This window comes from Budorcas taxicolor, chromosome Y (assembly GCF_023091745.1).
Source record: "Budorcas taxicolor isolate Tak-1 chromosome Y, Takin1.1, whole genome shotgun sequence".
NCBI lineage: Eukaryota > Metazoa > Chordata > Mammalia > Artiodactyla > Bovidae > Budorcas > Budorcas taxicolor.
The window spans coordinates 11,181,965-11,254,053 of record NC_068936.1 but is presented as its reverse complement, the minus strand read 5'-3'; the positions used below and the strand labels follow the sequence as shown (position 1 = coordinate 11,254,053).

Below are 72,089 nucleotides of genomic sequence, written 5' to 3'. Positions count from 1 at the left end.
GCGGGCGGGTCATGGTGGAGAGGTCGGACAGAATGTGGTCCACTGGAGAAGGGAATGGCAAACCACTTCAGTATTCTTGCCTTGAGAACCCCATGAACAGTATGAAAAGGCAAATGGTAGGATACTGAAAGAGGTACTCCCCAGGCCAGTAGGTGCCCAATATGCTACTGGAGGTCAGTGGAGAAATAACTCTAGCAAGAATGAAGGGACGGAGCCAAAGCGAAAACAATACCCAGCAAAAGGAAAAAAAGGAGAATTACACACCAGAACATTCGGCACACCTAAACCACACAACTAACAGCCAAAAGCCAACAGAAAACAACCAAATTACACGCCAGAGCAGCATTCTGCATGACTCAGCCCCGCCAACTAGCAGCCCCAAGAAAAGGGAGAAAAGCCGCTTGACATACCAAAGCAATATAATAGCACACAAGCAGCCCCAATGCAACGGGAAAAAAAAAATGCTGAATTAAACATCAAAACAACATTCAACCCTACTAATAGCTTCAAATGGAGGGAAAAAAGCCACTTTATACACAAAAGCATCATTCCGCACAACCAGCAGCCCAAAAGACGAATTACACACCAGAACAACATTCTTCATGATTAAGCCACCCCAAATAGCAGCCCCAAGCCCATGGAGAAAACCAGAGGTACACACCAGACCAACATTCTACGCGACTCAGCCCCCGCAACTAGCAGCCGCAAACAAAGGGATAAAAGCCGCTTTACACACCAAAGCAATAGAACGGAGCACAAGCAGCCCAAAGGCAACAGGGAAAAATAATTTAAAAAGCCGAATTATACACCAAAGCAACATTCAGCCCGACTAGCAACCCCAAGTGGAGGGAGAAAAGCCGCGTTACCCAGCAAAGGAACACTCCGCACAACTAGCAGCCCCAAGCCCACAGAGAAAAGCCGAATTACTCATCAGAGCAACATTCTGCACTATTAAGCCCTCGCAACCTGCAGTCCCAAGCAAAGAGAGAACAGCCTTACACACCAAAGCAATAGTACAACGCACTAGCAGCCCCAAAGCAACGGAAAAGAAATAAAACTGAATTAAACACCAAAACAAAATTCAGCCGGACTAGAACACGCAAGTGGAGGGAGAAAACCCGTGTTACCCATCAAACCAGCATCCCACACAACTGGCAGCCCCAAGCCAATGGAAAAAAGCCGAATTACGCACCAGAGCTACATATTTCACGTCTAAGCCCCCGCAACTATCAGCCACAAGCCAACAAATTACACACCAGAGCAACATTCTCCCTGACTCAGCCCCGCAACTAGCCGCCCCAAGCCAACGGAAAAAAAAAAACAAAACAAACACCCGAATTACAAACTAGAGCAACATTCTGGACCACTCAGCCCCAAGCCAAAGGAGAAAAGCCCCTTTACACACAAAAGGAATAGCACGGCGCACAAGCAGCCCCAATGGATCGGGAAAAAATGTAAAAAGCGGAATTACACAGCAAAGCAACATTCAGCCCGACTAGCAACCCCAACTGGAGGGCGTAAAGACGTGTTACCCCCCAAAGCAGCATTCCACACAACTAGCAGCCCCAAGCCAATTGGAAAAGGCGAATTACACACCACAGGAATATCCTGCGCGATTAAGCCCCCGCCACCTGCAGCCCCAAGCCAAAGGAGAAAAGCCTGTTTACACACCAAAGCAACTGTCCAGAGCACTAGCAGCCCCAAGGCAACAGGACAAAAAAAAAAAAAAAAGAAGAAGAAGAAAGAATTAAACACCACAACAACATTCAGCCAGACTAGAACATCCAAGTGGAGGGAGATAGGCCTTGTTACCCACCAAACCAGCATCCCACACCACTACCAGCCCCAAGCCAAGGAACAAAAGCCGGTTTACACACCAAAACAATACTCCGGTGCACTAGCAGCCCCAAGCCAATGGAAATAAAGCCAAATTACACACCACAGCAACATTCTGCACAACTAAGGCCCCACAACTAGCAGCCCCAAGCCAACGGATAAAAGCTGAATTACACACCACAACAACATTCTGCAGGACCAAGCCCCCACAACTAGCAGCCCCAAGACAAAGAAAAAAACCCAAATTACACACCAGAGCAACATTCTGGATGACTAAAGCCCCCGCAACTAGCAGCCTCAAGACAAGGGAGAAAAGCCGGTTTACACACCAAAGCAATAGTACGCGCACTAGCAGCCCCAAGCAAATGGGAAAAAAAGCCAAGTTACACACCACAGCAACATTCTGCACAACTAAGCCCCAGCAACTAGCAGCCCCAAGTGGAGGGAGAAAAGCTGGTTTACACACCAAAGCTATTGTCTGGCGCTCCAGCAGCCCAAGTCATCGGAAACAAACAAACAAACAAAAAGCCTATTTACCCACCAGACCAACATTCAGCCCCACTAGCACCCACAAATGGAGGAAGAAAAGCCACGTTACCCACCAAAGCAGCACTCAGCACAAATAGCAGCCCCAAGCCAATGGAAAAAAGCCAAATTACACACCAGAGCAACATTCTGCACGACTAAGCCCCACAACTAGCAGCCCCAAGTCATAGGAGAAAAACCGTTTTACACACAAAAGCAATAATATGCCCCACTAGCGACTCCAATGCCAAAGGTTAAAAAAAAAAAAATACGAATTACACACCAGAGCAACATTCAGCCTGACTTAGCAGCTCCTTGAGGAGAGAGAAAAGCCGCGATACCCACCAGAGCATCATTCCGCACAACTAGAAGCCCCAAACCAACGGAAAAAGCCAACTTACACACCAGAGCAACATTCTCCATGACCAAGCCCCCACAACTAGCAGCCCCAAGCCAACGGAAAAAAAAATGAATTACACACCAGAGGAATATTCTGCACAACTAAGCCCCGCAAGTAGCAACCCCAAGTCAAGGGAGAAATGCCCGTCTACATGCCAGAACAATAGTTCTGCACACTAGCAGCCCCAAAGCAAGCGAAAGAGAAAAACAACTGAATTACACACCAGAGCAACATTCAGCCTGACTAGCAGCTTCTTGTGGAGGGAGACAAGACGTGATACCCACCAGAGCATCATTCCACACAACTAGAAGCCCAAAACCAACGGAAAAAAGCCAAATTACACACCAGAGCATCATTTTGCACATCTAAGCCCCCACAACGAGCAGCTCCAAGCCAACGGAAAAAAACCTGAATTACACACCAGAGCAACATTCTGCAGGACTAAACCCCCCTAACTGGCAACCCCAGGTCAAGGGAGAAAAGCCGAATTACACACCAGAGCAACATTATGCACGACTAAGCCACCGCAACTAGCAACCCCAAGTCAAGGGAGAAAAGCCAGTTTACATGCCGAGACAACTGTTCTGCACAGTAGCAGCCCCAAGGCAACGGGGGGAAAAAAAAAAGCCAAATTACTCACCAGAGCAACCTTCAGCCCTTCTAGCAGCTCCTTGTGGGAGGAAGAAAAAAAGTGATACCCACCAGAGCATCATTCCGCACAACTAGCAGCCCCAAACCAACAGAAAAAAGCCATATTACACACCAGAGCAACATTCTGCACGACTAAGCCCCTGCAAATAGCAGCCCCAAGCCAACGGAAAGAAACCCGAATTACACACCAGAGCAACATTCTGACGACTAAGCCCCCCCAACTGGCAGCCCCAAGCCAATGGAAAACAGCCGAATTTCATACCAGAGCAACATTCTGTACGACTAAGCCCCCGCAACAAGCAGCCCCAAGCCAACGGAAAAAAGAAGCCGGTTTACATGCCATAGCAGTAGTAAAGCGCACCAGCAGCCCCAAGGAAACGGGGGTGGGAGAGTCGAAATAAACAGCAAAACAACCTTCAGCCCTACTAGCAGCCCCAAGCGGAGGGAGAAAAGCCGCGTTACACAACAAAGCAGCATTCCACACAACTAGCAGCCCCAAACCTACGGAAACAATCCAAATTACACACCACAGCAACATTCTACGTGACTAAGGCCCCGCAACTAGCAGCCCCAAGCCAACGGAACAAAGCCGAATTACACACTAGAGCAACATTCTACACGACCAAGCCCTTGCAACAAGCAGCCCCAAGCCAACAGAGAAAAGCTGACTTTCACACCAGAGCAACATGCTGCATGACTAAGCCCTCACAACTAGCAACTGTAAGCCAACGGAAAAAAGCCGAATTTCACACCAGAGTAACATTCTGCATGACTAAACCCCGCAACAAGCCGCCCCAAGCCAATGGAAAAAAAAAAAAAAAAAGCCAGTTTACATGCCACAGCAGTAGTAAGGCGCACTAGCAGCCCCAAGGAAACGGAGTCGGTGGGCGGGGGGGAGGCGTTGGCGGAAAAGTCGAAATAGCAAAACAACCTTCAGCCCGACTAGCAGCCCCAAACCTACGGAAAAAATCCAAATTACACACCACAGCAACATTCTGCATGACTAAGGCCCTGCAACTAACAGCCCCAAGCCAATGGAAAAGAAGCCGAATTACACACCAGAGCAAAACAACATTCGGCCGGACTAGCAACCCCAAGTGGAGGAGGAAAAGACGTCTTACCCACCAAAGTAGCATTCCGCACAACTAGCAGCCCCAAGCCAAGGGAGAAAAGCCAGTTTACACAGCAAAGAAATAGTCTGGCGCACTAGCAGCCCCAAGGCAACGGAAAGAAAAAAAAAAAATTCGAATTACACACCAAAACAACATTCAGCCCAACTAGCACCCCCAAGTGGAGGAAGAAAAGTCGCGTTACCCGCCAAAACAGCATTCCACACAACTAGCAGCCCCAAGCCAACGGAAAAAAACCCGAATTACACATCAGAGCAACATTCTGCATGACTAAGCCTCCGCAACTAGCAGCCCCAAGCCAAAGGAGAAACACAAGTTTACACACCAAAGTAATAGCCCAGCGCACTAGCAGCCCCAAGGCAACGGGAAGAAAAAAACAAAAAGTCTAGTTACACACCTAAGCAACATTCAGCCAACTAGCAGCCCCACTCCAGTACTCTTGCCTGGAAAATCCCATGGACAGAGGAGTCTGGTAGGCTGTGGTCCATGGGGTCGGGAAGAGTCGGACACGACTGAGTGACTTCCCTTTCACTTTTCACTTTCATGCTTTGGAGAAAGAAATGGCAACCCACTCCAGTGTTCTTACCTGGAGAATCCCAGGGACAGGGGAGCCTGGTGGGCTGCCCCAAACCAATGGGAAAAAAGAAAGAAAAAAAAACGAATTACACACCGAATGCAACCAACATTCCGCCCTAGTAGCCATAAGCCTGTGGAGAAAAGTCCAGCCTTATATACCAAAGAAAAGTTACAATGGAAAAACAGCTTTCTCAGTCCCAGGGTAGGAGTATATGTCCAGTATATCCTCCCACAGCCAACATCCAGACATTTCAAACCCCCTTCTTTGCCCCACCCCCACTCCCACCCTCCCTCCTGTCCCCCAGCCCTCCATTCAGACAAAAGAACCCTCGAACTTCACCGGCTTTCCATTGCTACTTCAGGCACTGATTCTCCAAGGAATAAAAATTAAAGATACTTTTCAAGAAATAAACTAATAAGACTTTTAAGGGTAATGTACACACACACACGTATATACATACACTCAGCTACTAGCTCTTATGGGGAAAAGCCTGACAGGAAAATTCAGTCTGAGTTACCATTTTTCTCCAGTAAAATACTGATGCTATACCTATAAACATGTTCTTGTAAGGTGTAAATCCGGTTTTCCATCTTAAAATGCCTTTCTTTTGTTACCTTTCTTTTGTCTCGTTCTTCCGAACACGCAACACCAAACCTCCTCAGTCGACCACTAGCTAAACTAATGTTAAACGCAGCCCTGCCTCTTCCATCAAGAGCATAAGGAACCGGATGTATGGCGTGAGGAGACAAGCGTAAGGGACCTTTATGTATCGCGAGATGAACCGCAGAGACAGTACGGCGGGAAGAAAATACAGAGGCAGAGGAGGGGTAAATGGAGACCTTTGAGGGACAGTCTAAAAAAAATAAAAATAAAAAGAGCCAAATATTCTACTAGATTTACCAATCGCGTTAACTTAATCACTATAAAATACAGAAGAGAACTTTTACCATTACCTGTTTTTCATAATTTATTGCCGTCTCAAACGTCACCAATATCATCACTCTTGCATGGCATATTGTTTAATTGTGTGTGATTTTCCTTTTCCGTAATACAAAAGAAAAGTAAAAATAAGAAAAAATAATGAAAATATTTAAAATATTTAGGAGTTGAAAGCCTTAGTGTCTTTGCAGTAAACATATTTGGAACTTTGTCATTAAGCAAATACAGGTAATGTTTTACACTAAAAATCCCAAAAGTAACAAAATGAGGAGATCCACTACGGACAATTTCTGCAATTTCTGTCACCTCAGTTTCTGTATAATAAACACAATTTTCAGCTAATACATGTCTATACCTGAAAAAACTCTGCTGACAGACTATTTTTCCCTAATATAAAATTCTTCCTTCTAGGAGTTAACATGAAAAATCATATCTAACAGAAGAAAATGGACTTAATGAAGGACAGGACTAACACTTATTTTCCAAGGGTTTCTCTAGAATTTATCTATGTAGTTTATATAGCCATTTAATATATATACATAAATATTTATACATGTATATATATATTTATGCTTATGTAAGATTTCATATATACATATATATGTAAGTATATTAAATTTTACTATTCTTAAAAAGCAATACTATAGCTCCTTTTTCAGCGCTTATGTCTTATTTTAATACTGATGTCTACTAATCTTTATATTTCCCCAATCACAGAAATACTTAGAATTTCTTAGTAAGCTGTTATAAATAAGTAATACAGTGTGACTGGTTCTTCTAAAGTAGTGATTGATCTTTTTAATAATCTTCTTTAGTTGAATCCCTGGAGAAGGAAATGACAACCCATTTTGGTATTCTTGCCTGGAGAAGCCCATGGATAGAAGAGCACTGGGGCACTGGCAAGCTCCAATCCATGCAGTCTCAAAGAATGGGACAGAACTGAGCAAACATACTGTAGGTAAATGGGGCTTCTTTGATGACTCAGTGGAAAAGAATCTTCCTCCAGTACAGAAGACCTGAGTTTGATCCCTGGCTCAGAACAATCCCCTGGAGAAGGAAATGGCAACCCTCTCCAGTATTTTTGCCCAGAGAGTTTCACGGACAAGGAGCCTGGCAGGTTATAGGCCATGGAGTCGCAAAGAGCCAGAGACAACTAAGCAGTCAAGAACACGTAGGTAACAACTCAGTAGTGAAATCAGGCACCAAGGGTAAACACACCTTAATATATTTATATAAGATATAGTTTAGAAAATAATTTTTAGAGTAATGCTTACCAGTCTATTAGTATTAATGTCTTACTACAGAACCATTCTAATAGTATATGTCTATATTACTACATTCTTACTTGAAAGTTTTCCTATGGCTCTATTAGTATTAGTGATTACCTTTTTTCATTTCAACAGGTAAAATGGGCCCTTTGTTTTAATTTAATATCTCTTTTGGAAAGTAAATGTCATTGCTTAATTTTACTGATATTGCAGTAACTAATGTCACAAAACTTAAAACATGTAAGCAATTACAGTCAACTAATAATCAGATGATAATTAGTTCAAATAAAGAATTATGACATTAACCAATGAGAGTACACATTGGAAAAGCATTCCTGGAAATAAAGCATTATGATAGCTGCCATAAAAGGCATAAGAACATGCTCCAATGATTTAAAAAATGATTAATACACATGATTGTTATTTGTCACTTTCTGTATACTTATCAGAATAAATCAGCCATTTATTGTGATACAAAGATGTACACTGCAGTGCAGACACAGTGTCCCCTGCCCTGGGAATGCCTGGGTAGGAACTGGCGGCCAGGAGTGGAGCAGCTCAAAGGGGCCGGAGGCCAGTGGTGGGTAAGGGTTGCAGCTGGAGCCAGAGCCAAGATAGAGAAGCTACTGAGTCCTTCATGATGAAATATTGGGAAACGCCTCTTTCTCTGCTTTGTGTAGTTGATAGTTTGGATAGTGAAGCGATGGCTGAATGTCAAAACCTTTCGGCAGGACCTTGCAAGGGGAATCAGACTCTGTCTGGGGAATTTGTACTGTCTCAAAGTTGGATGCTTGAATTCAACAAAAGAGGGAGGAGCAGCATCAAAAAGGGGCAGGCAGTAACCTGGCTCAGAGAGAAGACCAGAGCACAGAGAGGAAGCAGGAAAGTGAGCCACATGTTGTTGGGAGAACTTTTCACTGCTGCACTTGTGATGATGGAGTTTTCTGATTCAGTCTCCTCTTGTTTTATGAACTTTTTAATCCTGTGTTTCAGTCAGTAGTGGCCCATATTATTGGTAATCCATCTCTACATGGAGATTTTTGGTCATGGCTGAAGTTCTTCTTCAGGGCAATTATCTGATCGCTCTCTGTGCTCCCCCTCTTCATTCTTAGCAATCTTGTCAACATAATTTGGTTCCAGGATTTAGCTGACCTGGCATTTGAGGTGTCAAGGAGGGAACCTCACCCATTCTCTAACAGCAGAATTACTGCTGATGTGCTCTTTAGCCTTTCACTGTAATCGCTCTTCCTCCTCCAGGATATGTTTGTCAGCCTTTTTACCCTTCATTTTGGCCAGTTGCTTAGTCTCCTGCATACATCTCTTCTCTGTTCACTTCTGTACCCATTATATTGCTTTGAAAATTGTTGGTTCAGTAAAGGAATTGGAATGCACCAGCGATATCAGCATAGAAAGAAACTGGCCTTACTACTTTGGATTTGGTTTACCCCTGGGTTTCCAATGTAAGATGGCAATGCGCTCTCCTGCATTGTGGCTGCCTCTTCTCTATCCTTTTTCCTTTATTCATTATCAGTGCCAGTAAAACAAAGACACCTGGCAAAGCACATCTTTTCAATTGAATGTCTTCTTCTTGGTGGTTTTCTTAAACAGCAGAGTTTTCCATTAGATGCTCTACCTGTGGGCTCTCCTGAGTAGCTTTATTTCTGCAAAGAAGTTCCCTCACCACACCCATCTAACGCCAGACTGAAACTGCTGCCAGCCACTAAGTTATCTGCCATCTGGAGGGGGTGGATGGGAACAGAAAGACTTCATGGGAACTCTTTTCCTCGTTCACCACTTACCCCTCGACCCGCTGCCCCCAAAGAAAGTGGAGCATACCCTTTGAGGGCTCTGCCCATGTTTCCCTTATCTCTGAAGAATCTGAGGAATCCAGATTTTTATGTTAGGTGCATGTAAGGCAGAATCTTCCTGACACCACCATGGACTTTAAACACTTGAGAGTCTGAAAGGACCACTGATTTTTCTCAACCCTTTTCTAGTATTTGCCAGCCCCAGACCAGCACTGATCTGAATCCTCTTTCTCCCTGTGTCATTCCCCACTCCCACTTCCCCTTCCTCTTCCTACATTTCACCACTCTTGGATGAATAGATATTTGTGATGCTAGCTGTTTTATTTTGTTATTGCTGTTTTCCTGTGAATCACATACATAAGCATACATATTGCCAACAAATTTTGAAAACTCAGCATTGGCCACAGGATTGAAAAAGGTCAGTTTTCATTCCAATCCAAAGAAAGGCCCACTAGTAAAGTAATGCTCAAAATTCTCCAAGCCAGGCTTCAATAGTACATGAACCATGAATTTACAGATGTTCAAGCTGGATTTAGAAAAGGCAGTAGAACCAACCACAGGTCTAATTGCCAAAATCTGTTGGATCATAGAAAAAGCAAGCGAGTTCCAGAAAAACACCTATTTTTGCTTTATTGACTATGCCAAAGCCTTGAACAGTGTGGATGACAACAAACTCTGGAAAATTCTAAAAGAGATGGGAATGCCAGACCACCGGACCTGCCTCTGGAGAAATCTGTATGCAGGTCAGGAAGCAGCACTTAGAACTGGACATGGGACAACAGACTGGTTCCAAACAGAGAAAGGAGCACATCAAGGCTGTATATTGTCCCCATGCTTATTTAAATTATATGCAGAATACATCATGAGAAACTCTGGACTGGATGAAGCACAAGCTGGAATCAAGGAGATTAGCAGGGAGAAATACCAACCACCACAGGTAAAGAGATGACACCATCCTTATGGAAGAAAGTGAAAATGAACTAAAGAGCTTCTTGATGAAAGTGAAAGAGGAGAGTGAAAAAGTTGGCTTAAAACTCAATAATTAGAAAACTAAGATCATGGCATCTGGTCCCATCATTTCATGGCAAATAGATGAGGAAACAGTGGAAACAGCAACAGACTTTATTTTGGGGAGCTCCAAAACAAATGCAGATGGTGACTGCAACCATGAAGTTAAAAGGCACTTGCATCTTGGAAGAAAAGTTATGGCCAACCTAGACAGAATATTAAAAACCAGAGACATTAAAGGTCTGTCTAGTCAAGTTATGTTTTTGTTTTTGTTTTTTCAGTGCTCATGTATGGATGTGAGGCTTGAACTACAAAGAAAGCTGAGCCCTGAAGATTTTGATGCTTTTGAACTGTGGTGTTGGAGAATACTCTTGAGAGTCCCTTGGACTGCAAGGAGATCCAACCAGTCCATCCTGAAGGAAGTCAGTCCTGAATATTCATTGGAAGGACTGATGTTGAAGCTGAAACTCCAATACTTTGGCCACCTGATGCGAGGAGCTGACTCACTGAAAAAGACCCTAATGCTGGGAATGATTGAAGGCAGGAGAAGAAGGGGATGACAGAGAATGAGATGGTTGGATGGTATCACCGTTTCAGTGGACATGAGACTAAGTAAACTCCAGGAGTTGGTGATGGACAGAAAAGCCTGGCGTGCTGGAGACCATGGGGTCGCAGACTCAGACATGACTGAGCAACTAAACAGCAAAAAATCTGGGATCAGACCCAGGTCTCCCACATTGCAGGCAGATTCATTACAAGCTGAGCCACAAGCAAAGCCCAAGAATACTGGAGTGGGTAGCATATCCCTTCTGCAGTGGATCTTTCCCACCCAGGAATCGAACTGGAGTGTCCTGTATTGCAGGCTGATTCTTACCAACTGAGCTGTGAGGGAAGCACCCCCCCCCCTTTTTTAAATAAGTCAAAAGCATGAAACTTTTTCCAAAATTATATTTTTTGGATATTTTGCATAAAGTAAATCACCATCGTATATTCATTAACAATATGCATAAAAAGGAATTGGGAACACATGATAAAGCACAAACAATTATACTGTACATTAATAATAGAAATAAATGAAAAAAATAATTGTAAGAAATCTTTAGTACACTATTATAATAGTAATTTGGAAAATGAAATGGCAAGTCATTTAAAAGAAGGTGCTTACCAATAATTATTCAAGATGAAGTAGAAACTACAAACATACTTGATAATGAATTCTAGGGATTGTCTGAAAATTTTGCTGCAAAGCCGCTATCTCGATGGTAAATCTAAATATATAAATAAATGCTATTTTCATATTATTGATGCTTTCATAAAACTCAGATAACGAAAGTTGTCTGACAATGCTGTTTACAGATATAGCCTTTGATGAATGCTAATGAATTAGAAACAGGCAATAATCCCTAAAAGTAATAAACGCTACACACCAACCAGCCAAAAAAAAAAAAAAAAAAGAAGATACTAATAAATACTTATGTTTCACTAGCAACTTTATCGAGAAGGCAATGGCATCCCACTCCAGTACTCTTGCCTGGAAACTCCCATGGACGGAGAAGCCTGGTGGGCTGCAGTCCATGGGGTCGCTGGGAGTCCGACACGACTGAGCGACTTCCCTTTCACTTTTCACTTTCATGCATTGGAGAAGGAAATGGCAACCCACTCCAATGTTCTTGCCTGGAGAATCCCAGCGATGGCAGAGCCCAATGGGCTGCCATCTATGGGGTCGCACAGAGTCGGACACGACTGAAGCGACTTAGCAGCAGCAACAGCAGCAGCAACTTTATGTAGTGTTTCATCTACTTATGAATTTAATTGTTTCATTTCATTATTGCCACAATTTCACAGTTACATTAAGTGACTTATTCTCATCCTTATTATAAAGAATAAAAATAGTTTTTCTTGTCCATTACTTAACTACTGACTTTGACCAGACTTTAGTCAAGTTTTTCTCCTCACAGTGCCCTAAATTTTGACCTGTGCTCAACTTTTGGCAAGCAATTCCATACTAAGGTCAGAACATCCTCCCTAGCAGCTTATACTGAGAATAAGCTGGCAGAAAGAGATATTTCCTATTAGAAAGACCATATTTTACTCCCTGCTCACCCATTTGCTTGTGCCCTTCTAAGCTTCTTACTAGTTTCTCCTATTGCTCATTCCATATCTTTAAAAAAAACTTACTTTAAGAGTTCCTTTTGATTTTAAAATATTTGCAGATTCTGAGATGGAAATGTTCTTCTATTGAATTCTTTTTTTCCCCCACAATTACCTATGTTTAAATTTTAGTACTATTTTTCATCATGTGATATTTTTGTACCAATTTTGATATCTGTTAAATACTGCATTTAAGAAGTTTTGTGTTGATTACTGATTTTTTTTTTTTTGATCCAACAATAACATTTTGCACAGGAGGGAATACCACCCCCTAAAGCAAGCCTGCTGTTGCCGCTGCTAAGTCACTTCAGTCGTGTCTGACTCTGTGCAACATCATAGACAGCAGCCTACCAGGCTCCTCCGTCCCTGGGATTCTGCAGGCAAGAACACTAGAATGGGCTGCCATTTCCTTCTCCTCAATTCTCTTTTTAAATAAACTCCTTACTGATGTCTGTTTGTTTTCCAGTTTTCAAGTGCTATGACACAAATGAGTTTTGACATCCTTTATCCTCCTAATAATAGTGAGAAAAAATAGGGGTTCTAACCCAGGATACCTATCTCTCAATTCAAAGGATATAAACATTATTCTTGAGTACAACTACTTCACCCTATTTGGGCAGACAGGACTATGAGATAGATAGTTCTTTATAGGTTGTTCCTGTTTCCTGGAACTTGGGCCTGAGCAGATGACATCAGGAGAGATGGTCAGCTTCTACCCAAGATATCAGAACAAGACCCTCAATCTGAGAAATTCCCTGTCTTTTTATCCTTGCCATTTTAATTGTCTTTCTTTGCTGATTTTTCATCTCTATCCACTCCACCACCACTTTTGCTGTTCTTAAAACTTTTCCCATTACAACAGTAGCTGTCAATTGCAAGCTTTACGTTATATTAGCTGTTTTAAAAGTAATTTTTATCAAAGTATATTTGATAACAATGTTATGTTAACTTCAGGTGTACAGCAATATGAATCATTTACACATATACATCTATCTGCTCTTCTTCAGATCATTTTCCCATAGCCATGACAGGATATTGAACAGAGCTCCTTGTGATATACACTAGTAAGTCATTATGAGTTATATACATATAGTAGTGTTTATATGTCAGCCCAGTCTCTTAATTTATCCCTTTTCCTTTCTTTCCCTCTTGATATGTTACCTCTTTATCTACCTCTGCACATGAACCATTTCTTCTGTAAGAATTCCTCTGTCCCTCCAATGTACTTGACTCCTTCATTTGATTTTTCTATCCACTTTCCTTCGGAAAACCACAGTTTCTCGAAATTCCTATGCTGAATAAAGGGCATCATTTGTCTTGAAAGTTAGTATGGTGTAGATTTAGATTTCCTCTGTGGATTTCAAAAGGAACGTGTATGAACCTCAATAATTTTTAGAATGAGTAATGTATACTTCCACTGTAACATAATCAAAAGGTGTTTCAGGGATCTTGCTGTTTTTGATTATACTACTTTGCCACAAAGCACATGTTCCTTGTCTTGTGTGAATATAGTATACTGAGATGGTCCTAAATATTTATTGTAAACTTTACTTGGAACTTTTTATTGTCTTGCAATTAAAAACCTGGGAACTTTCATCCTCCAAAATGGATAGCATACTACTTCCATCAAAACAGGTCATATGAACTCTAAAATATGAATCCTTTGGAGAACCATTTTAATGAACCCTAGGTAACTCCTAATGAGAAATATTTATGACAACCATGTGTACGTTTCACTTTAAGCTCACTTGTTGGTTTTATATTACTTTTTGACCTTAAGTAATTGTCCTTTTAATTACATTCCTAAGAAGACTTTTCATCAACAATTATTAGTCCAGAATATGCTCTACTGATGATACACCTAATATTTTGAGGATGACAGTATGAAGATAATTCACATTTTCCTAAAGTGAGTCTGGGAATCTCAGGTTAAATCTGGGTTAGCTGAAGTGGGCTAATGACTTCTTAATTAGGGCTTTCCTAATAGCTCAGCTAGTAAAGAATACACTTGCAATTCAGGAAACCCTGGCTCAATTCCTGGGTTGGCAAGATCCCTTGGAGAAGGGATAGAATGGCTTCCCTTGTAGCACATATTGTAAAGAATCCACATGCAATGTGGGAGACCTGGGTTTGATTCCTGTGTTGGGAAGATCTCCTGGAAGAGAGCATGGCAACACACTCCAGTATTGCTGCCTGGAAAATCTCCATGGACAGGGGAGTCTGGTGGGCTACAGTCCATAGGGTTGTGAAGAGTCAAACACAACTGAGCAACTAAGCACATAGGGCTGAATTGAAGTGAGTTTCAACTAAAGTCAGTTCAGAGTTAAAGGGCTCCACCCACGGCTTCGCAGGTAAAGACTTTGCTTAAAATAAAGGATACATGGGGTACAGGTTTGATCCTTGGGCTGGGAAGATCCCCTTGGGGCAGGAAGTGGAAACCCACCCCTGTATTCTTTCCTGGGAAATTCCAAGGACAGAGAAACCTGATGGGCTACTGTTCATGGTGTCACAAAGAGTCGAACATATCTGAGAAACTAAGCACAAAGCACAGGGTTCCTAAATTGGGATGATATCTTCGGAAGTTAAATAGGATTCTAGAGCCAGTAGAGTGTCTAGTGTACCATGAGTTAAGTTTGAGGTTACTAGAACAGTGTTTGATTCCCCTGAAGTGGATTTATGCTCCTCTGAAGTGGTTCTGGAAAATTGTAAATTGCTTCTGGAATCTTCTCACCTGAGTCTGGCCCACTGAGGATCTGAGATCCCTGATGTGTGACTCAATATGTCTGGAAATAAGCTGGTTCCCTAACACAACTTTCTTGTGCTTAACAGTAGCCCTGTGGATCCTGGGTGTGGGCCTAGAATCCCCTGAAGCAGAACTTGGGTCTCCTATGAGGCTCGGTCTTCTAAGTTTGGTCACAGATCTTCTGAGCTGAGTCTGGATACCATAATGTTTTGGAGTTTAAGGAGGTGGTCTTGAATGCTATGAGGTGAACAGAGATTCCTAGGTGTGATTTGAGGCACCATGGAAAGGAATAGGCCTCCAATTGTCTGGTCTTATGATGTTTGATTGTGTCTGAATACCCATACATGGATCTTGCATTTGGAAACTTAGTCTTGCTGATATACGAGTTCCTGAGTTAGACGGAAATGTCTGGAGATCTAGGTCTCCTGATAGGTATGACCTAATGAAATAGGCCTGAGTCCCTATGTCCTGAATTTTAGTCCACTGTATTGGGTTTGAGGCCTCCTGGTGTATTGTGTAGTGGGCTTGAGCTTTATTTTCATCTCTTGATTAGATATGTCATCCCTAGAGTGTTGTCAGGAAGTGCTGAATCTGTGTGCCCTGACATTGGTTTGGGAACTTAATCAGGGTGCTTTGAATTTTGTACTGGGCCTCCCTGGGTATCGTTTGTGGATACCTGCAGTGTTAGAAACCTAAGATGGGCCTGATGTTTCTCTTCTGATCAGAGTCTGGGTGTGCTGCAGTCTTTTAAGATGGTCTGGGATACCATGAAATGAATCCCGTTATCTTGAGTTGAGAGCTGGTCTGCTGAGATGGCTTGGTAGCTTTGGAGTTCTGGATGTGGAACTGAGCATCCTGAGGTGGATATCTCATTTTTAGCCTTTGATCTTGGACTCTGGGCCCTAAAGTATGTCCAAGAACCTCTGAATATAGTATGTGTCTTCTGCTGTGGTTCTGGGATTCAGTGAGTTAGTTAAGAAATCCCTTTAAAATATTCCAGGGTTCCCTATCCTTAGTCATTGTTTAATATATGTCTCTTGACCCAGTTTGAAGCTACATCCTCTAGTATGAACGAGTGGTCCACCAGTGTGCATTTGAGGCACTCTGAGGTGGGTCTGGTACCTCTTGATGTGCCTTATTGTCTTCAGTAATGCTGGTGCTCCTCTTAGAAGGCTCTAATATCTTTTGAGGTGGGCCTCTCATCTTCTAATTACACCAAACTGGAACTCAGGTCCAGAATGTCACATTCATAAACCTAATGGGGAGCTAGGATTCCATGGAGTATTGTCTGGGGAGTCCTGGATTCATGTTAGACTCTTTATGAGGCCTTTTAGCACTAGATTTGGCTATGGTATAAACTTGAGAGATAGGTCTGTGGCTTCCTAAATTGAATCTGGGTTTTCCTGAGCTGAGCCGATTTTCCGTAGGTAAGTTACCGCTTTTCCAAAATGGCTCTGACATCTCTTAAAGTGATTTTATGATCTCCAGAGCTTAGTAGTCCCCAAGATGGCAGCCTAGGGTCCTAGTATACTTGTAGGGCATTGAGGGTGCCTGGTACTCATAGAAATTGAGGCTTTCTGGACTGGGGCTAGATACCATGGTATAATTTTGGGGTTCCATGATTTGAGACTGGGGCTCCCAAATTGTTCCTTGGGCCCACTGTTACATTATTAAAGATATCCGAGCTGAAATCTGGTTCCCAAGGTGACTCTGGGGTCCACAGAGATAATTCTGTGGTCTGAGATGACCCTGGATTTCCTTGGAAAGTCTGGGGTCTCTTGAGCTGAATGTGTATCATGGATCTTCTTCTTCCTGTTTAGTCACTACGCTGGCTCTGACTACTCTTCGTGAGCCCGTGGACTGTAGCCTGCCATGCTCCTCTGTCCATGGGATTTCCTAGGCAAGAATAGTGGGGAGGGTTGTCATTTCCTCTTCCAGGGGATCACTCTAACTCACGGTTCAAACCCCTATCTCCCGTGTCTTCTTCATTGGCAGGTGGATTCTTCCCCTACCAAGTAAAGAATCCAAGGTGAATATTAGATCTTCACAAATTTTACATGCTTATTTCAGAGAAGATTATGGGTACCCTGAACTAAGTTAGACATCTTTTGAGATTGGATGTGATCCAGGCGGCCTGGATATCTCAAACAGAATTGGGGTTCCTAGGTGGCTTTGGATTGCCAGATTTTAAGTCACCCTAATATGAATGTAGGAGCCCTTGAAATTAATCAAAACTCCTTTAGGTGTGTCTAGGATTCCTCAGGCTTAGGTGGGCTTAGGGTTTCCACAGAAAGGAGGTAGATTCAGTTGAATCTTAGTCCCATAAAGTTGACTAATTTTCCCAGAAGAGTGTATGGACTCCTTAGGACAATGTGACATTCCCTAAGATGTGTTTTGGATAGATCTGGGATTTTTAAACTGAATATTGTTTTCCACAGCTGAATATCAATTCTCTTGTGGTTCGTTAGAGTCACCTATGCAGGCTGTTGATCATCAGAGGTGTTTATGGAAGTTCTGAGCATGTTGTATGTGCTCCTTGAGCTAGATGTGAATCCTGAAAAGTTTGTCATTGGGTTAGTAGGTAGATCTGATGTCTTCTGAGCAAGTTCACTTAAGTTGTGAGAGACTGACTTATCTTTTGGACTAGGGGATCATTAGGTATTGTATGTGAATCTGGGGTATTGTCTAGGAATGCCTAAGTGTAGCTCTCTTTAGTAAGTTTTAAACATTCTGAGAGCTCAGCAACCAAGGATAGGTATCGGTCCATTGTCTTGGATCTGGAACTCTTAAGTTTGAGATGTTATCTTGGGGATGCCTGATCTGTGTCTCTCCCTGAGATGACTGTCAGTCTCCTGAACTCAGTCTCTGTATCACAAGATGGATATGGGGTTCCTAGACTTGGATATAGTGGCCTGAATTTTGGTCTGAATCGCACTGGGTTGTTGTATTAAAAAGTCCTGAGTTGTATACCTGAGAAAATCTTAGGTCTCTTGAGATGAGTGTATTTGCTTCAAGGTCAGTCTAAGGTCTCTGGATGTGACTAGATCTTATGTTAATAGTATTGCATGAGTTCTTCTGAACTCAGTTTGTCTCACTTGAATTGGACTTGGGTCTACTAAGTGGGACTAGAATACCCTTGGATGTGTCTGGGGTTTCATAATATATAATTTTTATTTTATGGTGAGCTTGTCGCAAGTAAGATTAGTGTGAACCAGAACCCTTCAAAATGGATCTGGGGCACGGAGGTGAATTCGGGGTACAGTGAAATAGATTATCTGTAAATGTCTAAGCCTACTTGGGACTACGTACGGTAGGTCAACGGTGGTAAAACTGGGTTCTTCAGAGTATGGGTCCTTGTGGAGGAACTCGTATTTTCTCCACCAGGAATGTTTGGAGTGTTTTCAGGGTATTTCTAAGCAGCATCTGATACTAGGAGTTCAGTTTGAAGTCTGCTAAACTGAGCCAGATTACTTGGCAAGGTCTAATTTGTGCCTGGGAATGTTTGATCCCTGCTGAAAATATTGGTTTATGAAGTGGCTTATCAGAATCCTTTGATTGTTTCTAGAATTGAGTGAATTTGGTCTAATTCCTATGTTGTCAATCTGGGGTTTACTGGGAATGATTAAGTCACTGAGGAAGGTCTAGTCTCTTTGAGTTGAATTTGATTCCTTGAACTGAGTGTGGATATTTTGCCTTAGTATTAGGAGCCCAAAGAGTGTTTAGGGGTCAACCTAGATATTTTCTGGGGATTCCTAAGCATTTCTGTGATTCATATGAGTAAAGAATCTCCAGAAGTTTGTCTGATTTCTGTAGGAAAAGACTCAGTCTTTTATCTAGAAGTTGACTAAAAGTCAACAGAAGTTGACTGTGCTGTATGCTTAGTTGCTCAGCTGTGTCCAACTCTTTGCAATCCCAAGGACTGTAGCCTGCAAGGCTCCTCTGTTCGTGGGATTCTCCAGGCAAGAATACGGGAGTGAGCTGGCAAGAATACTCACTGATGCTGACTACATATTCCAAAATATAAGGAGCTCTTTGCTCCTGGGATAATAAGAGATCTCATACATTGTTTTCTTGGGATGAATGTGTTAAATCTTAGTCCGCTACTGTGAGTCTTGATTTTTAATGGAGGATTTGTCTTCCTTTGATGAGTCTGGTTTCCCTGACCAATCTCTGTTCATGCATTGACTCTCTGTTCTTGTACTGAATCTGATACCCTGAGAGGGATATGGGTCCCTGAGTGATATTTTGCATTCAAAATATGTTATCTGGTAATAATGGAGTAATCTGAGTCAACATTTCTGAATTACCTGATGTTGGCCAGTAGCCCTCTCAAGTGTTTTATCAGAGACCTGAGCTGACTGTTTAAGTCCTGATCAGGTCTAGAGTCCCTGAATGTTACTAGATCCTTTGACATATGTGTGGAGGTCATTAAGACACCTTTGCAGTCCTTTGAAGTAGATTTCTACTCTTGAATTACTATGTGAACATGATTTATGTTAGTATTTAAACCCCAAATTGTGCTTTTTTCTGTGTGTTTTTATTTAGGTATGTCTGAAAGTAAAATGAAAGTGTGAGTTGTTCAGTGATGTCTGACTCTTTTTGACCCCGTGTTCTGGGGCCTACCAGGCTCCCCTGCCCATGGGATTTTCCAAGCAATAAATCTTCTGTATAACAGGATTTCCCACTGGAGTGGGTTGCCATTTCCTCCTCCAGGGAATCTTGCCAACTTAGGGACTGAACCTTCAGGTCTCCTGCATTACAGTTGGATTCTTGACCATCTGCTACCAGGGATCAGAGTTCGGTGGGTGTTCAGTTCACTTCAGTCGCTCAGTCATGTCCGACTCTTTGCGACCCCATGAGTCGCAGCACACCAGACCTCCCTGTCCATCACCAACTCCCGGATTTCACTCAGGCTCACGTCCGTTGAGTCAGTGATGCCATCCAGCCATCTCATCCTCTGTCGTCCCCTTCTCCTCCTGCCCCCAATACCTCCTAGCACCACAGTCTTTTCCAATGAGTCAACACTTCGCATGAGGCGGCCAAAGTACTAGAGTTTCAGCTTTAGCATCACTCCTTCCAAAGAAATGCCAGGGCTGACCTTCTTCAGAATGGACTGGTTGGATCTCCCTGCAGTCCAAGGGACACTCTCAAGAGTTTTCTCCGACACCACAGTTCAAAAGCTCAGTTCTTTGGCACTCAGATTTCTTCACAGTCCAATGCTCACATCCATACATGACCACTGGAAAAACCAGAGCCTTGACTAGATGGACCTTTGTTGGCAAAGTAATGTCTCTGCTTTTCAATATGCTATCTATGTTGGCCATAACTTTTCTTCCAAGGAGTAAGCATCTTTTAATTTCACGGCTGCAGTCACCATCTGCAGTGATTTTGGAGCCCCCCAAAATAAAATCTGACGCTGTTTCCACTGTTTCTCCATCTACAGGTGGGTGTATATCTGTAGAATTAAGTCTAGTTTTCTTATATAGATCTCTGTTCCTTTGATTACTTCAAATTTGTCTTTCTTATATCTTTCTATCACATGGCTCTGGAATGAGAATTCTTGATCCCTTCTAAGGAAGGGCTCATGCTAAAGCTGAAACTCCAATACTTGGACCACCTGATGCAAAGAACTGACTCACTGGAAAAGACCCTGATGCTGAGAAAGATTGAAGGCAGGAGGAGAAGGGGATGACAGGAGATGAGTTGGTTGGATGGCATCACTGACTCAATGGAGATGAGCTTGGGTAAACTCCAGGAGTTGGTGATGGACAGGGAGGCCTGGCACACTGCAGTCCATGCAGTCACAAAGAGTCAGACACGACTGAGTGACTTGAATTGAACTGAACTATGCATAAATGTTTATAATGGCTATATAATCTGTTAAACTTCTCCCTTGATCATTATGTAGTGTCCTTCCATTTCTCTTTTAATGGTTTATATTTTCAACTCTATTTTGTTTAATGTGAGCATTTCTACTCCTGCTTTCTTTGGATTTCCATTTTCATGGAATAACTTTTTCATATGGAAAAGCCCCTCACTTTCAGACTGAATGTATCCCTTTGTCTGAGGTGGCTTTATTGGAGAGTATGTATGTTCGTTTGTTTGTTTGTATGTTGTTGTTTTTAATCCATTCAGCCAGTCATGTCTTTTGGTAGGAGCATTTAATCCATTTACATTTAATGTAATTATAGGCATATGTGAACCTATTGCCATTTTCTTTATAGTTGTGGGTTTATTTTTTGTAAATCTTTTATTTACCTTGTGTTTCCTGATAGAGAAGATCCTTTAGCATTGTTGAAGTGCTTGTTTGCTGGTAGTGAATTCATTCAGCTCTTGCTTGTCTGAGAAGCTTTTGATTTCTCCTTCTAATCTGAATGAAATCTTTGTTGGGTAGGGTAACCTTGGTAATAGGTTTTTCCTTTTCATCATTTTAAGTATGTCCTGTCATTCCCTTCTTGCCTGCAGAGTTTATGTTGAAAGATCAGCTGATATCCTTATGGGGATCCACTTCTTTGTTATTTGTAACTTTTCTCTTGCTGATTTTAATATTTGCTTTTTTGTGTTTAAGTTTTGCTAGCTTGATTAATACATATCTTAGAATGTTTCTCCTTTGGTTTATCCTGCATGGGACTCTCTGGGCTTCCTGGACTTGGATGACTATTTCCTTTCCCAAGTTAGGGAAGTTTTTGACTATAGTAGCTGTCTCAACTATTGTCTTATAGATTTTCTTTTTCTCATCTTCTTCTGGTACCCCTACAATTTGGATGTTGGTGTGCTTAATATTGTCCCAGGTTTGAGATTTTCCTCATTAGTTTTTATTCATTTTTAAAAAAGAGAGATAAGGTTTATTCAGGGAAGAAACACACTCCTTAGACAGAGTATGAGAGATCTCAAAAGGCAAGAGAGGCACCAGGATTTGGGGTTGTAAGTTTTTATAGGGGTGGGAAATTTATTCTGCTTTGCTTTGGTTATTTCCATCACACTATTCCAACTTATTTATCCATCCTTGTACCTCAGTTATTCTGCTATTGATTCCTTCCAAAGTATTTTTAATTTTACTTTTTATGACTATTATATCTGGTTAATTTTAATTCTGCTAGATGACCTACACCTATGTATGGAAATAGCAAAAACAGTGCTAAGAGGGAAGTTTACAGCAATTCAACCTTACTACAAGAAACAAGTGAAATATCAAATGAACAATCCAAACTACACCTGAAGCAACTACAGCAAGAACAAGAAAACTCAAAGTCAGTAGAAGAAAAGGAATCATAGAAGAGAGAGCAGAGGTAAATGAGCAAGAAATGAAGAATGTGGTAGAAAACATCAGTAAAAGTAACAGTTGGTTCTTTGAGGAGATGAACAAAATTGATAATCACTTAGCCAAACTTCGCAAGATAAAGGGGCAGAGATTTCAGACTAATAAAATTCAAATTGGAAAAGTAGAAATCACAACAGTGTATAAATACAGATAATCATAAAAAGCTATTACAAGTAATCATATAATGATACAATAGACAACAAAGAAGAAATAGACAGATTCAAAGAAAAGTACGTGACTGAAGAAACATTTTAGAAAGGGAAAAGAGATTCATGACAAGTGATGATTTCAGCTGTAAGTAAAAATCTCCCAAAGCACAAAAGCTCAGGTTGCGAGAGCTTCATTAGCAAATTCTATCAAATTTTCAGAGAAAAACTAACACCTATTTTTCTAAGACTTTTCCAGTCATGGAGGGAAGAGCATTTTCATATCTATTCTACAAGGCCACCATCACCCTGATAGCAAAACCAGACAAAGATCACAAAATAGGAAATTATATCAATACAATTCATAAATATAGATGTAAAAATTCTCAACAATTCTAGCAAACAAACTCCTACAACACATTAAAAGGGTCATACGCAGTATGATACTGGCACAAAGACAGAAATATAGATGAATGGAACACAATGGCAAGTCCAGAGATAAATCCACGCACCCATGGACACCTTATTTTTGACAAAGAAGGCAAGAATATATAATGGAGAAAAGACAGTCTCTTTAACAAGTGGTGCTGGGAAAACTGGTCAACCACTTGTAAAAGAATGAAACTAGAACACTATAAGACCAGAAACTATACAACTCCTAAGGAGAACATAGTCAAAACACTCTCCAACATAAATTACAGCAGAATCCTCTATGACCCACCTCCCAGAATATTGTAAATAAAAACAAAAATAAACAAATAGGGCCTAATTAAAATGAAAAGTTTCTGCACAACAAAGGAAACTATAAGCAAGGTAAAGACAGCCTTCAGAATGGGAGAAAATAATAGCAAATGAAGCAACTGACAGACTTATTAATCTCAAAAATTATACAAGTAACTCTTTCAGCTCGACTTCAGAAAAATAAGTGACCCAGCCAAAAAATGGGCCAAAGAACTAAACAGACATTTCTCCAAAGAAGACATACAGATGGCTAACAAACACATGAAAAGATGCTCAACATCACTCTTTATCAGAGAAATGCAAATCAAAACCACAATGAGGTACCATTTCACGCCAGTCAGAATAGCTGCTATCCAAAAGTCTACAAGCAACAAATGCTGAAGAGGGTGGGCGGAAAAGGGAACCCTCTTACACTGCTGGTGGGAATGCAAACTAGTACAGCCACTATGGAGAACAGTGTGGAGATTCCTTAAAAATTGGACATAGAACTGCCTTATGACCCAGCAATCCCAATGCTGGGCATACACACCAAGAAAACCAGAATTGAAAGAGACATGTGTGTCCCAGTGTTCATTGCAGCACTGTTTATAATAGCCAGGACATGGAAGCAACCTAGATGTCCATCAGCAGACGAATGGATAAGAAAGCTGTGGTACATATACATTCAGCCATTAAAAAGAATACATTTGAATCAGTCCTAATAAGGTGGATGAAACTGGACCCTACTATACAGAGTGAAGTAAGCCAGAAAGAAAAAACACCAATACAGTATGCTAACACACATATATATGGAATTTAGAAAGATGATAACGATAACCCTATACGTGAGACAGCAAAAGAGACACAGATGTATAGAACAGCCTTTTGGACTCTGTGGGAGAGGGAGAGGGTGGGATGCTTTGGGAGAATGGCATTGAAACATGTATAATATCATATGTGAAATGAATCCCCAGTCCAGGTTCAATGCATGATACAGGATGCTCAGGGCTGGTGCACTCACTGGGATGACCCAGAGGGATAGTATGGGGAGGGAGGTGGGAGTGGGGTTCAGGATGGGGAACCCCTGTACTCCCGTGGTGGATTCACGTATGGCGAAACCAATACAATATTGTAATTAGCCTCCAATTACAATAGATAAATTTATATTAAAAATAAATAACTGTCATCACCCACACAAAAGGTAAAAATATAAATAAATAAATAAAAGGATCATATATTATGATCAAGTGGGGTTTATTCCAGGGATACAAGGATTTTTCAACATATGCATATCAAATAATGTGATATAATATACCGTATTAACAAATTGAAATGTAAAAGTCATATGATCTGCTCAGTAGATACAGAGAAAACTTTCAGTGAAATTCAACATCCAGTTTTGATAATAATTCTCAAAGAGGGAACCAAATTCAACATTTGTTGTTGTTCTGTTACTAAGTCTTATTCAATTCTTTGCAGCTCCAGGGAGTGCAGCACACCAGGATTCCCTGTCCTTCACTATCTCACAGAAACTTGCACAAACTCCTGTCCATTGAGTCAGAGATGCCATCCAACCATCTCATCCTCTGTCACCCACTTCTCTTCCTGCCCTTGATCTTTCCCAGCATCAGGGTCTTTCCAAAGGTATCATTTCTTTATTTAAGGTAGCCAAAGTATTGGAGCTTCAGTTTTAGCATCAGTCCTTCCAATGAATATTTACGGTTTATTTCCTTTAGGATTGACTGGTTTGATATCCTTGATGTCCACAGGACTCTCAAGAGTCTTCTTTAGCTTCACAGTGCAGAATTATCAATTCTTTAGTGCTCAGCAGTTTTATGGCCCAGTTCTTACATCACTGCATGACTTGAAAAAACTATCTCTGACTATATGAACCTAAAGCGATGTCTCCACTTTTTATACACTGTCTAGGTTTCTCATAACTTTTCTTCCAAGGAGAAAACATCTTTTAATTTCATGGCTTCAGTCACCATACACAGTGGTTTTGAAGCACAAGAAAATAAAATCTGTCACTGTTGCCACTGTTTTCTCCACCTACTTGCCATGAACTGATAGGACTTACATGGTCTTGAATGTTGAATTTAAGCCAGCGTTTTCTCTCTCTTCTTTCATCCTCATCAAGAGGTTCTTTAGTTCCTCTCAACTTTCTGGCATTAGAAACCTATAATCTGTGCATCTTAGGTTCTTTATATTTTCCCCAATAATCTTGATTCCAGCTTGTGCTTCATCTTGCCCAGTATTTCACATGATGTTTTCTGCATATAAGTTAAATAAGCAAGGTGACAATATACAGCCTTGATGTATCATTTTCCGATTTTGAAACAGTCTGCGGTTCCCTGTCTGGTTCTAACTGCTGCTTCTTGACCTCCACCCACATTTCTCAGGAGACAGGTAAAGTGGTCTGGTATTCCCATCTCTTTAAGAACGTTCTACATTTTGTTGTGATACAGTCAAAGGCTTTGACATAGTTAATGAAGCAGAAGTAGATTTTTTTCTGAAATTTCTTTGCTTTCTAAATGATCCAGTGAATGCTGGCAATTCAATCTCTGATTCCTCTGCTTTTTCTAAACCCAGTTTGTATGTCTGGAAGTTCTCAGTTCATATTCTGCTGAGGCCTAGCTTGAAGGATTCCAAGCATAAACTTACCAGTGTGTCAAATGAGCACAAGCGCACTGTAGTTCAAACATTCTTTGGCATTGCCTTTCTTTGGAATTAGACAATTGACATTTTCCAGTTCTGTGGCTACTTCTGAGTTTTCCCAAGTTGATGGCATATTGAGTGCAACACTCTAACAGCATCATCTTTTAGGATTTGTAATAGCTCAGTTGGAATTCCATAAACTTGAGTATATATTGTTCTTTGTAATGCTTCCTAAGGTACACCTGACTTAGCACTCCAGGATGTCTGGCTATAGATGAGTGACCACACCATCATGGTTATCCCCATCATTAGGATAGAACTCTTTTGTATAGTTCTTCCTTGTATTCTTGCCAGCTCTTCTAAATTTCTTCTGCTTCTGTTATGTCCTTATCATTTCAGCCCTTTATCATGCCCATCCTTGATGAATGTTCCCTTGATATTGCTAAGTTTCTTAAAGGGATCTCTAGCCTTTCCCATTCTATTGTTTTCCTCAATTTCTTTGCACTGTTCACTTAAGGAGGTTTTCTCATTTCTCCGTGCTTTTCTCTGGAACTCTGCATTCAGTTGGCTATATCGTTCCCTTTCTCCCCAAACGTTCATTTCTCTTCTCCCCTAAGCTATTTGTAAAGTATTCTGAGACAACCATTTTGCCTTCTTGTGTTTCTTTTTCTTAGGGATGGTTTTGGGTCACTGCTTCCTATACAACGTCGTGAAATTCTTTACATGGTCCCTCTGGCACTCTGTTTACCATTTCTAATTACTTGATTAATCACCTCCACTGTGTAGTCGAAAGGTATTTGAGCATCTTACCTGCATGGCCTAGCGGTTTTCCCTACTTTCTTCAATTTAAGCCTTAAATTTTCCAATAACATGGTCATGACCTGAACCACAATCAGTTCCAGATTTTCTTCTGTTAACTGTATAGAGCTTCTCCATCTTAGGCAGCAAATAATGTAGGCAATCTAATTTTGGTTTTGACCATGTGGTGATATAAATGTGTAGAGTCATCTCTTGTGTTCTTGTTTGTTGAGGGTGGTTCTATGACCAGTGTGTTCTCTTGGAAAAAAATTTGTTAGCTTTTGTCCTGCTTCATTTTGTACTCCAAGGCCAAAATTCCCTGCTTACTTCAAGTTTTTCTTGACTTTTACTTTTGCATCCCAATCCCCTATGATGAAAAGAATGTCTCTTTTTGGGGGAGGGGCAGGGTATTAGTCCTAGAATGTCTCATAGGTCTTTATAGGACCATTGGCATTAGTAGTTGGGGAATACACTTGGATTACTATGATACTGAATTTTTTATCTTGTAATTAAACTGAGATCATTTTATCACTTATGAAATCGCAGCCAAATACTGCATTTCAGACTGTTTTGTTAACTCTGAGGCCTACTTAAAGGCTGTTTATAACAAACCTACTGCTAACATGGTGAAAAATTAAAACACTTCATCTGAAATCAGGAACAAGACAAGGGAGTCAACTCTCACCACTCTTATTCCTCATAGTTGTGGAAGTTGTGGTTCTAGCCACAGCAATCAGAAAAGAGAAAGAAACAGAATCCTGATAGTAAAAGAAGTAAAACCCTCTGTTTGCAGATGACATTTTTTCCCTTTTCGCCGCAAACCTAAATGGTGCCACCAGAAAATTAGTAGCACTAATCAATGAATACACTAAAGCAGCAGAATACAAGCGTAATAACACACAAATCAATGCACTGATATACATTCAGAAATCTAAGATCATGGCATCCAGTCCCATCATTTCATGGCAAACAGATGGGGGAAACAGTGGAACTAGTGACTGATTTTATTTTTCTGGGCTCCAAAATCACTGCAGATGGTGATTGCAGCCATGAAATTAAAAGATGCTTACTCCTTGGAGGTAAAGTTATGACCAAGCTAGACAGCATATTAAAAAGCAGAGACATTACTTTGTCCACAAAGGTCCATCTAGTCAAGGCTCTGGTTTTTCCAGTGGTCATGTATGGATGTGAGAGTTGGACTGTGAAGAAGGCTGAGCGCCAAATAATTGATGCTTTAGAACTGTGGTGTTGGAGAAGACTCTTGAGAGTCCCTTGCACTGCAAGGAGATCCAACCAGTCCAACCTAAAGAAAATCAGTCCTCGGTGTTCATTGGAAGGACTGACGCTAAAGCTGAAACTCCAACACTTTGGCTACCTCATGTGAAGAGTTGACTGATTTGAAAACCCCTGATGCTGGGAATGATTGAAGGCAGGAGGAGAAGGGGACGACAGAGGATGAGAAGGTTGGATGGCGCCACCAACTCAATGGATATTGGTTTGGGTGAACTCCGGGAGTTGGTGATGACCAGGGAGGCCAGGCATGCTGCAGTTCATGGGGTCGCAAAGAGTCAGATACGACTGAGCGACTGAACTGAACTGAACCTCCTGACTAGTGAGCCACAGAAGCCAATGAGTAAGTTCACTGGGGGTGTCTGGGAATGATTTTCCTCCATGATTAGAGAGGAGTACCTTGAGGCCTCTTTCCTCCTTACTTTCCCTTTTCATTTGAATGCTGGCATGTTAGTATGTGGTGTATGGAGCTGTGGGAACTGTTTGAAATCATGAGGCAATGTAGCAGAAGTGAAAAGCCAAAGATGTATAGAAAAGTAGAGCAAAATGATGGAAAGTGATACTTGGTGAATTTTTGGACCAACTGAAACAATCTAAGGTACACCTACTTCTAATCTTGTTAGGTGAGCGACTGTTTAAGTCTTCGTTACAGCTAAAAGATACTGAGCCTCCTCAAGACAGTCACTGGCCTTCAATTATTAACTGAGTGAACAGAGGGTGCTTGATGAATATATATGAATGCCTCCACTTGGGGGGCATTCCGTGGTATATCTGCTGCCCTGTGAGGTTCTGTGTCTACAGGGTAGAAACTATACAAGTGTCCTTTTGGTTCCAGGAGCACAAAAAACCCTTTCCTGCCTCTGGGGGCTCTATACTTTTGATAGCTGGGTCAGGGCAGGCCTCTCTGGAGGGGTGATATTTAAGTAAGCCCCAGAGAATGGGAAGGCAGGGGCCATGCAAATGTGGGGGGAGGTAGTCAAGGGTGAAGGCACAGAAAGTGCAAAGGCCCTGAGGAGTGTTTGAGCTTGGAAAGTCATGTTCACTGCTGCCTAGTATGCCTCTTGGCCCACAGTGTGCACTTAATATTTGTGGAATGAATGAAAAAAGGAAGGGAGGGAGAAAAAGAGGGAAGGTGAGTTTCTCAAAGCAGTCCTCGGAGGACACAGCTTTTTCTCTTTTGCCCAAACGAAGCAGAAAATTACCCATCATGGGCAACAGATGCTGTCTCTTTCATGCCTTTCAGCTCCCCCACTCTCCGCCCCTCAGCCTGGCTGAGCCTTTCATTCTCTGCAAGGATGGATGTTGGTGGCTGCCTGGCCAATCCAGTCCCTGTTTAAACAACGTAATTTATTTTTCTGGGAGGAAATGAGCAAAGGAGAAAAAACTGTCTCAGCAGCTTCCCTCCCAGGCCTGGTGGTTACAGTGCCCAGGTGGATTTATCAATGGTGGGGAGGTGGAGACAAATAACCTGCTAAACTGGAAATATTAACAACACTGTCAGCTGGAACAGCCAAAGCACCCTGTCCTGTCGTGGCATTTCACACTGCTCAGGTGTCCACAGCCTGGGCTAATGAGGCCCACCCATCAGGCCAGGGGAGATGCTGGAGCCCAGAATTTCTCATTAATGGGCTGAGGCTGCTGCTTCAGACACTGGTAGGAGTTTTCAGGGGAGCTTGCCATATGAGGGTGGTGTATCCTAGTTTTCTTTGGTGGACTCCACTCTCTGCTTATCAGCTCAGGGGTGTGGAACAGCAGTGTTTGAAATTCCTAAGTCCACCTCCTTCCTCCCAGGTGTTTGCAGCAAAACACATAGCAGTTTGCATGTACCAGCTGTGTGACTTTAAGTAAATTAACCTCTCTGAGTCTCAAACATGTCCTCTATAAAATGAGAGGGGATAGTACCCACTTTGTGGGGGGAGGGGTTAGAGGATTAAATAAAATGATGACATCAGTAATCAAGAGTAGTGGGTAAGGCCTGGGATTAGGTAGGGTGGCAGTTACAGCCCCACCACCTGCCTGCTGGCTGTGATGGAGACTGCTGGCTGGCTCCCTGCATTTGTTCTTCCCTTCTCTGTCATAAAATGCTCCCATATTTGTTTCTTTCCTTGCTAGGCAGGAGTGGCTGAGAATAAAGTCTACATCTTCCAGCTCCCTTTGTGGCAAGGTGTGATTTTCTGACTCAACAATCTGGCCAAATGGATTTGAGCAGCAGTTATGCTGACCCGTGTCAGCTGTGCTCTTAAAGGGAAGAGGGGTCGGTCCCTCTTCCCTCCCCCTTTACTTTCCTGGTGCAGGGGGAGTGCAGAGGTTGAGGGGGTGAGAGGGCAGCTTAGACTGTGTGGTAAGAGCAGTTCTTGGATTGGAAGAGCAACAAAGACAGAAGCGGCCTGGGTCCCTGGTGCTGTCCCAGCTCTATGGGCAGCGAATGAGACAGAGACAGCTCTCGATTGTTTAAGCTGCTGGTCGGCATCCCGGGCAACACAAACCCCACTGCACAAAACCTGGCCTCGCTGGGGACTACCTCATCCACTCCCATAGCCTGGATTCAGTGATACACTGCTCCTGTGGACTTTGCCGAAACAAGACATTGAGGTGAGTTTTCATTATGTGGGCACTCCCCCCCCCCCCTTATTTAAGGTATTTTATTAGGTTCTTGCAAATTTAGCTCAAATGAATACTTTTATACTTCTGAATTTTTAGTAATGATTTTCACCTTAAAATCCATTTCCTTGATATTAATACAGCTGCATCTGCTTTCATTGTTAGTATACACACAAATACTTTTTCTGTATTTTTCAACTGTTCTATGTATTATGAATCTTTCACATTCAGCCAGCTTAAAAAAAATCAAAGGTCAGAAAATCACTGACTTTGAAATTTTCCTTCATTCCCATATATTGTGATGAAACTTGGTTTTATTTTTATATCAGATTACTTTGTGTTTTCTATTTGTCATACGTCTCCTGTTTTCTTTTATAACTTCTCTGCCATATAAAAAAAAAATGTATTTATCTTTGGTTGTGTTGGTCTTCATTGCCATGAGGCTTTTCTCTACTTGAAGGTGGCAGGGGCTACTTTTAGTTGTAGTGTTCAGGCTTCTCGTTGCAGTGACTTCCTTTTTTGTTAATATAAATTCATTTATTTTAATTGGAGGCAAATTACTTTACAATATTGTAGTGGTTTTGCCATACATTGGCATGAATCAGCCACGGGTATACATCTCTCCCAATCCTCATCCCCGCTCCTACCTCCTTCCCCATCCCATCCCTCTGGGTCATCCCAGTGCACCAGCCCAGAGCACCCAGTTTCAGGCATCGAACCTGGACTGGTGATCTGTTTGACACATGGTAATATACATGTTTCAATGCTAGTCTCCCAAATCATCCCACCCTCGCCTTCTCCCACAGAGTCCAAAATACTGTTCTATACGTCCATGCCTCTTTTGGTGTATCGCATGCAGGGTTATCGTGCAGTCGCTTCTATTGTTGTCCAGCACGGACTCAGGCCAAGTGGACACAGAGGTTAAGCCTCTGGTGTTCTAGAACATAGGCTCCGTAGTTGTGATGCATGGGCTCAGCTGCTCCATGGTATGTGGGATCCTCCTGGATCAGGGATCGAACCAGTGTCTCCGGCATCAGCAGGTGAATTCTTTACCACTGAGCCACCAGGGAAATCCCCTCTTCTTTGCTTTATTTTTAATTGGATTCTTTGTTTATTCAGACTTTCCCCTTTGTTCTGTGCAGATTCAGACTCCTGTGTTCTTTCTCTGCTGGCTTCCCTGGAAAGAGACCCTCCTCTAAGTTTCTGAAGATGGGTTTAGCTTTCTCCCTCACTCCCGCATCCCCCACAGTCACAGGGAGTATTAACCACGCCGGCTTTGGGTCACTGAGGGCAAACTCTGCACAGTTCTTCTGCTGCCCTTCTTGGTATCTGTTCTCTGAAGGTGTGACAGATAAAAGGCAGCTCAGAGAGGGCTGACACTGGCTGAAGGCCACACAGCCAACAATGGCAGAGCAGGGATTTACGGCAAAATGTGCTCTCCTGGTCACCTGTTTCTGTGAGAGCCAGGTGGCTGTAGGGTGAGCTGAGGGAGGCACCCGAAACATAAAATTGAAAGAGGCACCTCCGGGACTTCCCTGCAGGCACAGTGGTTAAGACTCTGTGCCTCCACTGCAGGGGGCATGGGTTCAATCTCTGGTTGGAGAACTAAGATATCAATAAAAAAAGAACTCTTGTATTCAGCTTTCCTCATAACTCAGTAGATAAAGAATCCACCTGCAATGCAGGAGACGCCAGTTCCTGGGTTGGGAAGATTCCTGGGTTGGAAGATCCCCTGGAGAAGGGATAGGCTACCCACGTCAGGATTCTTGGGCTTCTCTGGTGGCTCAGCCGGTAAAGAATCTGCCTGCAATGCTGGAGACCTTGGTTTGAACCCTGGGTTGGGAAGATCCCCTGGAAAGGGAAATGCCACCCCCTCCAGTATTCTGGCCTGGAGAATTCCACGCACTGTATAATCTATGGGATCACAAAGAGTCGGACACAACTGAGAGACTCCACTTCACTTCACTTTAGTTTATAAAGAGGCATCTCTGTCAGCTCTACCTCCTCCTGGCTCACTAAGGGAGGGCGACCCTAGACTAGGCGACCCTAGTTCTTGAAGAATGAGTGACTGTGAAAAATTTAGGGGTGTGATTTTTGACTGTTGTCATGATATGGGGGGGCACTACACATGGGGGCAGATGCTTGCTTCATCGCATGTCTTAGGCTTGAATGATTTTCAAATGTTCTGCCAGATAGTTAAATAAGTACAAACCCATTCATAATAACCTGGGTTGTTCATAAAAACCTTTATCTGCACTTTGTCACCTATATTTAATAAAAGTTTTCCAGGGCTGCAATTATTGTATAGACTGGAGAAGTCTATACTTTTTCTTATTCAGAGCCTAACCATGGGCTGCTCTGCAGTTTGTGGCAATCACATGATGGCCACAGTATATCGATGGCTTTGCGAATGGCTGCGGCTGCACACTTGCGTCCTCCTGCATTTGCCAGGCTGAATCCTCAGTGATGGCACATTTGGGTGCAAGGCTGTGTGCTCGTACATTTACCTACTGGAACACATGCTATTGTGAGTATAAATACATGTGTTCTCAGTCGTGTCCAGCTTTTTGTGATCCTATAGACCCCAGGCTCCTCTGTCCACAGGATTCTCCAGGCAGGAATACCAGAGTGGGTTGCCATGGCCTCCTTCAAGGGAGCTTCCTGACCCAGGGATCAAACCTGTGTCTCTTATGTCTCCTGCGTTAGCAGGTGGATTCTTTAGCACTACCGCCACCTGAGGAACCCTTGAGCATAAATGACTTTCTCTTATTTCTTAAAAAAAATTATTTTAATGTGGATCATTTTTTTTTCTCCCTGTTATTTTTATTGTCTTACTCTTATTTTTGCAACATAGTTTTATTTTTTTATAAATGTATTCATTTTATTTGGGGGCTAATTACTTTACAAGATTGTTGTGGTTTTGCCATACATTGACATGAATCAGCCACGGGTGTACATGTGTTCCCCATCCTGAACACCCTTCCCACATCCCTCCCCATCCCATCCCTTTGTGTCATCCCAGTGCACCAGCCCTGAGCACCCTGTCTCATGCATCAAACCTGGACTGGCAATCTATTTCACATATGACAACATATATGTTTCAATGCTATTCTCTGAAATCATCCCACCCTCACCTTTTCCCACAGAGTCCTAAAGACACACACACGTGTGTGTGTGTTTAAAGTGTTTGAACCAACCACTTGTTTTGGTTTTCTAATGTGTGATACCTGTTACTTAGATTCCTAAGGTCAGTCTCTCAGTTGTCTCTGAGTCTTGGCAACCCCACAGATTGTGTAGCTCTCCAGGCTCCTCTGTCCATGGGATTTTCCAGGCAGGAATACTAGAGTGGGTTGCTGTTTCTTTCTCCATGTTACTTAGATTACTAAGCCCTTCCAAACTAGATAATCATTCTGCACACCTGTCACTTAAAAGGAACCCAGGAATGCAGAATGCAAAAGTGAGAGTCTACACTGGGGGCTCCCCTCCACCCTTCAGTGTCGAAATCTGACCAGATATCTGCTTGCCCCCACCAGCACGCAGACCCCTAGGCCTCATCTCGCTTCTCCCACCATCAGATCTCATGGCTTGTGCTCTGAAAAAAATCAGAGTGTCTTCTTTTCAGACCCTTACATATGTTCCTCGAATTCAGAACAAGCTTCTGAAGATATGGAAGGATGTCCCACCTCACTCCCACAGACAGAAATGTCTATTTCAAACAACAAAAGCATCTGTCACCTATTCCATCCACAAAGGAAGCAAAAACAAACTTCATGAGGCATGTACATTCTGACTCAAAACCTCCCAGGCAAGGAATGGAGCATGATGAGCTACACACATACACAACACACACACACACACACACACACACACGCACGCGCGAACTTGGGTACAAAGGTGTCATAGTGCAGCACTGTCTGCTACACAAATCCTCTAGAAGCACCATAAAAACATCCATGCACAAAGGATCTGTTACATACCCAGTAGACCATCCAGACCACCACAGAGCATCATGGAGTCGCTAAGACAAGTCGTGAGTCAGACCTCAGGGCACTCAACGTGGAACAAATTCCACTTTCATGTTTAAACACACAAGCACCCATCTGTTTCTAAAAGGATACCTAAGAGTATAGTACTGACACAGCCAAGCGAGGGGATGCAGAGAGAGTGGGAGAAAGATTGACGGATTTCATGCAATGAAAATGAATATTGGGACTTGCCTTGTGGCTCAGTGGCTAGGAATCTGTGCTCTGAACGCAAGGCGCTTGGGGATCCATCCCTAGTCAGGGAACTGGATCCCAGGTGCTGCAACTCAGACCCAGCACACCCAAATAAATAAAAATAAGAAATACTTAACAACGACAAGAGAAGTGAATGTTTTCCCATGTCCACATGTCAGTCTCAGTACTGAGAAATGTGGAATAAAAAGACACCTTGGGATAAAACTGTAGCTGGCATTCCAGCATCCACCCCTGAAGAGCAGTTGTTTTGACCACTGTGTAGTAAGCAAATCCTTTGGGGTATTGCTTAGAACCCTTTGGGGTTTAAACCTGCTGCTGACTCCTGTGAACACCCTTCACAAAACTTCAAAAACTTCTCCTCTTTAAAAGTGCAGAGGTTGGTAAAGTGACCCCAAAGAAACGATACATCACGACACTATCTCTCAGATCCCCTCCACCTTAAAAAGCTTGGAAATGGCCATGCGGGGGTACTTGTTTTCGCATTTAGGAGGACAATAATCTATTTCATGGAGCAATGAAACTGCTCCATTAATGTGGCAAAGAATGAAACTTTTTTTTTCCTTTTTGCCATTCTAAACCTCCTTCTTGGATGTTATTTTGGTTCATATATATGTATATGTATATCCTTTGGGATATGTCTTCAAGTCCATACTAAACACAGGAGTGCAGGGGATCAATTTACTTTTTAAAATTTACAGCCAATCTTGGAAGACTGGACTAATCCTATTAAAAAGGGCAGGTCAACACTGCACTGTGAGTGAGCCACCTCTGAAATACCAAGTTGAGGATTACTTCTGTATATAAAAGCAATCACGGGTATTTCTTGGCTGTGAGGTGTTTAAGACTCTGGCACTATCATTTTGGGACCTTGAGTTTGATCTCTGGTCAGCGTACTAAGATCTTGCAAAAATTCCATGGACTGCTCCAGGCCAGAACACTGGAGTGGGTTCCCTTCTCCCAGGGATCTTTCCAACCCAGGGATTGAACCCAGGTCTCCCACATTGCAGGTGGATTATTTCCCACCTGAGCCACAAGAGAGGCCCGAGAATACTTCAGTGGGTAGACTATCCCATCTCCATGGGATATTCTCAACCCAGAAATTGAATCCAGGTCTCCTGCATTGCATGGCCTTTCCTGGTGGCTCAGAACATATAGCGTCTGTCTACAATGTGGGAGATCTGGGTTCAATCCCTGGTTTGGGAAGATCCACTGGAGAAGGAAATGGCAATCTGCTCCAATATTATTGCCTGGAAAACCTCATGGACAGAGGAGCTTGGTAGGCTACAGTCCATGAAGTCACAAAGAGTCGGACATGACTGAGCGACTTCACTTAGCCTAACTTCACTCCCGCGTTGCAGGAGGATTCTCTACCAGCTAAGCCACAATGGAAGCCCAAGAATACTGGAGTGGGTAGCCTATCCCTTCTCTAGCAGATCTTCTCAACCCAGGAATAGAACTGGGGTCTGCTGTATTTCAAGCAGATTCTTTATCGGCTGAGCTGCCAATGAAGCCAGCAAGTTTTGTAGCCAGCATGGCCAAAAACAGTTACCAGTATCTCCAAGCTGCCCAGCAGTACTGTTCTAGTTCCTGTGTGTAAAAGCATCACATCCCCAATTTCCCTGACAACCTCAAATTACCCCAACTCCTATTCACAATTTGCTTTCGAATCAAGTATGCTAGCCCACCCCAAAGCGTGGATGTGGATGTCCATGTACATCGCTCCATATTAGCATAAGGCCTGAAAATCCGGTACCCTGCCACCTTGGGTTAAAAATGGCCCATGATATTTTGCTTCATTCAGAGCATCAGCTGTTGCCAGGAATAAGATTTAAGGAATCAAAATCACTTCATAAATCAAAAATTAACACTCAGCAGTAATGAAAGAAGGAGTCTTTTTCAAAACTGACCTTACAGAACCAGGAACTCCACTCAATACTCTGTGACAAGCCAGGAAAAAGTGAACTCACTCAGTCATGTCCAGCTCTTTGCAAACCCATGGACTGAAGCCTACCAGGCTCCTCCATCTATGGAATTTTCCAGGCAAGAATACTGGAGTGAATTGCCATTTCCTTCTCTAGGGGATCTTCATGATCCAGGGATTGAACCTGGGTCTCCTGCATTGCAGGCAGATGCTTTATCATCTGAGCCACCAAACAAGTACAGGAAAAGAATGTAAAAAAAAGAGTGGATATAAATATATAGCTGACTCACTTTGCCGTATACCTGAAACTTACACAATATTAACTATTAACTTAAATATGTTGCTCAGCTGACAACTTGTGTCTGACTCTTTGTGATCCCATGGACTGCAGCACGCCAGGCTTCCCAGTCCTTCACTACCTACCAGAGTTTGCTCAAACTCGCGTCCACTGAGTTGGTGATACCATGCAACCATCTCATCTGCTGCTGTCCCCTTCTCCTCCCACCTTCAGTCTTTCCCGGAATCAGGGTTTTTTCCAATGAGTCAGCCTTTTGCATCAGGTGGCCAAAGGATTGGAGCTTTAACTAAGTTAAATATACTTCAACATAAAACTAATAATAAGAGGTAATCCTTTAAGATTGTGATGTTGGATTCATCCTTAACCAAGAGATGAATCACTCTTGTACTTCCTAAGTGTACATGCTCACACATGTATGCACAGACACACACATGCTGACATTGAGACTGCCACAGTTGACACAGGGCAGCCAAGAGACTGCACACTTTGCTGGCCTGCTCATCTCTGTCTGTCAACAAGGCTTGACACCCAGGTCTTACCTTTTCACCTTCAGCTTCAGGGTCTTATGCAACCCCTTCACCAGGCAGATGGCCTCCTGTCTAAACCTGGACAGACCAATGTCGTTGATGCCCACAGTCTCATGTCCAGCCAGCAGTTTGTCCATGGCTGCAGCTTTGCTCCTTTCTTTGACCTGCAACTCAGAAAGAGGGTCCAGGAACCTTCCCCCACACCAAAAGAGCAAACCAGTCCCCAGAACACAGACAGGAGGATGTGTCGGTGACAGCTCTGTGCCACCTACCAGTTGTCAGACTGGCTTCAGGATAACCCAGAAGTGAAGATATCCAACTTGGGCCAGGATTCCCTGTGGGAGACAAGGGATGCACCCTTTTCCTGGTCTGTACCCATCATCTGGTTTGTATCTGCAAGGCCTACCTCTTATGGAAGGGACCCCAAAATACACCAACACTCAAAAATACACCAGAAACGGGGGATCCAGGGAGATCCCTTCACTTTCCAGATCTCCTCCCCGCCCCCACCAAAAAAAAAGAAAAAAATACGGGTGTTATAAAATTATTGACTAGTTATTTCTCACTCATCAATCCTGCACCTAGAGCTTTCCTGGGGATCCCATAGTTAAAACTCTGCCTGCCAGCACATCAGACATGGGTGATATCCTTGCTCAGGGAAGAGTCCACATGCCACAGTGCAAGTAAGCCGGTGCACGACAACCACTGAGCCTGGGCTCCAGAGTCCAGGTGCTGCAACTACTGAGCCAACGTGCTGCAACTACTGAAGGTGGTGTGCCCTAGAGCCCATGCTCCACAACGAGAGAAGCCATCACAATGAGAAGGTCACATGCTGCAAGTGGACAGGGGCCCTTGTTTGCCACACTTGGAGAAAGCCCACATGCACCAACAAAGTCCCACCAGAGCCAAATAAATAAATGAATGAATAAACAAATATTTTAGAAAGGTCCTGCACCTAGGACTTTTCCTGTAACAGCTTTCTTTTAATATTTTATTTTTTTTATTTATGTAACAGCTTTACTTAGCTATAACTCAAGTAAACACCAATCCCCTATGTACATATGAATGAACTGTACTCCGAGTGGTCGAACTTTCAACACCCACCCAGTTGAGAACAGGCTTCCTAAGCCCAGAAGAAACCTCATGGCTGTCAGCAGTCACTCCCCAGCCCTCCTGGGCCCTGGAAACCATGTGTGGGTCTTGGATATACCTCCTATGGACACTTGATATACACAGAGTCATACAACAGGTGGCCTTTTGTGTCTGGTTTCTTTCACTCATGATGTGTTTTCCAGGTGCATCCCTGTTGACCTCTGTGTGGGAACTCCATTCCTTCTTATGGTTGAGTGATATTCCATTATACCAATTGACCACATTTGATTTATCTGTTTATCAGGGATGGATATATTTACATTGTTTCTACTGTTTGGCTATTGAGCCAGTTCAGTTCAGTTGCTCAGTCATCTCTGACTCTTTGTAACCCCACAGACTGCAGCATGCCAGCGTCCTTGTCCATCATCAATGCCCAGAACTTACTCAAACTCATGTCCATTGAGTCAGTGATGCCATCCAATCATCTCATCCTCTGGCATCCCCTTCTCCTCCCACCTTCATTCTTTCTCAGTATCAGGGTCTTTTCCAGTGAGTCAGTTCTTTGCATCAGGTGGTCAAAGTATTGGAGTTTCAGCTTCAACATCAGTCTTTCCAATGAATATTCAGGACTGAGTTTCTTTAGGATGGGCTTGTTGGATCTTGCAGTCCGAGGGACTCTTAAGAGCCTTGTCCAACACCTTCTCCAGCACAAAATATTTGCAGGTCAAAAGCATCAATTCTTTCGTGCTCAGCTTTCTTTAGAGTCCAACTCTCATATTCATACATTTGGCTATCAGCACACATGAACACTTGTATACACATGTTTGTGTGTGAATATGCGTCCTTATTCCCCTTGTGTGTAAAACTAGGAGTAGAATGGCGGGGTCATGTGGCAACTAGATTAAACATTTCCATGAACTGCTAGACTGATTTTCTGTCATGGCATAGAGTCTTAGGTCTGGAATGTGGGAACTAGTTCCCTGACCAAGGCATTGAACCCATGTATGTAAAACATTTCCTACTCAGAGTTATACACAGTATGTATACAAGTATATTGGCTGACTCCTTAAAAGGATTTTATGATTTTATGCTGAGAATTTTCAATCTGTAAGTCCTTAACTCAGCTTTTATTATATAGTAATAACCTAACTAAGCATTTAGTAAGCCATCAATTAACCAACCTACTTTCAGTACCAGTGCCCTGGAAACTGAATGCTGTGCTTAGTCTCTCAGTCATCTCTGACACTTTGTGATCCCATGGACTGCAGTATGCCAGGCTCCTCTGTCATGGAGGTCTCCACACAAAAATACTGGAGTGGGTAACTGTTCTCTCCCTCCAGGGGAATCTTCCAAACCCAAGGATTGAACCCAGGGTCCCTGAATTGCAGGCAGTTTCTTTACACCCTGAGGCACCAGGGAACTCCAAAAATACTGGAGTAGGTAGGCGAACCCTTCTCCACTAGATCTCCCCAACCCAGGAATCGAACCTGGGTCTCCTGTACTGCAGGTGGATTCCTTAATAGCTAAACTCTCAGAGAAGCCCTATGGCCCAGGAATCAAATCCAGCCAGCTAGGACTTCCTGGTGGTCCAGTGACCCATGGTGGATTCATGTGGATGTATGGCAAAACCAATACAATATTGTAAAGTAATTAGCTTCCAGTTAAATATATATATATATATATATATATATATATATATATATATATATATATATATGTAATGAAGATAATGGAGTTCAAAACAAACAAACAAACAAAAAAGACTCCATGCTCCCAATGTAGGGAGCCTGGGTCCCATCCCTGTCCAGAAAAACCCAACATGCTAGATGGTGTATCCTATCCTCCCCCTGCAAAATATCTACACACCTGTCTTTTTTATTGGGGGGGTGGGGTAAATAAAATTTTACTGCAATACAACTACACCTATTTGATTATTCACTGCTACTGGAGAGAATGGAATAATCTGGGGCCCATAAAGCCAAAAATAATTACTACTTGGTTTGTTACTGAAAAAAAAAATGCCAACCTCTGTTCTACACCAAAAAGCCATTCTTTTTACAAACTGCTAGGAAAAGTAGCAACAAAGATGAATGTTTATGTACAGTTTTGAAAGTTTGCTGTGCTCCTACTATATAACAGGGTTGACCTGAAAATCAATTCCAAACCTTACCAGGCACTAAAGCAAGGAAACATTCCTCCTCTGGGAGTCACAGAGCTGGAAATGCAGCCACTGACAGGCTCATGTATGAAACCACATGGTACTTGGACTTGTTTCTCCGCCTGGACCTGAGAACAACACATTAGGATAACAGAGCCAATTATTTATTGTAAGCTGACACGACAAACAAAATGACTACCCCTAACAGAACCACGAGCAATTCATTTGGCGAACAACTGGTTTTAAATTCTAGACAATTTTCATCCCAACATAATGACAGATCCCAACATTAATAAGCTGCCACCTGGCCAAGATTACATACTCACCCAGAACCAGCCAAGGTTATGGACACGTTGTGGAGAGCTTGTATTTTGACATGCCCCAGCTGGGAGGCCCAGGGGCTGTTTCCAGTCAGAGGGTTGGTGGGCAGTTATCTGGGGGGGTGGGGGGGGGGGTGGGAGGTGGAAGTCCCAGAGAAAAAAAATGGAGTGAACAACAGGGGAAGGAACTTAAAGACTGGAAAGGCAGTGATGGAGGCTGCCCACACAGAAAACAGACCCACGAACAGCAAAAGGACAGAACCCTTGGGCTTCCTGGAAAAAGAGGGTGAAGGAGCAGGTTCAGTTCAGTCACTAAGTTGTGTCTGACTCTCTGCGACCCCGTGAACGGCAGCACGCCATGCCTTCCTGTCCATCACCAACTCCCGGAGTCCACCCAAACCCATGTCCATTGTGTCGGTGATGCCAGTCAACCATCTCATCCTCTGTCGTCCCCTTCTATTCCTGCCCTCAATCTTTCCCAGCATCAAGGTCTTTTCAAATGAGTCAGCTCTCCATATCAGGTGGCGCAAGTATTAGAGTTTCAGCTTCAACATCATGGAGGAGAAAGAAGGGGCGTGTGTCCCAAAAGAGACAACAACCAGACTCGCACAGAGCTGTTGAATTTGAGCATCACAAGAAAGCCTTTAGGTGAAACCATGATGATGGAGGAACATGCAGGATTTTAGGACAGGTTCTTAAAGTAGCACTCCCTACAGCAACCCATCATCTATAATGACTCAGCCATGACCTGGTGGGCTTTTCTTTCTCATCCCCACAAATCCTTGCACACAAGACTCTCTCAAAGTGCTGTCATTAGCGTTTGGCTAAGGGACTCGCCTGGTGGTCCAGTGGCTAAGACTCCGCGCTCCCTAATGCAGGGTGAGGGGTTCAATCCCTGGTCAGAGAACTAGATCCCACATGCCACAGCTAAAGATTATTTTCTTTAACACAAATTTATTTTAATTGGAGAGTGATTACTTTACAATATTGTATTGGTTTTGCCATACATCAACATGAATGTGTATACGTGTTCTCCATCCTGAACCCCCCCCCCCCCTTCCACCTCCCTCTTCGTACCATCCTTCTGAGTCATCCCAGTGACCAACCCCAAGCATCCTGTATCCTGCATTGAACCTGGACTGGCAATCCATTTCATATATGATATACATAATTCAATGCCATTCTCCCAAATCATCCCATCCTCACCCTCTCCCACAGAGTCCAAAAGACTGTTCTATACATCTGTGTCTCTTTTGCTCTCTCGCATACAGGGTTATCATTTCCATGTTTCTAAATTCCATATATATGTGTTGGTATACTGTATTGGTGTTTTTCTTTCTGGCTTATTTCACTCTGTATAATAGGCTCCAGTTTCATCTACCTCATTAGAACTGTTCAAATATACACAATGGAGTATTACTCAGTTAAAGATTCTAAATGCTACAGTGAAGACAGAAGAGCTTCGAGGAAGATCTTACTTGGCCAAAAATATGCATATATATGTTTTTGAACGAACATCTGGCTTCACCCTGAAGCCCAGAGCATATTGTGTCGCTTCCCTTCGTCTGCAAAGACTGCCCAGCTCCTCCTCCAGCCACAAAGACTGCATTCCAAGGCAGCCCATCTGCCTCTCCCAAACCATACTCCACCTACACTCCCAGCAAAAATGGCTCCAGGTTTAAGAGACAGAGTAGCTGGGGATCCCTGCCCTCCTTGGCTTCCTCACCAAAACAAAGCATTTATTCAACATTTTTCTCACTCATGGTGAAGAGTGGCAAATAAGGCAGCTTTGAAGACCTCTAGTCTGAAATCTTGACACCATCAAACTTCTCCCATGAGGGAAACGTCGTTAGGCTTGAACCTGGTGAAGCACAGACCTGAAGCTGGACCTAGGGACCCAGGAATATGGCTTTGCCTGCCAGCTCTGTATAGTGTATCATATCTTACATGTGATAAGTCGTGCCTTAGGTGCATCATTCATTCCAGACATGTACATTCCTTTTATCGCCAGTCAAGAGAGTGCTGGGCACTGCCAGTTGCAGAGGGTACTGTCTGCAGGAGCCAAAAATGGAGCAATCCTGTCCTACAACCCCCAGGCAAAGTTCTCAGCATCGCTTACTGTAGATCAGAAACAACAACAAACCACCCTGTACAAAAAGGCAAGCAGACAAGGATAAAGGAATCCACACCCCACCCACAATGCCTGTAATATGCACCAGTCAGAAGGAAAGCCCCAAGCTCTCTCGCCAGGTTGAATACTCTGACTTAAGATTATTCACTGGAATTTGGCTTGTAAAACTCCTCTTGAGGTCCCCAGTTCAGTCAGTACATTTCAATCTGTCAGTCGTGTCCAACTCTTCTCGACCGCATGAATCACAGCACGCCAGGCCTCCCTGTCCATCACCAACTCCCGGAGTTCACTCAAACTCACGTCCATCGAGTTGGTGATGCCATCCAGCCATCACATCCTCTGCTGTCCCCTTTTACTCCTGCCCCCAATCCCTCCCAGCATCCCTCCCAAAAATGAGCATACTGCTTTGCTGTCCTTATGCAAAGATTTATCCTGAAAACAGCAAGAGGGAAGAGGGAAAAAAAAAAAAGAAAACCACTCATTGGAAGTCTTTTTGGAAGCAAGCTTTCATATTTCATTCAATGGACTTTACAGATGATGAAAGATGTTTACCCACGAAGGCCACGGGACCCCCCAATTCTCATGAGAGTCAGGACCTACTTAGGAAGCGACTGGGTCATGGCAGTGGGGGTAAGAGGGGCAAAGCTTGTGGATGGCGATGAAAGACCTTCCCTGGACAGCAACTTGAAAGGCCCGGCACAAATAGGGGTGTATAGTCCATGAGAAGGGGTCCGAACCCAGGCCCCCGAATGAAGAATTTCAGCCTGAGGAGTGCAGTGCCCTGGCAGGGGAGCTGTTAAAGATAAGTACAGGAAGAGGAAGATGAGGAATTTGACCTTGAGTTTCAGAAACCTGAAAGATACCCTGGAGGCAGTGGTGGGTGGAGTGTGGGGGGCTCCCAGAAGGACAGACATGGAAGCAGGGGAATGATCCTGTATCATGTGAGCAAATGCAGCTTATCCTTTAGGTAGACAGGTAAAAGCATCTCCCCCACCCAGAACAGATCACAGATCGGCAGTGGTTCAAAGCAACACAGGGCAGGGAATACGAATGTAAACAAGGACTAAGTGAGCTGGGAAGGCAGGTCAAGGGACATACTCGATGGACATTAAGGAGTCAACACAGGAAAGGGGTGTTCAGTAGAGCTCAGATGTGGAAAATCACAACCACCAGAGATCAGAACAAAAGGAGCGGAACTTCTGTGCAGAATCAGATTTCAAAGGCCATGAATCACACTCATGACTTATCAGCTATGACTAGGAAGCCATCCAGAGGAGAGCATAAGATAGCACAGGCTTCTACAAAGCCAGGATATTCTTGATATCACCTCCCTGGTGGTCACTCTTCTGAGTTCCCTTGTCTCCAGAGAGCTGAGTCATGCAAAGAGGATGCAATTGCAAAGCAATTGGAGAGTACATCTCTGATAACAGAGAAGCCTGTCAAAGAAATAAAAATTAAAAATAAAAATAAAAAACCTCCACCCCAAGGCGTACAGTGATGTACTCTCATCATTAGTTTCTGTCTCTGTACAATCCCAGGGAGTATTTTACCACTGATCTGTGTAATTCAAGCTTTGCAGGAGCTCTCAGTTCAGTTCACAGAGTCAGTTGTGTCCAACTCTTTGCCACCCCATGGACTTCAGCATGCCAGGCCTCCCTGTCCATCACCAATTCCCAAAGATTGGTCAAACTCATGTCCATTCAGTCAGTGATGCCATGCAACCATCTCATCCTCTGTCACCCCCTTCTCCTCATGGCTTCAATCTTTCCCAACATCCAGGTCTTCTCCAATGAGTCAGCTGTTCGCATCATGTGGCCCAAGTATTTGAGTTTCTGCTTCAGCATTGGTCCTTCCAACGATATTCAGGACTGACCCCTTGTAGGATGTCCTGGTTGGATCTCCTTGCAGTCCAACGGATGCTCTCAAGAGTCTTCTCCAACACCACAGTTCAAATACATCCATTCTTGAGGGTTCAACATTCTTCATGGTCCAACTCTTACATCCACACATGACTACAGGAAAAACCATAGCTTTTACTAGATGAACCTTTGTGTGTCAGGTAACATCTCTATTTTTAGTACACTGTCTAGGTTTGTCATAGCTTTTCTTCCAAGGACTCGCAGCTCTAGAAACATCTTTTAAGAAGGACGGCCCATGTTATTACAATTTTGAAGTGTACTCTTTTTAAATTTTTTTTTTTTTAAAGAGGTGGAACTGTTCACAGATTATTTTTTCAGTGCAATCAGGAAAGAAGAGGGTAATGAATTTGCTATGGCTGACCTGGGCTTCCTAGGTTGGCACTAGTTGAAAGGAACGTGCCTGCCAATGCAGGAGATATAGGAGACATAAGAGACATAAGAGTCATGGGTTTGATCCCTGAGTTGGGAAGACGCCCTAGAGGACGGCACAGCAACTCATTCCAGGATTCTTGACTGGAGAATCCCATGGACAGAAGAGCCTAGTGGGCTATGGTCCACAGGGTCACACAGAGTCATACACAACTGAAGCAACTCAGCACAGCACACATCTTGAGTGTCAGCTGACTGTTTCATGGGGGATGGTGTCATTTTTAACCAAACAACACAAAACATACTCAATGGCAATTTGAGTCACAACTGTGCATGAAATATGTCTTGAACATCTAAGATCACCTCGACTCCCAGGTGTTTTAGTTGAATCATTTTTCAATGATTCAATTTTTCAATGGTTCTTTCTTGTTCCTCATCATGACATTCGTTTCTCATAATGTGCCTTGAACATGCCATGAAAAAATGAAAATCAAGCATACAGTTCTTATGATATCAAACAATGAGTTAATGGGGCCTATGATGGCACAGCCTATCAATGTTTGGTATCCCCTTAAGGTCAGGAAGCAACAGTTAGAACTGGACATGGAACAACAGACTGGTTCCAAATAGGAAAACCAGTACATCAAGGCTGCTTATTTTCACCCTGCTTATTTAACTTATATGCAGAGTACATCACGAGAAACACTGGACTGGAAGAAACACAAGCTGAAATCAAGATTGCTGGGAGAAATATCAATAACCTCAGATATGCAGATGACACCACCCTTATGGCAGAAAGTGAAGAGGATCTAAAAAGCCTCTTGATGAGAGTGAAAGAGGAGAGTGAAAAAGTTGGCTTAAAGTTCACTATTCAGAAAACGAAGATCATGGCATCTGGTCCCATCACTTCATGGGAAATAGATGGGGAACACAGTGGAAACAGTGTCAGACTTTATTTTTGGGGGCTCCAAAATCACTGCAGATGGTGAACATCAGAAAGTTCACGGTTTAAGTATTAGTGACACCTGGCTGGGAGAATTTTGAGCACTACCTTTCTAGTGTGTGAGATGAGAGCCATTGTATAGCAGTTTGAGCATTCTTTGACATTGCCTTTCTTTGGGATTGGAATGAATACTGATATTTTCCAGTCCCCTGGCCGCTGCTGAGGTTTCCAAATTTGCCGGCATAGAATGCAGCACTTTCATAGCATCATCTTTTAGGTTTTGAAATAGCTTAACAGGAATTCCATCACCTCCACTACCTTTGTTCATAGTGATGCTTCCTAAGACCCACTTGACTTCCCATTCCAGGATGTCTGGGTCTAGGTGAGTGAACTTTCTATCGTGATTATCTGGGTCATGAAGATCGTTTTTGTACAATTCTTCTATGTATTGCCACCTCTGCTTAATATCTGCTTCTTAGGTCCATATAATTTCTATCCTTTACTGTGAACATCATTGCATGAAATGTTCCCTTAGTATTTCTAATTTTCTTGACGAGATCTCTAGTCTTTTCCATTCTATTGTTTGCCTCTAATTCTTTGCAGTGATCCCTGAAGATGGCTTTCTTTTCTCTCCTCGCTGTTCTTTGGAACTCTGCGTTCAAACGGGTCTATCTTTCCTTTTCTCCTTTGCCTTTTGATTCCCTTATTTTCACAGTTTTGTAAGGCCTCCTCAGAGAGCCATTTTGCTATTTTGCCATTTTATTTTCCCTTGGGTATGGTCTTGATTCCTGTCTCCTGTACAATGTCACAAACCTCTGTCCATAGTTCATCAGGTACTCTATCAGATCTAGTCCCTTAAATCTGTTTCTCACTTCCACTGTATTATCATCAGGGATTTGATTTAGGTCACACCTTAATGGTCAAGGAGCAGGAACTTTTTAATCATGGCTGCAGTGGCTATCACTTTGATGTTAGGCCTTAATACAAAATTTAGTAATGTACCAGTTTTATATTAATTATCTGTTTCTTTCTCTTTATTCTGATGCCCGCTTTTGTCATTTAAGTCAAGAAGACATTGTCCCATACTGGCTAATGCTTATGTCAGTGTTTTCAAGTGACAGAAGAATTAGGTGGTCTCTTGACTATTCTTCGACATAATTGTTTTTAAACATTTCATGCCTTATCTTGAAATACAATTTTAAGCACTTTAGAACAAGCATCAATGTGATCTCAAGCAAAATATTGTTAATGATCAACCTAATTTTAAAATCAGTAGAGTTCATGAGGGAAAGGAAAGCCAAGATTTGATGAATACTGTAAGAAACGCTGTGGGAAGAAACAGCCACCTCTATGGACTGTTGATCAGGGCCTTTATTGGGCGGTCACTCTCAGGCAGCACTCCCGGGGGCGGGTGAGCAAGGAAGCAAAGGGAGTCTGCAAGGTATGAGGGGTGGGGAAAGGTTTTATAGCCAGGGCCGGGCTCCCATATAAGGTAGAAAGCACGGGCTCAGCGGTGATTGGTGTCCAAGGGCTCCGTGTCGGCACCTGATTGGACGGCTTGGTTGTCGGCCCGCCTCTGGGACTTGTGTGCGGCACTTTTCCAGGGCATGCCTCAACACGCCCGGGCAAGCCTCAACATGCCCGGCATTGCCCGACCTTTCAAATACGCAGTGTGAGATGTTGCTAAATCAGCATTTAGCGTGCCATTTGAAATGAGCCGCTTTGATGTCCAAAGGTAGAGCGTGTAGTCATGAAGACCAAGACTGAATTGTTTTTCTCATATTAACGGATAACTTAAATATTTCTAGTAGCAGATAGCTTTCTTGGAAATAGCATTTGTGATTTTGGATTAATAGTTGCACTTTTGTTGATTTTTACTTGCTCTAAAAATAAGGGGGTAAATACATACGTGTAGCTGAAGAGACTATAGACATTGTTTGAGAGAATAAAAGCTTTCTCATTTTCATGGAGAAAATTAATATATGTCACCTTGAGACAGCTCTCATTTGTTATAATCAGTTCAGTTCAGTCGCTCAGTTGTGTCTGACTCTGCGACCCCATGAATCGCAGCACACCAGGCCTCCCTGTCCATCGACAACTCCCCGAGTTCACCCAAACCCATGTCCATCGAGTCGTGATGCCATCCAACCATCTCATCCTCTGTAGTCCCCTTCTCTTTTATTAATAAAATAATTTTACCTGAAAGAACAAGCAAACCAGACAAGGAAATTCACAGAGGGCAATAACAAAATATCTTGACAGATATTCAACATATTTCTAAACAAACCAAAGTGTCATTGTGTGAAAAATAATATAGAGATATCAATAGAAAAACAGAAGTAGCTTCTGAAAGAACTCAACTCACTATTAACTATCTTTTATTTGAAGGCAAAGAAACTGACTCAAGTTAATTCTAAGAAGCAAAGCCCTGAGGTTATTATCTCTTTTTTTTTTTTAATGAAAATCTAGGAAATTTAGGCTGGAGAGGGAAGAAGAGGATAGAGACTTCAAGTGCCTTGAAGGAGGAGGAGGAAAGAGAGGGGGTTGGAGATTTGATTGTGTTATTTGAACAGCATTGGTGGAGCTCAAACAAGGGAGGTAGCAAGGCATGCAGGCCTACGGGAAGAGCATTTCCAGAAGAACAGCACTTGCAGTCTTTGGATTGGAAAGACATGGAATTTGATGGAGGAAAACCAAGGCCAGTGATGTCAAAAAGAGTACATTACTGGGGAAAATAGCAGAGTAGAAGGACAGAGAATGGAAGAGAGGAAGCAGTCAAGGACCATATCGCTGGAAACTTTTAATTTGGCAATAAATACAACTTGTACTCCTCAGGAGCATACTTCAAAGCAACTAACAATCACAGTGTTGATAATGCTAAGTAACAAAAAAACACATAACTAAAAGATTTCGTATTTTTACTATAGAAATTGAAGAAAGGAGATAAGAATGCAATAGTCTGCACATTTATTTATACATAGAGTTTTCACCTGAGACCAGAACACACACACACTTCTTTATACACCTAAAAGTGGTTTAAGCTGACACTTAGCAAAGTGCTTTGGCCCAAGTAAACTAACTGGAAAGGCCTAGTAAAATATTCAAAGGGCAAATAAACCAAGCAAGCTTTGAGTACATAAATACAATGTATTTGCATTTGAATTTACACTCAGGAAATTACCTAAAATGGAGACTGAAAGGTCGGGCATGTTGAGGCATGCCCCAGAAAAGTGCCGCACACAAGTCCCGGAGGCGGGCCGGCAACCAAGCCGTCCAATCAGGTGCCCACGTGGAGCCCTTGGACACCAACCACCGCTGTAGCCCGTGATTTCTACCTTATATGGGAGCCCGGCCCTGGCTATAAAACCTTTCCCCACCCCTCATACCTCGCAGACTCCCTTTGCTTCCTTGCTCACCCACCCCCGGGAGTTCTGCCCAAGAGCGACCGCCCAATAAAGGCTCTGATCAACGGTCCATAGAGGTGGCTCTTTCTTCCCGCGGCGTTTCTTACAGACACAATAGACTCACTACAGCTTACTCATCTGTAGTCCTTCCTCTTCAGTTCTGAGAGGGATGATAACCCCTTGGTGATTATCACTTTCCAGCATTTTGTGAAAGCTTAGAGGATTTAAATAAATTGAGGAGGGGGGAGAGTGGGGAGAGACAAAGAGGAGGAGAAAGGAAGAGGAAAACGGAGAGATTGCTCCTGGCACAGGTCTACAGACAGGATCCCAGCTTCCTTGAATGGTGCACAGAGATTGCTAGCTATCTGTGCCAGAAGTGGAGAAGGGGTGACATTCAACTCCAGGAGGAGACTCAACTCCAAGAACCTACGGAGGCAGCCAAGTGTGCTGATGTTCAGGAACCAATACTTAGAGGGTACCCCACAGGTCTGTGAAAGAGCCCTTGGAGACAGCAAGAAAAAAGATTTTCACACGTATAATCACAGATTAGATAGTTGGATAGATTAGAGGAAGGATAACTCTATGACCTGATAATTACTGAAATAAACGAGATAATTCTTGCACATCGGACTGTGTCAAGTAAGACTGAAACTCAGTTAGTTTGATACAATGGGAAATTACACACGCCAAGAATTAGCTGTTAACGCTACTACATTTGTGTCCAAGGCAAGATAAGATACAAAACTGAAATCTTCACATGCTCAACTAGGGTAAGACACATGTAACTGGAAAAGGTAAGGAAAAGTGCTAAAAAGGGTTTAATCATCCTGGACTATTTTTACCCACTATATTCACTATTCTTGGACAACTCCATTGTAGCTTAAGGGTAAGAGAACTTAATGTAGCCCAGTTCGAAAACTGAACAGATTCCCTGTGTTTGATCCTTTGCAGTTAAAACTATGGGTCCGGCACAAATCAAAGTGGACGTCAAGGCTCTTTTTCCTTTGGGAATTTTAACTTGCTTTACGACTGTGTCTGACACAGATATGCCTACCTCATTGAGACTACAGGCCAGCCAACTGGCAAAGGGGACGCAATGAATCAAATTCCCCTTTTGATCACTCAACAGGAGGTCCACAGGCACCAGGTCTCATTCTATTAACTATCTCTGCTTCTCCAACTGCAGTCAGTGATACACAGGGCCTGCTTGATGCTTGCAAGGGTCTCTCACCAAACACAGGCATTTTAACCGCTGGCTTCCTTGAGATGTCCCTGGGCTAGGTAAACGCACTCTGAGACAGTGTTCCTTCTACCTTGGCTCTATGCCTGGAGTGAATGTATGCCTCTTCCTCAGCTGGGACAAGAAGCCACAGCCCTTCACTGATTAAATCCCGTGTCTGGTCCAAACTCACAACATAGCTTCTCCATCAACTTCTCCACTGCACGCTTTCAGGGCCAGATTATCTTCGATCAGCCCAAGAGGCACTTCAGAGAGTTCAGCAGCACAGGGGTCCATACCATAACAAAGACATTCAAATCTGGCTATATAGTTGATACTGAGATCTTCAAGGCATGGAAACAGTTGAAAATTACGTTGCTAAAACACTCTACAGATTATGTGTATAGTAGAGCCTTCGAACTTACAAGTAACATGAAATACCAGAGTAAGTTGTTACTTCTCCTTTCTCCACTTCTCATTCTCTCTCTCACACACGCACACATTCTTTTAACATGTTGACAATTCTATGAAAAACAGATAATAGATTTTTAAATAACGTCTCAATATGCAGATCAAACAAAACTGTACTTCCTGTATTTAAAACAAAAACACATAAATTACCCATCAGTTTCCCTATATTTGATATTACTGAATAACCCTATAATTTTTTTTGTTTTTAATGGGGTATTCAACTTTGACGGAAATACTTGCTTCAGACTTACTGAAAGTAGAATTAAGTTTTTTTTTTTTCTTTTTTTGACCTCCTACTTTTAGATTTGGGGGGTGATGATTCAAAATCAGATGTGTTCACAGTAATGGATGCTACTCCCACCAATCCTGGTTGAAGGGCTTCCAGTGACACCTGAATAACAATTTTTGTTTCAGGAGACAATCCTTCTAGCTGCTTAGGCTTAAACATTTGATGACACTGGGTCTTGTGCTCCCTTTCCTCTTTGGAAGTTAAAAACTGCAGCCGACATTTGGAACACTGGTGAAAACTCTTTTCCCAGTGCCTTCTATGATGACGTCCGTAGGCTGTTGCAGTTTTAAAAATTTTGAGACAAAATGGGCAAAGCAAATTCTTAGTGTTACCATGGTATGCTCTGAAATGTGCATCCACATCTGCAAAAAATGATGATCTGTAACTGCAAACCTGGCATACATAGGGCATTTCACCAGGCTTATGATTGTCTTTCATGTGCTCTAAGAGAACCTGATCTGTCTCAAAGGACAACTCACAGATGCGACAGACTGCGGAGGGCCCCTGGGGAGTGTGGACACTTTCAATGTGACACTGCATCTGGAAGGGAGTAGGAAACTGGCAGAGGCAGTGCCGGCAGGTGGTGTGGGTTTTCCAGCTGTCACCTCTCTGCCTCTCAAGTTCCAAATGGTGCTTCATGTGATTCATAAACTTGACATTTTTTAGAACTTTCAAGCAGCTGAGGCATTTAAACGCCGTGTGGGCCTTCAGTTCTGGCTACTCAACTCCTATATGCTCTCCATAGTAGAAGTCACGAAGAAACACAATCAGATTTCCTTCTGTGGGGTCAATAATCTTGTTTGGACTTGCTAAACTTGGAAAATCAGTTTTTGTCAGTCCATTTTCCCCTAAAGGTCTTACAGGTTTGCAATGAACACTGTCCTCTGGAAAAGGTGTTGGACAAGGTTCTCCATTCTGAACATGGCTTAGTGAGGTATGGACACTGTCTGGTGTGCTCTGCTGAGTAGTCACTGTATGAAAAATACCTGAAGGGGACAAAGCTAAAGAATGTTCCCCATCACTGAGCTTAGGCCTTCTGGGATTTCTGCTATTTGTTTCACAAGTGGAAAGTACCTTTGAGACATGAGGACTTTTATTCATATCTCCTGCAGAAACCGCTCTTTCTACTGGATGCTGCAATGAACTTGTGAAGGTAATCAAAGAAGAACATGACTCCTTTGAAAAGCAATTTGGCACTCTTTGTGGTGAAATACTTTTATAACCAGCTTGAGATGGAGGTTCAATAATAATAGGACTATCTGTTGATCTTGATTCAGAGTCAGAAACTGGCAAGACAGTCTTTGCTTCTGATGTAGGAGTCACATGACTAACAGGCTGTAATCTGTGAGTGTTACCTTTCCTGAAGAGACCATACCTTTTTCTCCTTGAACAAGAACCTGGGTTAACTCTGTTCAGTATGTTTGAAATGACTGGTTTCGAAGCTGAGCTCATCCCAACAAAGATCACGTCAGCATCTTCATTTACAAGTTCCACTCCGACCAATATCACTTCATCATCATCATCATCTACTTGTTTGGTTTCTCCCTCCCTTTCCGTACTTCTGGCTCTTGTTCTTCTTCACGTAACATACATGGTAGTTCCATATTTTGAATCCTTTTTTATTCTTAGAGGGTGCGGCCACAAGTCCCAGTGCTTCCTTTATACAAACTGCCACCTAAGTATAAACATATACATATTAGTTAAGCACAGAAAAATGAGCTATTTGATTATCTCCAAAACTCTAGGGTAATTATAAACACCTTTATCTTACAGACAAAGGCACCGAGTGTCAACGAGACTCAATGACAGCTGAAAAACCTATGACTACAAGTCTACATGGCTCTAGAATCATAGCTTTGTCCCATGTTCACTTTAATCTCTTCTACTTAAAAAAATAAAGAAAAAAAACCCAACACTACTGATCATTAGGTAAAATCACATGTAAAGGACGAGTATTTTTACAAAAGCATTATTGTACAGTGTTGAGAAACATGGACTTTGGAGGCAAAGAAGATGAAGTTGGAATTCTAAGTTAACTGCACACCAGCTGCATCTTCTTGGGCAAATTTATAACTTTTAAAGGTGTTTCTGTCTCTTAAAGACAAACATGCTTATTTCTTAGACTTAAGGTTAACAGCTCTTTTTAAAAGGCATCAGCTAGTCAATGGCATCTTGTTTTGTAGTAAAATTCGAAGAAAATGTATCTTAAATGCACATTACACCTGATTCACAAATTCTAATTTCATAAATGTTAACAAAGAAAATAGGTAGCAAATTCAAAGTATAATCTATCTATACCTAGTTAACAAACAGCATAATTCAATGTCAAGCACTTAACACAGGCCTAGGAAATTGACAATGAACTCTCTTGATAATCTCACCCCAATTCCACACTGATATATCCTAAATTTCTCCCTCTAAATCCAACAATGCTTCATCCTTCACGCCACAGGTCTCTTCCCCACATAGCAGGCAAAGTGATGCCAGTATTTCTCTCATACCAATATCAGACAGAGACATCACACACACACCCCTGATATCCCTTATGAATACAAGTGAAAGAGTCCTCAACAAAATACTGGCAAACAAAATCTAACAACATATAAAAAAGACTGTATACCATGATTACATGGGATTTATGGAGGTATGCAAAGTTGATTCATTTTATGAAAGTGAATCAACATTATGCCATTTTAAAACAATAGAACAAAAAACACATCTGCCTGCAGAAGAAGCATTTCCCTGAATCTAGCACCTTTTCATAACAGGGGTTAAAAAAAAAAACACTTAATAATTAAGAACAGAAGAGAACTTTCCCAATCAAAGGGTACCTGTAAAAGACCCACAGCTAACATCATGTTTAATAATGAAAAACTGAAAGCTTTCCCTCTAAGACTGGGAACAACACAAGGAAGTCTACGACACACTTTGGCTCAACATTATACTGGCAGTTCTATAACCAGAGCAATTATGTAAGAAAAAGGAACTGTTGCTGTTGTTTAAAAAAAAAAGAAGAAAAAAAAAAAAACAGCCTTCAGAATGGAAAGGAAAAAGTCAAAGTATATTGGAGATAACATACCTTTTTATATAGAAAATCTTGAAGAAACCACAAGTATTAGAATTAATATAAAGCTTGCAGAATACAAGAGAAATATTTTAAAAGTCAATCACATTTCTATACAGTAGCAACAAATGTTCTGAAAATGAAGTTAAGTATATACTTGAATCTACACTAGCATTAAAAATACTACTTAGGAAGTCAGAAAGAGAAAGACAATATATTCTTTATAATGGCTGAGTAATACTCCACTGTGTATATGTACCGCAGCTTTCTGATCCATTCATCTGTTGATGGACATCTAGGTTGTTTCCATGTCCTGGCTCTTACAAACAGTGCTGCGATATACATTCGGGTACATGTGTCTCTTTTAGTTCTGGTTTCCTCAGTGTGTATGCGCAGCAGCGGGATTGCTGGGTCATATGGCAGTTCTATTTGCAATTTTTTAAGGAATCTCCACACTGTTCTCCATAGTGGCTGTACTAGTTTGAATTCCCACCAACAGTGTAAGAGGGTTCCCTTTTCTCTGCACCCTCTCCAGCATTTACTGCTTGCAGACTTTATACAAATCAATTCTAATGAGATAGATGAAACTGGAGCCGATTATACAGAGTGAAGTAAGCCAGAAAGAAAAACATCAATACAGTATACTAACACATATACATGGAATTTAGAAAGATGGTAATGATAACCCTGTATGCAAGACAGCAAAAGAGACACAGATGTATAGAATGGACTTTTGGACTCTGAGGAAGAGGGAGAGGGTGGGATGATTTGGGAGAATGGCACTGAAACATGTACACTATCATGTAAGAAACGAATCGCCAGCCTATGTTCCATGCAGGATACAGGATGCTTGGGGCTGGTGCACAGGGATGATCCAGACAGATGATATGGGGTGAGAGGCGGGAGGAAGGGTCAGGATTGGGAACTGATGTACACCCGTAGCGGATTTATGTCAATGTATGGCAAAACCAATACAGTACTGTAAAATAAAATAAAAATAAAAATTAAAAAAAAAAGAAAGAAAGACAAATATCATATGGTATCACTTACATGGACTCTAAAATATGACACAAATGAACTTATCTACAAAACAGAAACAGACTCACAGACATAGAGAGCCAGCTATGTGATTACCAAGTGGGGAAAAGTCAGGCAGGCATAGATTGGGAGCTGGTGACTAGCAGATGCAAACTATAATATATACAATAGACAAACAAGATCGTACTGGATAGCACAAGGAACTATATTCATAATGTGTGATAAACAATAATGGAAAAGGATATGAAAAAAATTGTGTGTGCATATGTGTGTGTGTTTACATAGGAAGGAAAGGAAAGGGAAAGGGAAGGAAAGGAAAGACAACTGTTGGCAAGCATGTACAGTAATTGGATCCTTGTGTGTTATGAATAGATTTAACATGGTGCAACTGCTACAAAAAACAGTTTAAAGGCTCCTCCAAAAATTAAAAACTAGAACTGATGCATGATTCAGCAATTCCACTTCAGGATATAAATTCAAAAGAAGTTAACATGGGGTCTTGAGATATTTGCGCAGCCGTGCTCACGGCAGCACTAACTGCAACAACTAAGAGGTGGAAGCTTCTAAATGTCCATCAAATGTGATATATACATACAATGAAACATTATTTAGCCATATGAAGAAAATTCTGTCACATGCTACAACATGCATGATCATTGCACACATCAAGCCAAATGAAACAAGCCAGTCATACAAAAAGACAAATACTGTAAGTTTCTACTTGTATGAAATAGCTAACATAGTCAAGCAACATAAAGGAAACAAAAAAGAACGATAGAGTCCATGGTCTAGGTCAACAGTCAAGAAAAGAGGAGTTGTTGTTTAATGGGACAGGTGATGGGTATAGAGTTTCAATTTTGCAAGATGAAAAGGTGTAGAGGTCTGTTTCATAACTATGTGATAAGGAATTCCCTGGTAGTTCAGAGGTTAGGACTCCACAGTTTCCTATCAGGGGCCTGGGTATGATCCTCAACCAGGGAACTGTCATTCAAGCTGCATAGCACAGCTAAAACAACGACAACGACAACAAAACAACACTGTGACTATGTGTGTGTATATGTGTTAGTCACTCAGGTGTGCCCAACTTTGCATCCCCATGGACGAAAGCTCACCAGGTTCCCTTCTCATGGGATTCTCCAGGCAAGAATACTGGAGTGGGTTGCCATTTCTTTCTCCAAAAGGCTGATGAAAGTGTGTGAAATACTTAGCATGCAAAAATGATTAAAATGGTAAAAATTTAAGTTGGATGTTTTCTACAACAATTAAAAAAAGAAAAGCATTTAACAACCAGGAAAAGAATTTGAATAGACATTTCCGACTCTTTGCAACCCCATGGACTGTAGCCTATCAGGCTCCTCCGTTCATGGGATTTTCCAGGCAAGAGTGCTGGAGTGGATTACCATTTTCTTCTCAAGGGGATCTTCCCCACCCAGGCGTTGATCCCAGGTCTCCTACATTGCAGGCAGACACCTTCCCTTCTGAGCCACCAGGGAAGCCCCTAGCAAAATGTAAAGCAGCCTCTCTGAAATACTACTTCACACTCATACTACTTCACACCCAATCAAAATGACGAATAATAACAAGTGCTGCAGAGGATGTGGAGAAAAGGAATCTTCAGATATTGTTGAGGTAACTGCTGTAAAATGGTACAACCACTCTTGCAAAAGTGGTTTGTCAGTATCTCAAAAATTAAATATAGAGGAGCCATATGATGCAGCAATTTCGTCTTTTGTATATATCCACAACACTGAAAATGTTCAGTCCATGCAAAATCAGTGTTCACAGCAACATTACTCACAATAGCCACAAAGAGTACACCATCCACGTATTATCCATTCATTGACGAATGGATAAGCAAACTGTGGTATATGCTCAAAATGGAATGCATGGAAGTCATTTACCATATTCATAATCCATATTCAGCCATAAAAATAAAACAAAAACATTCACTGCTATACAGCCATGAAATGGAGGAATCTTGAAAGTACACAAACGAGGGGACTTTCCTGGAGATCCAGCGTTTAAGACTCTCCACAGGTGCCATCCCTGGGCTGGGAACTAAGATCCCACATGCCACAGAGCTAAATAAATAAATATTGAAAAAGAAAATATGACATCTGAATCAAGCCAGACACAAAGGTCACACTTTGTATGTGGGAGAACTGTAGGTGGAAGAGAAACAGGAAAGAGAAGCACTCTGTAATCCAAGTGAAACATTTTTTTCAGGGAGGAGGAAATGAGCTAGTCTGATAAACGCTGCCAATAAATTAAATAAAATAACAACTAAAAATTGACCACGGAGTTAAACATTTGAAATTCACTTGTGGCCTTGACAAGAGTGGCTTTAAAGGAAAATGAGAGAACTCGAGATAACAAAGTCTAGGAACAACTCTGCAGAAGTCTATAATAAACAAATATGAAATAAAAGCAGCAGAAGCAGAATGTGTCACCCAAAGATGGATTTTTAACGACAGGTCACATTATAGTCAGTCTGTTTGCTGATGGGAACCATCCAGAGAAACAGAAAACTTAATCCGGGACAAAGAGGAGACTTGCTAGAAGATCAAGAAATGAGTAGGTCTAGAACTGAGTACATCAAGAATTGAGTAGATCAAGCTGGAGAGCACACAAGCTGGAGAAGGCAATGGAAACCCACACCAGTACTCTTGCCTGGAAAATTCCACGGACAGAGGAGCCTGGTAGGCCGCAGTCCATGGGGTTTCGAAGGGTCGGACACGACTGAGAGACTTCAATTTCACTTTTCACTCTCATGCATTGGAGAAGGAAATGGCAACCCACTCCAGCGTTCTTGCCTGGAGAATCCCAGAGAAGGGGGAGCCTTGTGGGCTGCTGTCCATGAGACTGCGGAGTTGGACACGACTGAAGCAGCTTAGCAGCAGTAGCAGCACACAAGAAGAGTACACAAGCCAAATAATTTGCTCACATTGACAGAGCTGAGATCATATGAAAAAAAGGCTGGCATGGTGGATTAATGGGTATGGTAACCAGCCTTCAAGTGAATCGAATCTCCTGATATTCCCACCCCTGTGTAGTTCTCTCTCAATCTATCACAGGGTTGACCTGTGAGACTAAGCAAATACACAAGTGAAGATGTGTAACATCTGAAAGAAGACTCTGCACTTTATCATGGGTGCAAGTGCTTTCCTGAATCACTCATTCTGAGAAAAGAAAGCAGCCTCCAGAAGAGAAGCCCCTTGGAGAGGCCCACAGAAGGAGGAACTGAGGCTTCATGAGTACAGACAAGTGAGAGAGCTTAGATTCAACAAACTAAGTCTTCAGAGGTTGCCAAGCCAGACAAAAGCTTGACTACCTCAGGAGAGATCCTAGGCCAAGAGAAAACAAGTGTTAAGTTCTTTCAAACTACTCAATTTGAGATCATATGTACAACACAAACATTTCAAGTTATTCATACCACTCACATCATACTTACACACAGAAGAGTTCTCCTATAAATATAGCAAAAATTTTAAACACACACACACACACACAAACAAAACAATCCAAAGCACCGAAACACAGGAGTTGCCTGGCAGTCCAGTGGTTTGGTTAGGACTCAGTCCTCTCACTGCCAGGATCCTGTGTTCGATCCCTGGTTGGGGAACTAATATCCTATGAAGCCACATGTTGTGACCAAAACAAAACATGCTGTGAAGTTCAAAGCTGTACCAGCAAGATAAGTATACAACACAGCTGTAGGCACAAGTTGCTGGGCATAGAGCTACCTATGATCTTGTTTACATGCATGAAATGAACTCATGTGGTCCCTCGCCCCCATCCAGTGGAGTTCACTAACTTAATGAAATAAAGCCCTTAAGGGTACAGAAATGAGCAAGTAATCCCACGTGAACATGTTAAACCACACAGATTTTCTCTGAATGAACCACTTGATTCATTTATTCATTTCGCCATGCTGCTTGGCTTGTGGGGTCCCGGTTCCCTGACCAGAGCCTGAATCCAGACCACTGCAGTGAAAGCCCAGAATCCGAATCACCAGGCCACCAGGGAACCCCCACACCTGCATTGTTTTGCTCTGCTAGCTAAAACCTTAGGATATGTGCATTCCCCATTTTAGCCTCACCAAGTGGTAGGAGTCAGCTCTACACAGCTTAAGACCCATGGTGCTCTTACTTTTTTTCTTTCAAGAAGGCAGGAGAAAGCAAGTCACCCTGCCTGTTTTTAAGCTTGCCACTCAGAAAGCTGCAAACCTGAAACCATGATTGCCCTGAAGTCAGCACCCGCAATCAGGGACAGGTAATCCCCAATCAGGAATACTCTCTCTCAACACCAACGTGTCAGCCGACGAATGAAAGGAGAAAAACGGAAAGTAAGAAAGCCACAACTTTGTCCCTTATTGTAAAGATGTCTGTCACCTTACCTCAGGGGCCCATTGAAATCCTGAGCGCTTGAGACCTACCAGGCAGCAAACGGTCACATCCTGGGGACAAGCAGAGGAAAAGCTCAGGGTGAGTCACCTGTTCCGGGAACGTTCTATCCCCCCAGGCCCTACCTGGTCCTACCCTACGGATGCTGACCAGGCGTCTCACACTCAACCAGACCGAGTGATTGAACTCCTTTGCCCTGAGCTTCTTCCTCCCACCTCCCTTCTCTCAGTAACAAACAAAACAAATACCTCATCTGCCAACTTCCGGAACCAAAGGCCTGAATCTCGGGGCCCCCAGGGACGGGGCAGCCCTGGAGTTCGAGGAGACGCAGAGGAAACAGGAAAACGACCAAAGCACCAGGGCAGTGAAGAGGCCACTAGATCGATTTTTTTTTTTTTTTTTTTTTTTTTTTTGCTGCGCCCGCCTGACTGTGCCTGGGTGCAGAACCAGGTTGGGCCGTGAAGATTTGTGTGTGTGTGTGTTTAAATACATTAGGTTCCACAGGAGAGCTGGGGGTGGTGCCGGTGGCCAGGGGCCTAAGAGGCCCTTTCCGTGAGCTGGCCTGTCCCACGCCCTGGGCAGGAAAGCTGCTGGAGAGCACAGCCCGCCCAGACTAGAGAGGGGAGAGGGCGAAAGGAGCCTGAGGCCTGTGGGTCCTGCCGCACGCTCCCTCCTGAGGGCCCGCGGGCCCTCACCGGCCGCCCCGCCGAGCAAGGCCTGGTGCGAGTGGGGACCCGAGAAACCCTCCCTTTAGCCATCAGGCACCGCTTGGGCTGAACCACGCTCCAGTCCTTACCGGTCCCTGTTGGCGGAGGAGACAGAACTGCCTGTGGCTCACCTGTCTTCAGCAGTTCCCGGACCAAGGCTGAGGAGGCGAGCCTGAGGGGATGACGCTTCCTCAGGTCCGGGGCGCCGCCTCAGCTCCCCCTACAGGCGTGCGGGCGTCTCCCATGATTGGCGGCCAGGTGTCGGCGCCTGCAATCTGATTGGCCTCGAGGCCGAGTTGGGCGCATGCGCGGGCGATGAGCCCTCCCCCCACCCCCTCACCCCGTACAATCGCCTGCTGGAGGCGTGGTCAGGCTGAATCTGAATCTCAAGGGTCTTGGGTCAAGATTGCTCAGCTCACCAAACGCGAAGAGAAAACAGATGCACAGGGCTGAGAACGGCCTCCGAGTCTACCAGGGGAGTCCAGTGATGGTGTCCAGCACTCACAGCCCTCAGGGATGACCTCCCTTAAGCAAGTTCTTTGCTTAAGAAACTTGACCATACAGTGGATCTTGACGCCCCTCCTCTTGGAATTACATTTCAATCAAGGCAGGGCAACCTGCCCCTGTTTTTGCACTGTCTGTTGTGAGCTGAGAATGAGCTTTACTTTTTCTTCTTCTTCTTCTTTTTTTTTTTTTTTATTTTATAGCTTTGCACTTTTAATGGCTGAGGAAAACCAAAAAGAATTTTATTTTCTGACATGAGAATTGTGTGAAATTCCGTTTTCGGAGTCCTTAAAGTTGGAACAGGGACTTGCCAGCTTCTTTGGTTATTCTCTATGCCTGAAAACTTAATTAATGCCAATGATGATATTCGCAAAGCCTAAAATATTTCTTTTTTGACCCTTTACAGAGTCTTTTTTAAAGGCCCTGTTCTGCTGGAAGTCTCCTAGCAGTCATATGGGAAAATAAAGTTTTGGTTTTGTTACATTTTCTTCTCTATTATATTCATTTTTCATTCTTTACTAATTTAATTCCTTCATATCTCTATGTTTCCTTTAATGGAAGCAATGAAATAACATCAAATAAAATACCTCTGTTGGTAGTTTTAACAGGTAACATGTTAGAACGTATATGCTCAACTAAAAATACATTGTATATATACAGTAAATACCACTTTAAGTAGCTTCAGAACTTGTATCTGGTTTCAAGTTACTAAGAAGGTTTGTTAAACATCCAATATTCTAACCTCCAGCTGTTCTCAACTTCAAAAAGAAAACGTTTTCAATAATTTGTTACCTCAAGTTTCAACTCCGTTTTAGCTACATATATGAACATGCATTCTAGGTCACATGATTTAATTTGATATATTGCCGATAAGTGAAAATTTTGGAATACCTTACGCAAAAGAGAGATGTTGTTTTCTTCTTCCAGAAAGACAGGTAGTGAAGCCGATCTTTGAACGGTTTGTCGGTTTTTATTAAATCCATAAAGATTAAGCTGTTGAATTAAACTTTTCATGCTCTTGGTTTCAAATATTCTGAAAGGCTCCTTTCTTTCCAAGACTTCTTTCCTAAAGAGTTCTTCACTGATCACTCTACATGTGCCTGTCTCATCCCACCAAATAGATTCAAACTGATCACTTTCAACTATATTCCAAAGCTTTTGTGGAAATGTGAGTGAAAGAAAATCATTCACATCATCTGTTTCAGAGACAGAATATGTGTAGTGTGGCCTTTTGATCACAAGATCCTCAGACAAATCCTGAAAAGCATATTCTTCAATCATAGATCTCAAAACTGAGTCCCCAGGTGTATAATCATACCAATAAGATCTAATGGAGGTTTCTGAACCAGTGGATTCATCTTTAGGAGGTCCATCTTCAATTTCTGAAGAAATATGTGCCATCTCAGGGAAATCTTTCTTCAGATAATTTTCTCATTTGTCTGCTTTTACACAATGCAACTTCAAATGATGTTTGGCTGGCCTACAGAGAGAAACTCTCTGGACAATCACAGAGGTCCTCCCGGTCAAAAAGCTGTGACATCACAAAATCACTGGTCTCCTAGCAATTGAAGAGTAATGTTCAACCAAGTGTTTACTTCAGCATCAACTTCAAATACAGACTGCTGACAGAAATAGTAACCAAAACCATGAAGCATGCAAAATCTCATTACTAAAGTTGTTGGCTTTTTTTTGGTTCCTGTGTTTGGGATGGCCTTTCTCTTTCTGGCAGTTTGTGGTTCCTCTTTCTTGTGGAGGTTCCTCCCTGTGGCTGGGGTTGGACGAGTGGCTTGTCAGGTTTCCTGGTTAGGGAAGCTTGTGTCAGTGTTCCGGTGGGTGCAGCTGCATCTCTTCTCTCTAGAGGGCAATGAAGTGTCCAGTAGTGAGGTTTGAGATGTCTATGGGTTTGCTGTTTGGGCAACCTGTATATTGAAGCTCCGGGCTCTGTTCCTGTGTTGTTGGAGAATTTGCATGGTATGTCTTCCTCTGGAACTTGTTGGCTCTTGGTGGTGTTTGGTTTCAATGTAGGTATGGAGCTTTTTGGATGATTTCTTTTTTTTTTTTTTAATAAATTTATTTATTTTAATTGTAGGTTAATTACTTTACATTATTGTATTGATTTTGCCATACATTAACATATATCTGCCACAGGTATACACATGTTCCCTTTCCTGAACCCCTTCCCTTCTCCCAACCCGTACCATCCTTCTGGGTCATCCCAGTGCACCAGCCCCAAGCATCCAGTATCATGCATTGAACCTGGGCTGGGGACTCATTTCATATATGATATTATACATGTTTCAATGCCATTATCCCAAATCATCCCACCCTCGCCCTCTCTCACAGAGTCCAAAAGACTGTTCTATACATCTGTGTCTATTTTGCTATCTCACGTACAGGGTTATCGAAAACTCACATCAATAAATCTACTTTATTTCTGAAATAAAAGTGATGTATCATCCTTCTATACACACATTCTTAACATTCAGTCCTGTTACCCTAGCACACTTGGTCTACTTGCTTCTGTGCAAAAAAATTTATGAATTGACTGTGGGTTTCAGTTGGCGGAGTGGGGCGGGGGGGGGGCGGCGGGAAAGTGCTTATTGTAGGACCAAGCAAGGTGTCTTAGCAGCTGGTGCTTCAAAGACGCAAATCCCCAAACACTGTCAGGGGAAATATTTTAATGGCTGAGTGAGGGTGGAACATGGGGTCTGTGATCAATATTGGGACATTCTACTAGTGGCCTATTACTGAGGATATTGGGAGTCCACATCATTGACCGTCTAGTTCCAACGATGCACTTAAATTTCAGCCTGGTTTGGGCTTTAGCATCTCTAAAATTGTTCACAGGAGATTGCTCAGAATGTCATCGATGGTCCTTGCTGCTGCTGCTAATTCGCTTCAGTCGTGTCCGACTCTGTGCGACCCCAAAGATGGCAGCCCACCAGGCTCCCCCACCCCTGGGATTCTCCAGGCAGAACACTGGAGTGGGTTGCCATTTCCTTCTCCATGCTGGCCCTTGAGGAGCGACTAAAGACCCTTGAGGTTGACTAGTGGCTAAATCATTATTATTGTCTATCGCTTGATTACTTTCCTTAGTTTCTGTCTTTTCTAGCTTCTCCGATTAAAATTACTGTTGAACATGAGGACGTCTACAGTCTCCTACCTCTCTCTCTCGATGTCCATGCTTTTCAGTCTTAAGAAGGGACTGCTTAGTACAATAAAGGAAAACAAGTCTCGGACTTAGAGCTCGATCATAAATATGACACAAAATCTCAGTGCAGGTTCAGTTTCTTTTTCAGGTTTCCCAGCTCTTGGAGTGAGTGAGTCAGCAACAACTTTGGCTCTTTCCTGTTGAGATGGAGCATGGAGTTGGAAATAATTCTAAAATCTAAGCTTGCTATCAATAGTTTATGATATGAAAACATCTCTCTATTTTATATATTATTTATATATATTTCTGTATCAGTATTTTGTCATGAAACTGGACAAACATTTGAAAATGGGTATATATTTATGAAACGGAGAGAGGTGAGTGATATAAAAGAGTCCTCATATTTTACATGCGGCCAAGAAAACATATTTGGAAGTATTTCAACTTACATAATATTCAACAATCGAGTAGAATTTGAATCATTCTACATTTGGGTTTTATTTTTCTCCCATTTCTATTACACCTAACATGAATTAAAAGCCATTGCACTTTTTTCATACACACACTCATGCATAGACAGGTGTATATATGTATAGATGTCAAAATATAATTTTAGGCAACTTTATGTAGGTGACCACACTCACTGCTAGCTCCCAAGATCGTAATAAACTGTTTGGGAAGCCCTACGTTACTTAGTATCTTTCTGGCTGAAACATTCGTATCTTGTTGCTGAAAAGCTCTCCTTTCATCTAGCTCATTTTCCACTCTTCTTTCTGTAATAAGAGTTAGGGCTCATACTTATGAGGGCACCTTGAACCCAGAAAATTGCAACTCAAGCTTACTTAGTGATATTGTTCAAAAAATGCTGTTGTTTTCCTCACGTTGGACACAATTTTATTTGATTTATTTCTAATATAAATTTGTTTATTTTAAGAGTAGTCTAATTGCTTTACAATATTGTATTGGTTTTGCCATACATTAACATGGATCTGCCACAGGTATACACGTGTCCCCTATCCTGAAAACCCCTGCTACCTCCCTCCTCAAACCATTCCTCATGGTTATCCCAGTGCACCAGCCCCGAGGATCCTGTATCACGCATCGAACTGGCCTGGCGATTCGTTTGACAAACAATATTATACATGTTTCAATGCCATTATCCCAAATCGTCCCACCCTCGCCCTCTCTCACAGAGTCCAAAAGACTGTTCTATACATCTGTGTCTATTTTGCTATCTCACGTACAGGTTTATCATGACCATCTTTCTAAATTCCACATATATGCGCTAGTTTACTCTATTGGTATTTTTCTTTCTGGCTAACTTCACTCTGTATAATAAGCTTCAGTTTCATCCACCTCACTAGAACTGATTGAAATGTATTCTTTTTAGTGGCTGAGTAATACTCCATTGTGTATATGTACCACAGCTTTCTTATCCATTAGTCTGCTGATGGACATCTAGGTTGCATCCATGCCCTGGCTATTAGAAATAGTGCTGTGATGAACATTGGGGTACACGTGTCTCTTTCAATTCTGGTTTCCTTGGTGTGTATGGCCAGCAGTGGGATTGCTGGGTCGTATGACAGTTCTATTTACAGTTTGTTTGTTTGTTTGTTTAAGGAATCTCCACAGTGTTCTCCACAGTGGCTGTACTAGTTTGCAATTCCACTAACAGTGTAAGAGCGTTCCCTTTTCTCCACACCCTCCCCAGCGTTTATTGCTTGCAGACTTTTGGATAGCAGTCATTCTGACTGGCGTGAAATGGTACCTCATTATCGTTTTGATTAGCATTTTTCTGATACTGAGTGATGTTGAGAATCTTTTCATGTGTTTGTTAGCCATCTGTATGTCGTCTTTGGAGAAATGTTTGTTTACTCCTGTCGCCTATTTTATCACGGGGTCATTTATTTTCCTGGAATTGAGGTTCAGGAGTTGTTTGTGTATTTTTGAGATAAATTCTTTGTCAGTTGCTTCAGTTCAGTTCAGTTCAGTTCAGCTCAGTTCAGTCGTGTGTGACTTTTTTGAAACCCCATAAATTGCAGCACACCAGGACTCCCTGACCATCACCAACTCCCGGAGCTCACGCAAACTCACGTCCATCGAGTCAGTGATGCCATCCAGCCATCTCATCCTCTGTCGTCCCCTTCTCCTGCCTCCAATCCCTCCAAGCTTCAGAGTTTCCCAGTGAGTCAACTCTTCATATGAGGTGACCAAAGTACTGGAGTTTCAGCTTTAGCCTCATTTCTTCCACAGAACACCCAGGAATGATCTTCTTTAGAATGGACTGGGTGGACCTCCTTGCAGTCCAAGGGACTCTCAAGAGTCTTTTCCAACACTACAGTTCAAAAGCATCAATTCTGCAGTGCTCAGCTTTCTTCACAGTGCAACTCTCATATCCTAACAAGACTATTGGAAAAACCATAGTCTTGACTAGATGGAACTTTGTTGGCACAATAACGTCTCTGCTTTTGAATATGCGATCTAGGATGGTCATAACTTTCCTGTCATAAGGCAAGCGTCTTTTACAATTTCATGGCTGCAGTCACCACCTGCAGTGATTTTGGAGCCCCCCAAAATAAAATCTGACACTGTTTCCACTGTTTCCCCATCTATTTCCCATGAAGCCATGCGACCAGATGCCATGATCTTAGTTTTCTGAATTTTGAGCTTTCAGCCAACATTCTCACTCTCCTCTTTCAGTTTCATCAAGAAGCTTTTTAGTTCCTCTTCACTTTCTGCCATAAGGGTGGTGTCATCTGCATATCTGAGGTGACTGATATTTCTCCTGGCAGTCTTTGTTCCAGCGTGTGCTTCTTCCAGCCCAGTACTTCTCGTGATATACTCTGCATATAAATTAAACAAGCAGAGTGACCATATATAGCCCTGACGGACTCGTTTTCCTATTTGGAACCAGTCTGTGGTTCCATGTCCTGTTCGAACGGCTGCTTCCTGACCTGCATATAGGTTTCTCAAGAGGCAGGTCAGGTGGTCTGGTATCCCCATCTCTTTCAGAATTTACCACAGTTTATTGTGATCCACACAGTCAAAGACTTTGGCCTAGTCAATAAGGCAGAAATAGATGTTATTCTGGAACTCTCTTGCTTTGTCAATGATCCCGCTAATGTTGGCATTTTGATCTCTGGTGCCTCGGCCTTTTGTAAAACCAGCTCGAACATCTGGAAGTTCATGGTTCATGTATTACTGAAGCCTGACTTGGGGAATTTTGAGCAGTACTTTACTAGCATGAGATGGATGCAACGGCGCCGTGATTTGAGCATTCTTTGGCTCTGCCTTTCTTTGGGACTGGGATGAAAACTGACCTTTTCCAGCCCTTTAGCCACTGCTGAGTTTTCCAAATTTGCTGCCATATCGAGTGAAGCACTTTCACAGCATCACTACAAGGGGGTAAATCCCTCAACGGACATTTCTTTAAAGAAGACATACAGATGGCTAACAAACACATGAAATATGCTGAAAATCATTCATTATGAGAGAAACAAAAATTGAAATTTAATGTGTAGTCATATCACACTGTTCAGAGTGGCCATCACCAGAAATTCTACAAGCACGACATGCTGGGGAGGTTGTGGAGAAAAGCTAACCCTAATACCCTGCTAGTGGTGACACAAACTGGTACAACCTGTATGCAGAACAGTTTGGTGATTCCTTGAGAAACTTGGACTGGAACTGTCATATGACTGAACAACCCCCCTTCTTGGCATATACCCAGAGGGGATTACAATCAAAAGAGACACTTATGCCCCAATGTTTATTACAATTCTCTTTACGAAATCTATGACATGGACGTAATCTAGATGCACATCAGCAGATGAAAATATAGGGAAATTGTGCCATATATGCAAATAGAATATTACTTAGCTACAGAAAAACATATATTTGTGTTACTTTTAGTGAGGCAGTTCAACCTGCAGCCTATTATTCAGAGTTAAAAAAAAAAGTTAGAAAGAAAGAGGCAAATATTGTTTATTAATGCATATAAATGGGATTTAGGAAGACAGTAACAATGATTCTGCATGAAGGCTAGTAAAAAAGATCCACATTTTAAAGAACAGACTCTGAGACCCAACGCGAGAGTTCAAGGGTGGGATGATTTGAGAAAATAGCATTTAAACAGGTACATTACCATATATAAAAGAGATGACCAGGGCAAGTTCAATGCATGAAAGATGCATGCAACTCTTGTGCTGTGGAAGAACCCAGAAACATGGGGTAACAAGGGAGGTTTGAGTTGTGTCCAGGATAGGGGGACACATGTATCCATCTGGCTGATTCATGTTGATGTATATGTCAAAAACCATCACAGTAATACACAGTAATTCTATTCCAATTGAAATAAATCATTTTTTAAAAGAAATATGAAGAAATAAAAAAGAATGCATTCAGAAATAGCAGGGACATGCTCCAGAATACAACCTCAACAGTTGTTTCATATCTATTCAAGAAAGTGGGCTTAGGAGGGGCAGAACACGTGTGCTGGTATAAAAGCTGAAAGTCGAAGAAGATAAGCTTGAGACTGCCACTATGCAGTTGCAGCATGACCTCAGTATCATAGTCTAAATAGTGAAAGATGCATGCGGCAGAATGCAAGCTTAGTAGATCGGCATGACTACTGTGGAGCATAGGCTCAGTAGGAGTTAAATGCATGCACTTGAGCATCCTTTCAGGAGTGACGGTACATATGTTTCAGAGTTAAGATAAACAGGTGCAGCAAAAGTGCTCTAAAATGGTGGACAAATACTTGTAAGAAGGAAGGTTCAGAGTGGAAGCTCAGTATTTGCTATAGACTTAGACTTAAGTTGAAGACAGTAGGGAAGACCACTAGATGATTCAGGTTTGACCTAAATCAGATCCCTTATGATGGTACAGTGGACATGAGAAAATATTTAAGGGATTAGGTATAATAGAGTGTTTGAAGAACTGCATATGGAGGTTCATGAAATTGTACAGGAGGCAGTGATGAAGACCATCCCCAAGAAAATGAACGCAAAAAGGCAAAATGGTTGTCTGAGGAGGCCTTACAAATAATTGAGAAAAGAACAGAAGCAAAAGGCAAAGGAGCAAAGGGAAGATATACCCATGTGAATACAGTGTACCGAAGAAGAGCAAAGAGAGACAAGAAAGCCTTCCTCGGGGATGAGTGCGAAAAATAGAGGAAAACAACAGAATGGGAAAGACTAGAGATCTCTTCAAGAAAATTTGAGATACCAAGGGAACACTGCATGCAAAGGTGGACACAATAAAGGACAGAGATTGTATGGACTGAACAGAAGCAGAAGATATTAAGAAGAGGTAGCAACAATCTATACAGCAAAGATCGAAGAGCTATGCAGAAGAGATCTCCATGATCCAGATAATCATGATGATGTAATCACTCACCTAGAGCCAAACATCCTGGAATGTGAGGTCAAGTGGGCCGCAAGAAGCATCAAGAGAAACAAAGCTAATGGAGAGGGAGAACTGTGTCCTGATCAATATAAATCGCCTAGTACTCAAATCATGCTCCATGCTACTATTATACCATATGAAACAGGCTAAGAAGTATGTAGTTTATTCCCTGTATGCAGTTTATTCCTTCCATGTTCCTAATGAATGTGTGTTTCCCTACAGTTCACAGAAAAAGAAAAAGCAGGTATATACAGAGAAGTGAGAGAGCACAATGTCAGAGGCCATAAATGACAAAAGATAAATAACTTTAGATGTCTTAGTACCCTGTGCTCTTAAAATCATCAGAGGTAATGAAATCTAATCAATTTAAAAGGTGCAATTTCATTGTTCAGTCAATAAATTATGTCCAACTCTTTGTGACCCCATGGACTGCAGCACATCAGCCTTTTCTGTCCCTCACTGTCTTCTGGAGCTTGCTCAAACTCATGTCCATTGAGTCGGTGATGCCATCCTACCATCTCATCGTCTATTGCCCCCTTCTGCTTTTGCTTTCCTTCCTTCCTTCCCACCATCAGGGTCTTTTCCACTGAGCCAGCTCTTTGCGTCAGGTGGCCAAAGGATTGGAACTTCAGCATCGGTCCTTCCAATAATATTCAGGGTTGATTTCCTTTATGATTGATTGGCTTGATCTTGCAGACCAAGGGACTCTCAAGTCTTCTGCAGCACCACAATTTGAAAGCATGCATTCTTTAGCACTCAACCATCTTTATGGTCCAATTCTCATATTCATACATGACTACATAGCTTTGACTATTTGTACCTTTGCTGACAAAATGATGTCTCTGCTTTTTAATGTACGTCTAGGTTTTTCATGACTTTTCTTCCAAGGAGCAAGCATCTTTTAACTTCATGGCTACAGTCACTGTTCACAGTGATTTTGGAGCCCAAGAAAAGAAAACCTGCCACTGGTTCTACTTTTCCCCCTTTCTATTTGTTATGAAGTGAAGGGACCAGATGCCATACTAGGTTTTTGAATGTTGAGTTTTCACTCTCCTCTTTCACCCTAATCAAGAGGCTCTTTAGTTTCTCTTCACTTTCTGCCATTAGAGTGAATCATATCATCTGCATATCTGAGGTTGTTGATATTTCTCCCAGCAATCTTGATTCCAGCTTGTGATTCATCCAGCCTGGCATTTCACATAATGTCTCTGTATATATTTCATGGTCAGAGGAGCCTGGTGGGTTATAGTCCATGGGGTTCCAAAGAGTTGGACATGACTGAGTGACTAACACTTTCACTTTCAGCACTACCTGGGAAGCCCTCAAGTGGGATTAGGGCGACTCTAACCACCTCATTTTAACGTAATTAACTCTTTAAGGGTCCTATCTTCAACACCATCGAATTCTGAGGTAGGGGGTTTGGACTTCCAAAACTCTGCATTTAAGTTAAATAAGCAGGGTGACAATATACAACCTTGTCATACTCCTTCTCAATTTTAAACCAGTCCATTGTTCCATGTCTCAAGGATTTTAGCTCTAGCTAAATTTATTTATGGTTTTCTATTAACAATTACCCCAGATCTCTGTTGACTGTTACATTTTTCTTAAAAGCTCAGTACAAAGCAATGTTTGATACTATACATCATATAATGTCCTAAAAATGGAGCTCGTTAAATCGGATGTTATAAAAACAGAAACCGTTTTACTTATTTTACATGAACCTGATTTTAATAACAACCTAATTAACAGACTCACGAAGGCTATGATACTCTAATTTTTAAATATATCCTTTCCCCTGCTCCCATTTCTACCATGAGATAGCTAAGTTGCTCTAAGGTTTTGCTTTATCATACCTGTACTGAAAGTCTGTCGTGTCACTTACTGGGACCTTGGGAAGTTATTTATTCTCTTTTTAGTTTATTCACCGTGAAATCAATGTACAAGGTG

At 42.4% G+C, this 72,089-nt stretch overlaps 1 protein-coding gene and 2 pseudogenes across 1 annotated transcript; 1 reads left to right on the top strand and 2 right to left on the bottom strand.

Annotated features, from left to right (window-relative positions):
• Window positions 1–7,805: 7,805 nt before the first annotated feature.
• Window positions 7,806–8,565, top strand: LOC128071009 (etoposide-induced protein 2.4 homolog; annotated as a pseudogene).
• Window positions 8,566–37,562: 28,997 nt separating this feature from the next.
• Window positions 37,563–61,387, bottom strand: LOC128071008 (zinc finger protein 280B-like; annotated as a pseudogene).
• Window positions 61,388–62,497: 1,110 nt separating this feature from the next.
• LOC128071007 (heat shock transcription factor, Y-linked-like) lies at window positions 62,498–62,986 on the bottom strand (the record flags this gene model as incomplete). The annotated part of the gene is made up of 1 exon (XM_052664007.1): window positions 62,498–62,986. A coding segment is annotated over exon 1 (489 nt), but the record flags the coding sequence as incomplete, so codon positions are not given.
• Window positions 62,987–72,089: the final 9,103 nt, after the last annotated feature.